We start from the raw sequence: 70511 nt of genomic DNA, 5'->3' as shown, positions 1-70511 counted from the left end.
TACCATGTCAGCTAGCTTACTAAATTAGCTAGCTAGCTTACTTATTTAGTTGTATGAGTTAGTACCTTTCAGGCACGACTAGTGATTTTCACAATTTCCACATGCAGCTACATTGTCTTTAGATGGGAAATTGGCTGTACAGATTTTTTGGATCTCTGCTCCCGGTGACATGACTCTCATGATTACGAACATGACAAGGGCTTAATTTACCACTTTCTTCTAGGATAGCAGAAATTATAAACTATGTTACCAGATAAAAGTTGATTTTTGACAGGAGAACATTGCCTCTAGATGGTGGTTGGGTACCTGTAGAGTAAACACTTTGACTATCTGAATCCAATCAGAAGATTAAGATAAGATGGACACTGTGTTGCCTTTAGGTTCAGGGTCATGCCATTCAGTACATTTGGTCAGGTCTAAAGAACCTTGGATGGCCTGATGTTGTGAGCAGATGGTAGCACTACAGTGTGATGTGGTCAGGCTGCGAGGGGCACAGACACTCCGGTCCGGTCTGAACCGGTCTTGTGTGTGGTTCCAGGATCAAGCTGAGGCTCCCCCACCATGTGGCGGGTGCCATCGCTGCCCTGAGGGCGGCGCTGGAGGCCCTGGTGGTCTCCGTCACCAAGGACCCCGAGTTCATCCGTCAGCTGGACCCCGTCAACCAGACGCTGCTCAACGTCATCCGCCACGTGTCACGACCCTCCGCCGCAGGGCTCAACCTCATGACCAGCAACCAGCGGTACGTCACGCTCGGGGTCCTAACGCACGCACAGCTGGGACTGAGGCCCCCCCACACACACACAGCTGGGACTGAGGCCCCCCCACACACACACAGCTGGGACTGAGGCCCCCCCCCACACACACACAGCTGGGACTGAGGCCCCCCCACACACACACAGCTGGGACTGAGGCCCCCCCACACGCACAGAGGGTTAAGAAAACGGGTCTCTTAACCCTTAATCAAGTTCAGTTTTAGAAAAATCTGTAAACATAGCGGAAGACGCTCAAATGGCAAAGGCATGCCAGGCCACTTTGTTCATTCATAAAAAAACGACATCAGACTAGAATGACTCGTACAAATGTAAACCTTTTTAGAAGTCATTTTCCAAGCGACCAAAAAGCCGTGTCTTAAAATGAACTGGGAATCCACTTTGGATAAAAGCTTAATGACTCGATGATAAGATGGCGGCCCCTGTGAAGCCAAAACACGTCCATGTATCTATTTATAATAATTTATATCTATAATATCTCCCTGAAGGTATGGAGATGGACCTCGGCCTCCGAAGATGGCCCGCCTGGAGGGAGGTGGAGGAAGAGGATATGGAGGCGGGGGTTACAGAGGGGGAGGTGGCTACAGAGGAGGGTATGGCGGTGGTGAAGGGTACAGAGGAGGTGGGGGTTATGGGGGAGGTGGAGGAGGCTACAGGGGTGGTGGAGGGTACAGGGGTGGAGGTGGTGGAGGGTACAGGGGCGGAGGTGGTGGAGGGTACAGGGGCGGAGGGTATGGAGGCAACAGGGGAGGCTACAGGGGCGGGTATTAACGGGTCTGGTTCTGGGCCATCAGAACCCATCTAGTATGTCTGAAATCAGAGGATTCAAGTGTGGACAATGTCTGAGATGTAGCTGCTGAGTTGAGTTGTTGTAGTAGATCGGTTCTGTTTCTTTGTGTTGGTTAGCCTGGGTCATTAATAATAGATTTCACAATTGATACCAAACCACACGTTCCCCTGCCTGTTTTCTATCATTTTATTGTTCGGTTCCTTAATGACAGCAGTGTTTCTTTGTTTTCTGGAACTTTTACACCAATAAAAAAATCCTGTTGAATGTTTTTTGTCTTAATACAACATATTCAACTTAATACAACTGCAATGTGGCAAGAAAATAAATACTTTTCTATTAATGTTGAGATGTTTTTCAGAAGAACTAAAGTCGTTTTATGTCTTTAGTATTATTTCATAAAATAATCAATAAAAATAACTTAACATTCAGTTCAACAACAGGATTCAACAATCCTAAAAACACCCAAACTTTCAACTTTACAACGAGTCAACTGATTTGAAACAAGGATTCCCCAGAGTTTCTGGTTCCTCTGGGGTTTCTAGTCCCTCTGCCCAGCTATGTGCTGGACCAGCTGTGGTGCAGCAGATGGATGTCTCCCAGCTGGTTCTGGTCCAGTTTGTTGGACTGGACCTCCAGGCCGAGCTCCTGGAGGACCTGGGCCTGGTGCTCCGGGGAACCCTGGTCCCCGCTGGCCGTCAGGTCCGTGGTCTCCGACCTAGGGACGGGAGGCTGGAGGTTGTCGGGGACGACGATGGCAATCCCGTATCCGTGGTTGTCATGGATATGGTTGTCGGACATCGTGAGCCTTGGCTTGGGGAGAATCTGGGGGTCGACCATGGAACCAGATGTTACAAATGCGTTCATTACCAACCCACAGAATGGGTCTCATCTGGCAGCCAATAGAAGAGGACTTATATCCCCTTAGTCAATAGAACCAGAGTATGGTACAAGGATCTACCTTGAGGCTGATGGCTCCATGCTTCTCCTTGTTGCTACAGTGATGGATCTCATTCCCACTGAGCTCTGCTACACTGCCTGGAGACAGCTCCACAGCAGCACCCTGACAGACACACACAGGATCTTTAATGCAACTCTCAGGTTTCAGCCACTCAAATAATCACAAACACAACTCCTTCAGCCAAGTGACTCAAAACACCCCCATCCTTCTGGTACTTCATCCATCTGGACTGTATCCCGGTGGTGAGTTGTGTCACTACTGTATCACGGTGGTGAGTTGGGTCACTACTGTCTCACGGTGGTGAGTTGTGTCACTACTGTATCACGGTGGTGAGTTGTGTCACTACTGTCTCACGGTGGTGAGTTGTGTCACTACTGTATCACGGTGGTGAGTTGGGTCACTACTGTCTCACGGTGGTGAGTTGGGTCACTACTGTCTCACGGTGGTGAGTTGTGTCACTACTGTATCACGGTGGTGAGTTGTGTCACTAATGTTTCACTGTGGTGAGTCAGTACTCTATCATGGCGTCAGTAATATATCATGCGGTCAGTGTGTCTTCCAGTCTGTACCTGAGCTCCTGAGACCTCACAGCTCCTCATTAGGAGTGTGGCCCCGGTGTGGACACACACCCCGGTGACCCCACCCTGGAGCTCACAGCCGTCCAGGGTCATCTCCCCCGCCTCCACCACCACCAGCACCCCAGCCGCCTCACGTAGAGTCTCCTGCTGCAGCCGCAGGTTGGAGAGCGTCACCCGGGCAGCGTTGGAAACCACCAGGCCGGGTTGGCCCGGCTGGGAGGTCAGCACTACCTCCCGCTGCTCTCCTGCTCCTGGGGATGGTAGCAGGAGGAGAGTAGTTTAGACTGCTTTAGAACCTACTAGGATCAGGAATCCTAGTCAGACACACTGTGCTCTAGACTCATATTAATATATAGACTAATATTAATATTAATTTAAATATTCATATTTAAAGTATGACAGTAAATAACCTTGATTACCTCCAGAAAGGATAATGAGACAGAGCCTTTCGCCATCCCCACCCCAACCCTCTGGAACTCCCTCCCTCTGGCCTTCCGAAATTCAACTTAAAACCCATCTCTTCAGGACCACCTACAACATCTGACAAATCATCCTCTGCCATCTTCCACCATCTCTCTCTCTTAATGTGTTGTCTATTGTTGAAGTGTTGTATATTTTTGATTTGTTTGAGTGTCTACTGTCTGTATGTATTCCTTTTTTTGTAAAGAGTATTTAGAAAAGCGCTGTAAAAAACTGATCTACCTCTCACTCAACCGCTAGTTGTAATTAAACCCATAGCAATAATATGGAAACCCCAGTCGATAATGTTACAAATATCTGAGCGCACTATATTGTAACATTTTGCCTATAATTTTACAACGTATAACATTCGTTCAGCACAAATGCTTGTCGAGGTCAGAAATTGTCTCTTCCCTTCTTTTATCGCAATTTCTACAGTCTATAGACAGAACGTTTTACCTGGGAGTGTCGCTGCGGTGTGTGCGCGTGCGTGTGTGTTCTAATCTGCGCGTGTGTCGATGGCGGAGCCGTTGTGTTTAAAAACATAACATAACAAAGCTCGGAGAGTGTGTCGCTGCCTTTGTCTTGACGTACGGTGTGTGCGCGTGCGTGTGTGTTTCCATGTATGTTCATGCGCATGTGCGTGTGTGTGCGCAGTGTGTATGCGTTCGCGTGTGCTGTGTGTGTGTGTGTGTGTGTGAGAGCTGCCAGCTGCTTGGCACATGAGTAACTTGAGTAACTGGTGCGACAGGCCTGCTATTATAGTAGTAAGATTATTATTATGATTATATTTTCAAATTATTATAATTTGTGTCGAACAAATGGCAATTGTATTTGCCACAAAATAACACAGCGCTCAATTTGATTGTTATCTCTTGTGGCACTATAGGATCAAATAAAATGAGAAAGTTTTGGAGAAAATTGGGACCTTATTTAAGACCACTAGGAAAATGGCCTGACACAAGGGCTCCAGTTGTGTACAGAGAGATACAGTTCAGATGAACGCTGTACCTGAGCCATGTGCCAACAAAGGTTAACATGTGTGCCCTGCCAGGGGATCTCACCCCTGATGGTGATGTCGTCAGTGAGGGTGGACAGACCATGGGCTTGGTACTGTCCAGGAACCAGGACAACAGTGTCCCCAGAGAAACAGGCGTCCAGTGCGCCAGACAGGCTGTCATGCTGCTGGATCAGAGTGTCTGAGGAGAAGCTCTTCACCTGGAACCCAAACCACACCTCACAACACACGACCCAACACAGCATTATACCACAGATCTGGACGTCCAGTCTTTCAACCCACCATGTCTGCAGTCAACATCTGAGCCACGATGTGTGTGACTGGCATCCCTGAGGTCCTCTCTCCTCTTCTGCGTTTGTAAATCTTGGATAGTCCGGAGCTCCTGAATGAAGCCATATTTAGTTTGGAACATGGGTCATGGAAACCACTCAAAATAATCAAATGTAAAAAGTGTCCTGGAAGCAGTTATGGCAAATTCAACAATATCAAAAAATTCTATTTTTTATGTTGGAATCGGTTCAACAAGGCTCACCCAAATACAAGCCTACCCAGACTGAAACCTAAGGTTAGCTTGGGAGCTGTGCAAGGCTTCAGACTCTTACTAAAAGCTCATATTGTGTTGTATAAAACACTGGGCCGCAGGAAGATCATGGAAAATGTTAAGCTGCAAAGAGTTGGAACCTAACGGTGTACAGTCTACATCCTTTGAGGTGAGGGCTCACTATGTGTCCTCAGTCCTACCCTGGCCTAGTGTCCTCCCAGAACTTGAGGAACCCGGCGAGCATGGTCATCTCGTAGTACTTCCTCCAGCACTCCACAGCTTCGTGGGGCTGCGGCTCCCCGGGCAGAGAGGCCTGGTAGACGCTCAGCTCCGCCTGCTTCGTGTTGTACTCCTCCAGGGTCTGCTGGTAACTCTGGGCCATCTCCCCAGGGAAGGCTCCCTGCATGTCATAGTACCTGGGGAGGAAACCCTCATCCTCACCACCAACATGTCATAGTGCCTGGGGAGGAAACCCTCATCCTCACCACTAAATGTCAACATCTCTGGTAAAGTTAGGCCCTGTTAACCATCTAGTCAGTTATGATAACAAAGGCCAGGATAGTGCAGTGTTTAGTGTTTTCCTGCTGATTATGGGTTATATCCCTAATGTCTGAAGCCCAACCACTACCTGCTTCTTTATGACATATATCTGAATTCACTGTATTTTGTTTTGGACTAATAGTGTAAATGTAAAGTCTCCTTACAGCCTGAGTCGTTTCTCGATCCGTTCAGCGTACTCCTCCCCCTGCTTAACATCCACCCAGTCTCTCCAAAGAGAGTCATAGAAGAACCTGGCGAGAGATAGGGTTAAGCACAAGTTACCCTTCTGCTTCAGCAACAATGCAGAGATCCAGTCTTGCACCGGATGTGACATCGCTCCACTGGGGGTTTCTAACTGGTTTGATGGCCATGGATGAGTACTGATTTTTGTAGAATAGCTTAAATCCATTTATTAGTAAACCCACCCGTTCTTACTTTGCCAAGGGCTCCATTTGCTATTTATCTGGATATCTTTTTTAATATTATTATTCATATTTCTGTGTTAAATTATAAAATAAATTACATTTCTATATAGATTGTATGTTCCTTATTTGTATTCTGTGTATTCATGTTCAGCAACTATCTGACATTGTAAAGTTATATCTATAGTAAAATATTGACATATTGAAAGGGAAAGTCCCCAGATGTTATTAACTGTGTGTCTGGTTAACAACCCAGAAAGTGCCCCGTGGTCCACACCTAAGCTGCTCCAGGGCTTCCGCTATTTCGTCGACCTCCTTGCCCTGGTTCTGAATCGGGTAGACTTCCAGCACCGTCACCTTGTGGCCGAGCTCAGTCAGAAGGGCCCCCACCAGCTTCCTGGGGAGGTTGGTGATGTTGGAGGAGAACGGCTCCGTCACAGACACAGAGACCTGCTGAGGGTGCACCTTCACCTTACCCGGCCTCCAAGTGACCTACAAGGGGGAAAAATGAAAGACTGACTATAAGAATAGTATCAACCAGGGGCGTAGGAATGAGTTTAACATTGGGGGGGACACATATCGGAAACCTGACAGATCCGGTATAATTTTTAGGTGGGACAAATGCACCTGTCTCCGATATTGGAGGGGACACGTCCCCTCCGTCCCCCCCGGTTCCTACGCCCTTGGTAAAAACTAATATTTTGCATTTTCTTAGTATGCTTTTATTTAGAGCAATATCATCAATATAGAACACATCACTGAGGCAGGGAAGACAGTGTCGTGGCCAGGCTTGTATGGCTCCAAGACAACTGGCTACAATCCCCAATGTCCATAACCATAATGGTCCTAAATGTCATGAACTACATTATAAAAACTGACGGCGAAGTAATATCTGACAATTAAATGCATGGTCATTGAGTTTCCCAAACAAAAAAAGCTTGAATGAATTTGAATTAAAACCCTTGACCTCCACAAGCACTCCGACGAATTCAAGTTCTCCGTAGGCGCAGTCTTCGAGCAACACGTCCGGGACCGTCCTCCACACGGCCTTCCAGGACCCGGTAGGACGGGAGAGTTTACCCGTCAGGTACACACCCAGGGCTTCACCCACATCTTCTGCCTGTATTCAAAGACCAATATATTCCACGTAAGATAAATAATATACAAGTGAATCGCCATGTTTTAACCGTGTAATTATACCGTTCGTGTGTTAACGGTAGCGCGGTGCTGCTAATTTAGCATGCTGACGGGCTTCAGTTTACCGAGGATTTGCCGATGATTTGGTCGCAGTAAAGAGACACTCTATCATCGTAGGAGTATGACTTGTCCGAGGTGAAGATATGTGGCAGAGCTTTGGCATGAAGTTCTACTGTAACTTCTTCATCGGATTTGTTATTTGTTACTCTTGTTCTATTGAAAGGAGTTTTTCTTCGGACTATTTGAGGACTATAGTCCGCCGATGAGTCCTCTTCGTCAGTGGGGTCGTCAACGACTGGACTGTTGGTCGATTCCTCCATGGCCTTGGAGTATTTACTGGCCTCCATAGGAATTTCGAGATAGGTTATATATCGTCCTGGATCTGCACTCTGAAAGCCAGTCACCTTCGTCCAGTAGTTTAGGGTGAAGTCGATAGAGAAGGTTTTCTGTGGCAGTTCGGTTAAACCGCCGTCTGGGCTCGAGCCCAGATAGACATATCGTGAAATAAGCGGGAAAGTGTAACTGCTCGCGCATTCAACAGAATAGACCGTGTATGTAAACCACTTATTGTACTCCATATGTTACTTATGTGAACCAATTCTAAATGTATGAATTTTAAATGGATGCCAGACAGTACATGAATCATTAAGGTTACGCCGTACGTTAACGTTAACTAACCATACAGGACAGGTGATATGTTCACTGGCAACAAAAGACTAAAACGAACTCATCAAACACATGGCGTTAGCGAATTCTGTCCAAGACAAATAATGCCCAACCAAACAAGGCAAGCTCAACCCGTACTATGCGCCCCTCCAGTTATTTGACATTCACAGAAACATTCTAAACCATTGTACTCAATGCAGGTAAACATTTTGTACTGCATAGCTTTTCTCATTTAGCAGGAATTTAACCTACATTTTTTAAACTATGTTACACGCATTAGTTGAGTAAAGCCTATCAAATCAGAGAGTAAGTTGAAGAGAGTCTGACGTGGTCAACCACCATTTACGGATTGATCAGTAAGTCATCCATAATAATGAATAGTATCTTAATGATGACTACTTCATTGATACAATCTGACACAAATTTGAAATAATTTTACAATTACATTAAATGTTATAACATCCGAATTAGTGGAGGACATAAACATAATACATACATGAAGGTGAAATTATGGGGAAATAAATCAGCCTACATATCAATGTTAAATCCAACCAATATGAATTTTTATATATATATATATATATATATATATATATATATATATATATATATATATAGTAATATAGTAATATAGTAATATATTTCACTTGGAATTTTATTAACCAAATACAAATACCAGATACTTTTTTTATTAGTTTAAATAATTGCCAATAGACTCCATGACAATGGTGACATGCCTTTGAATTCAACGGAACAGTAGGCTTTAAACCCTGTATAATTTACTAACGCTGGTGGAATCTGGTGAAAGCGAGTTGTCATGGCAATGTGGCTAGGCAGAGGCGCCAAGAGAGGGGATGATATGCATGGGTGGGGTCCCTGGATGACTTAATTTTCTCTCTTTAAAACTGCTGACCCCAAAAATGGCAGTAATCCACCCAGCATCAATCAGAATTATCATAATAGGTATTTCAAGTCCCTATCTTCTTAGTGTATTAAAGTATATCTATAATATTATTGATTGTTTTTTTAAATATAGTACCTTAGTTTGTTATAAAGCAAGTATTTGAACACTCCTAATACAAAAAGTACATTACGAACTCTACCGCGATGGCCTCCGCCTTACCTTTAAATTTCTTTGGATTAACAAGTCTAAACATACAAATATGTAAATGTCAGTTTGGTTTTACATACAGTCTGTTTTAGCATGTTGCTGTGACGGTGACTGGATGCCTGGATTCCCCTGATGGTTAACGGGCAAGCACGCCATCACCATAGAAGGTATTTTTGATCTAATGTTTATTTACGATATGATTTTAAATGCTTGCTTGTATGTATGTACATTTTGGCACCCATTGCACTCCCAACCAACCCTAGAAGGAGGGATCCCCCACTCAGCGTTCTTTCTCAAGATTTCTTCTTTGCTAATCAAGGGTGTTTTTTCCTGCCCTCTGGGGGCTGGGCTAGGGGGTTGTAGTATATATATGGCCTGTTAAGCCCTTTGAGTCTACAACTGTGATTTAGGGCGATACCAATACAATTGAATTTCATTTAATTGAGTTTGGCCCATGTTTTATAGCTGCATGTTTGTTTTGGGTGTGGCAGTTGCTGTGATAAGATAACATCTGGATGGTGTAGATGTTATCTAGATCTCCCTGCGATGTAATCTTAAGTATGTGTCTCGTGGAGGAATCTCATTAAAATGTAGGCTAATACCACAAAGTCAATTCACCCAAAGCTAAACACATTGATGAGTTATAGTCGTGATATGCTCTTAGTTGATACATTATAAAATAATGTAAAGCCTTAAACACTGAAGAACAACAGACTGGCTAGTTACATTTTTCAGCAACAGTTGTAGTTCAGTATCCACCTCCATGGCACAAGACGTTACGTTTGGTGTTTGTTAATGCCTGGGTTTCTGGATGTCCTAAGTAGGCTGCCGGAGAAAATGGATCCAATCAAAATCTAAAAGTAGCTGGTAGTTATGAAGACATTAAACGTAATTACCCCCTCATGGATATGATGTGTAATACCCGTCACATGCGACGCAGCTGTTTCTGACATGTCGTCCAAAAAGCTGCTTGCCATTTCTTAGAGCTCTGCGCCTCACTCTGGCCCCCAGCGTATATTTAAGCGTGCCCTTTGACCTCGCTGCACATAGCAACATTAGCTGACTGATGGCTTTTTTGGACTATTTCCTCTTACAACGCTGCCTGACTGCCCTAAAGGATCATGGCTTCCCTCAAATAGACGCTCAATCACAGCACCTCAACGACAGGGTTGGGGGCCGTCCTCAAATATGGGGCCCCAAGGCACCTTTCAGGACTGTGATTTTGATAAAGTGCCATGCAAATACACTTGAACTATTAATGTGTTTATAGACTTGACTCAATGGAAATCTGATGACCTAGATGCCCTGTAGTCTGAAAGTTATATTTAACTAAATTACATTTAATCCATTTAAATATAATTCAATGCACTACTGTGCATTGACTGTAAAAAACGGAGGCTTAAATTCAGCAAGGAATGTCTGCTTTGAATATATAACAAGCACTTTGACTTTCTGCCGCTCCGTTGATAGTCGCCTGGAATTTCAAGAATGCAGCATAAATCCAACATTGGGACCCTGCCTACACCAAGTACAGCCGACAGGGGGCGCACTTTGCCTGAATGTCGAACACAGGCGCTACTTTGTAAGAAACAAAGCAGGCAAATCAATAATTTACAAAAATAATGTTATTTTATGCTTTTACGTTTCTTTTTCAGTGGTCAGTTACAGTGTAAATTGCAGTCTATATGCATCCCATAAAGCATTAGAGCTTCAGAATTGAGCTGATTGGGTATCTATTTTAGGGGCAAGGGGAGGTAGAGATGGGTAGTGTGGAAGGGGTCTAGTTGAGTAATGGTGGTTACACAGTAAAAACCTTCTGATATGCCCCATCGTATACAGTTGAAGTCATTCTTTAACTTTAGCCATACCACAGATTCTTCCATCCAATATGAACATTTTATATGTATTTCATTCCTCTCTTAATAATAAGCAAAAATTGATAAGAAAAAGTAGAAAAAAGTAACAATCCCTAAGCCATATGACATTCAGTCTCAGGAATTCAACAATTCAAGTTTCAGTTATATACAGGAAACAAAAGGAGGACTGCTAAAAAAAAGTCTTATTTACAGTAAGCCTCCAGATTCCACAGCATTTGTAAACGAAACCTGTGTCTGGGTTCTGATGCGTGTGTCTGAGGCACATTCAACCTTTGAAACCCAGGGACCTGGGCCGCTCCCCGCGAGGTACAGCAGATGTTGCTCACAGCAGGAGGTGTGGGGTTGGGTTTGAGGACCTTATCTGATAAGAGAGAGAACGGTGTAAAGAAGAAATCAGGCTGTGTGTTAATGAGCCCTAGCTGTCTATAAGGTGTTGAGCCTCTTCAATTAAATGGGCTTCTATTTATGATGTTCATTATCTGGTTTCAATCTTCTCTGGCTTTGTTTGGGTTCAGAGTGGCGGTCCAAAGTGCCAAACGATAATGAGTTTGATTCTGAGTGTATGGTGTGTAGTTTTATGGTGAGCTGTTGCCATGGAATACAATAATGTTATGAGGATGTCGTTTGTGTGATGTGGAAGTTTGTCTACCTTATGTCACAGACTATAATATTTTAGATGTTTCTCGTCAAAATTAGGAGATATGTCTACATAGACACTTAAATATATATATACAATACATAACCTTTTACCGAAATAACTGAAACAATATGACGTAAGTTAAATAACTGACGTTATATAACCCAAATTAAATAGATTCAATGATGGAAAAAACGAGTCTGACAATAAGCAAACTAACCGAAATATGGCACTCTTTTTTATGGAGATGGGAAATGGTTGATTGCAAAAGTTTGTGATTTGTAACTTTTAATACAGCCATCACTCCCAGGGGCCTCTGTCCTGTGAAATAAAAGATGCGGTCAGAGCTTTGTGATGTAGCGTCTCTGTGTCCAGGGGCCCCATGCAACCTTTTGCCAGGGGTCGGCAGGGAATCAAAGCATCCTTCTTACGGAAGTCGACGTAGGACCCCCCCCCCCCCCCCCCCCCCCCCCCCCCCCCCCCCCCCCCCCCCCCCCTGGCTTTTGACTTGCGCAGTAGCAACTTGGGTGTAGTCCGGTATAGTTCTTTCCTGCCCAAGTTTCTCCATGGCGGTGGACACGAAGCGCTGATCCCGTGGAAGTTTGTGGAACATACCGAGAGCTGCGCCAGAACAAGGACTAGCATTTCGGGGGAAGGAACGGGCGCAGACTGGCAAAGCAGCCGTGCTTCAAGGCAGTGTCCCGCATGGTGTGGCTGGTTTCATCAGGATCGCGGTAACTGGTTAGTTACAACATAGTTTGGAGAGTTTGAAGTGTAGGTTGGAGCCGTCCAGCAGTAGCCGAAGACCACTCTGATCAACAGAAGGACTGAAAATGCATTTGTTTATCAAAGCTTTGATTTCATTGACTTTGGCTGTGTGCAGCCACTGTGCTATGGATGAATGCGTCGATGATTCGAATCGGCCTCAGCGATGCATGCCCGAGTTCGTGAACGCTGCTTTCAATGTTACCGTTGTGTCGACCAATACGTGCGGGTCCCCCCCTGAAGAGTACTGCGTGCAGACCGGGGCTACCGGGGTCACAAAGTCGTGCCATATCTGCGATGCCAGGCACCCCCAACAACATCACAGCGCCGCGTACCTCACCGACTACAACACCCAGCAGGACACAACCTGGTGGCAGAGCCAGACTATGTTAGCGGGTATCCAGTACCCGAACACCATCAACCTAACACTGCATCTCGGTAAGTAGGCTACCCTAGGCGGGCTGTCCCTGTGTTTTTTGTCTGCTGTTGTACTAACCCCGGCCGAATGGCCGCGTCCTGCACTGCAGAAGCAGGGCCGTGTTGGCCAATGTTTCTAAAACTTTATTTCTGCCGGTTTAAAGTTATCAAACCCATCTATTTCTCTTCGACTCCGTTCAGTGGAGTCCCAGAGGCGGGTAAAGGTGGTCGACCCCCCGTGTCAGACAGCTGGGGTGTTAAGTTAGAATCGTGTCCTGCGGTGTCCTAAAGATAGCAGCCTGGATGTGGATTCAGGCCTGGGCCCCGGCAGAGACTGGGAGCTTCAGTTAAACTAGGCCTATATATAACCGCTTCACTTGACTCTGATGGGGCCGCGTTGGTGGTCTTTTAAAAAAGACTTGGTGGTGATAGTAACGACGGCTAAGATGGTCGGAGAAAATAGCCGCGCTACATAATATCGTGTGGGTGAACTCTCAAAACACCAGGTGAAACTTACTCAGATGTCGGTTGGGGTTATGGGGGTAGAGGTCTCCGCGGGGGGAATGTATTTGTAATGCTTTATGTTACAGTAAGTAAAAAAAAAAAGGTGATCCAATCTATTTGTGAGACAGCTTGTAACACTGCTTTTAACAGTGCCCCGCATTCCTGAGCCGTTCAGTCATGCTGTTCTGTTGAGCTGAGCTGCCCTGGACGATATGTAGCCTTGGGTCACAAACTCTGATTAGAGCTACACCTGAATGGGCTATATATTCACAGCATTCTTCTCCAGCTGGGGGATTTAGTGATGTTTGATTTATACTTTTCTCCGTATTTGTTTAGAAATCACACCTAAACCTCAACCCTTTTCTGTTTGTCAGACTCTGATTTACCACTAGGCCTTCATTCTGCCTGAGGTCATAGAATTGCACCACACTGAACGATGAAATGCCAAGGCACAATGAAATACAAAGTCTTTATCAGTCGGTCACGATTTAAAATAAGGGCCTCTTGTATATTGTCAAAACTAGAAACTATTGTATTTAATAAATGTATATCTAGCACGAAGCAGCACACAGAACAACATCTAGGTTAACTCTTAAAATGTTCTCATCGCTACACTCCAACCAAAATATGTATGGCCCTGGGGGCAAAAAGACAATTTATTAAAACTCTTCCTTTCGGAGAAATGGGGAAACTTGGTGAAAAAATGGGATTCCTCTAGAAAAGTGTAGGCCTGACAGAGTAGCCGCAGTTTTCGGCTTTGTTGTGCTGTGTGACGGCTTGCGTGTGTGTGGGAGTCTGCAGTGGAAACACGGGCGCAGGCAGGAATCCGGCGTGCCAAGACATGTTGGGAGCAAAGTCCTCCGTAGGAACAAGGGCCCAGATCTTCCTCTGCAGGCTGGTGGCTCGCAGGAGGAACATGAAAGCGGATAGAGCAGATGGTGTAGATGGACAGACGTTCTTCCTCTCCGTTTGTTTGACGATACACACGGGAATTAAGATTTAAAAGGGAGTGTAAACTAGAGCCCCCTGTGAGGGATACATGCACACAGCTGGGGTCGACACGCACACATCTCTGTTTACATCTATAGTCAGCTATACTATACAACTATATATCCGGTCTTTCCATTTAGATGAAACAATCATGACTTTAAGGTACATAGCCCATTGTATCGTGCTGGTTCTTGCACCTAACATTTAAAATACCCACTAGCTTTCAATTTATTGGGGGACTTTGTGAATTTTGTTCACATAATGACCCTCATTTTAGTTTTTTTGGGGGGATGCGGGGAACACTTGAGATTCCAACGGTAGTGGTTGAACAGCCCTCTTGGAGTGGGCTGGATATGACGGAGAGAGCGAAAGAGGCTCTTGAGCTGCTCAAGAATGCTGTCACCCTCACAGAGGGGAAACATTCCCCTGCAGGCCTGTATTTCAGCTTTCTCTGTCTTTCCCTCAAGTAGCGTTTAATAAACTATGGGACGCTACCCGAAATGGGTCGCAGATGCAGTTGGGGCCGGGTCACGTCCAGACGATTCTTGTTTGGGTCCTCGTGCTGAAGACGTTCACCATCCCCTCCCAGTTCTCTCAAAGGCCTGTCTACACAGTGGAAGGGCAGAGTGAATCCAGGCCAGCAATGGCCCCCAGGTTTACACTTATTACACATGCGTGCAGTGGCACTGCAGGGAGGGTTGTAAACACTCACGTTCAAGCCCCCCCCCCCCCCCCCCCCCCCCCCCCCCACCCTTCCCGCCCTGCAGGGCTGACATGCCCACCTGCAATCCCAGAACACATCCGGCTGGAGGCCTGGCTGACAATAGGAATGTTGTTTATTAACTCTTTATAATCCAAGGGGCTGCGTTGAACCTTTTCTTATAGTTGGAAACTGCTTTACTGCATGCTGTGCTGGGAACTTAAAGGGACAGGTGCCTGGCAGTGCACACAGTTTGTTGTTGTGGTTCAGGGATTTAACACTTTCCTGTGTAGGTTGAACACCAATGTCCTTGGTCTACCTGTAGGCATCCTTGAGCAAGAGGCCATAACCCCTAGATTCTCATTAATGACGCATATCATGAATACACTGAGTCACTTTGGATTTCAGCTTAATGCTAAATGTCTCAAATACTGAGCATTGAAGGATAAACCGATCCAAACAGTACCATGTGCCCTCCGGACACCTTGTTGGCTGCGTGCCAGGCTACGTCCGGCCCGTCCCTGAACCCTGAGAGTTGGTCCAGGCGGTCCTCTTGTGTGGCAGGCGGTCTGTGGCTCGTCTCCAAGGCCAGATGGGTCCAGATGAGGGTCCTAGCCCAGCAGGAACAGGAAGAGCTCTCTGTCTCTTGTGTGGGAACGAGAAGAGCAGTGGTTGTACGGGCCCCCGGGACTTCATCGTCATCCTCCTCTTCTCCTCCTCCCAGGCCTTCACACACACAGTAAAACACACTTTTCTACTATCCCCAGCTGTTCCAAATTGTGTGTGTGTGTGTGTGTGTGTGTGTGTGTGTGTGTTGGGGAGAATGAGGAGGAGGGCTCATCTGGTTAGAACCATTGTTGTGCTGCTGGTTCAGGAATGAGCGCAGCGTGGGAATAGACTGCGGGCCAAACAGCTGGAGGATTGGCCTTCACATCACTAATGCATGCAAGCAGCTGATGACAGGCCGGCACATCCAGCTCCTTGAGAACCGGGCTGAACGGATCAGTCCACCCCAAGGTTCAGCCAGCACTCTCTGTACTGGACCACATCCCATTAAGTCATTTGGCTTTCCTCCTTAGAGACGTACAGTTACAAACGTTTTTACAATACAGTACAGTTTCATTAAGAGGTTCTGTCTACTCCTGCTATGATGCATTGTTACCATTGAAGAATAAATAACGGCAATCTATGTTTGGCCTTTATCTTTGCATTTGCAAAAATGAAAAAGGTTTGTTTTATCAGGCAGGCAAAAGGGAGAGGGGCAATGCTTGTGGATGTCGGGGGTCTTGAAGATGGCTAGTGTCCCGTGTTGTGTGCGTTGGTGGTGCTCCACAGCTCAGGGACTTCAAAGAGCTGAAGGCGGTGATGCGAGAACCTGCATCTCCAATGTCCAGCCATCTATGTTCCCATCTCCCCTTCATCTCCCTCCTCTCTACCCCCTCTGCTCTGCCCCCTCTTTACCATTATCCATCTCTTCCTCTGCCCCCCCCCCCTCCCCCCTCCCCATCTATCTGAACAAAGCCACGGTAACAAAGAAACAAACAACATCTGTCCATCTTCTACCTAGTCCCGCCCACTGCTCTGTATGTCAAGTGCGTGTCTCTGCACTGCGTGAACACGGAGTGGACAGCTTTTTCCTCCTGGGGCCACTCCTTCGACCTTGGAGCACAGCGCAGGAATGCAACAGATGCCCTCACGGCCGCCACGTGACCCATCGCCTGGCTTCATGGTTACAACCTGTCAGGGTTACTCTCTCAGACATGAGATAAGCCGCCAAACAGAGGGCTGTGTGCTATCTGCAGACCTCGCTGCGGCGGAAGCTTTGAAGACGGCTTGGTTCCTGCAAGGTTTTCTAAGGTTTTCTAAGTTTTGTGTTGATAGCCTTTGGGGGGACGGTAATAGATACCATTGTGGAGTGGAGTCTATGGAAATGACAAGCATCCGTCCACTAGTTCTCTGACAGTCGTTTGGAGAGGCTATGTCTTGGTTGTGAGGAGTTGGCTAGCTGCTTGTTTAAGAATGGCAATGCTATCTACTTGTCATCTTTTCTTTGTAGGTGGAATTTCTGCTTAAATTCCCATTCACAAAATGTTTTTGTCGTTGTTTGGGTTCCGGCTCTGGAGGGGGGAAACAGGACTTGTACCAGGTGTGCTGTCGTGTTTCAGTCCCCCGCACAGCTGGGGGTGTCTGGCCTAATATCTGCCCTTCCTGTTGAGCCAGCAGACAACTACATCACTTTGTTGTTACCTTCCTTGTTTGTCTAGGTTCTTTTATTTTTTTTAGAGTCTCGTCTCGACCTTTCAATCTCCTCTTCTGCTGTCCTCCCCCACAGACTCATTACTGATAATGTATAGCTGCTAATGTTATTCCTGTTTATCACAGTTGGAAGACGGTTTCCAATTAAGACGGCAAGCTTCATCATTCAATGTCTCTTCATGTATGACTTCAAACATGCCCTTTTATGTTTCCAAAAAACAGACAGAATTACACTCTTATTTATTTTGATATCTATTTGTTTGATATGGCCCATCTGCTCTTCCATCTGATGTCTTCGGGGGCGGGGGGAGCCGTGGGATGTTTTTTTATGTACCACCAAGGATATTTAAAGAAATGAAACATGTTATCTTGCAGGACTGCTGAACATCACCTGTCTTGAGTGTTTATCTGGAATTTGAGACTCTTCTATTGAAACCAATACCTTTTACTTGTAACCTTAGGCCACCATAACGTGATGTATTGTAAATTCTAGGTTGTAAATCTATTCCCACTGTTTAAACACCTGCGGTAGGCCCCAGTTGTTGGCCCTGCAGCTATCTCAAACAGTCCGAACTCTGCATGAGTCACTGTCTGCTGTAAAAATATATCCTGGATGAGATCACGTCAGACTTTGATTCAATTATGTTCTAATTGTTGATGTTCATTCTATAACCACTGCTTGGTTTGGCAACACGAGAACTCCTTATTAGTCACTGTTTAACTTAACATGAAGTCACTGTCAGGTAATTGGCGAGTTCATTTATAATCTCAATTACTTTATCGTATTTTTTTACACCTGAGATAAAAGTGGCGAATGTACGGTATCAGTTAATCAGCCATTACGTAGCAGTTTGGCCGCCAGTATTTGCTTCTATTGTCAGGGTACTGTGGCTTTGACCTTTGACCTGTGACTTAAACTTGTCAGGGCAGTTGATATAGGACTGGAAGTTAATGTCTATTGTTCCCCTGGAAACAAGAGGCCAATCATAAACCATCACAGACCAACTGTCATCTACCAACTATTAAAAACGTGAATCACCCATGTGTTCCCTGGCTCTAATCCTGGGCTAATTTTGGAGTTTTACGCGCTTCAGCCATTAGAGGAATTCCTATAGTTAGTGTTTGGCCCCGCCCCCTTGGTGGTCCTATCCTATCAGGGATCAGTGACATGGCTGACTGCCCTCCACCTCCCCTCCTAAATCACTCCCACCTTAGAAAAGTCTTTGTGTGCCTTTCTTGATGTGGGGGTGGGGAGGTGTGTGGGGGGTGGATTAGTCTTTTTGTGTGGTCGTTGCTTCCCCAGCCATCGTCCCTTTCCCTAAAGCCTGCCCGTCTGCCTGCTCACCGGCCCTGTCTCGCTGGCTTTCTGTCTGACTTTCTTCCGGTCTGTTTGCTTGCCCTGCCTGTCATACTGGCTGTCTGACCCCACCTGTCCCCTTGCCCTGTCTGTCTGTCTTTCTGTCTGTCTGCTTGCCCTGCGGCAATCCAATCAATCAAATCTACCCGTCTCCCTCTCTCTAGTACCTGTCTCTCCATCTCATTGAACCGGAAATATCTGCTTGCCCGTCTCTCAAACTCTCCTCCTGTCTGCCTGCCCTACTTGTTTATCTTTCTCTAGTACCTCATCCTTTGTCTTGACACACTACTGTTTGTCTGACTCCATTTTGCTCTGTCTGTAAGCGACCTGTCTGTCTCTCTCTGGTACCTGTACCTGTGCCCTCTACACAGGGCTGTTTCTCAGAGACTTCAGATCTGGGCTCTGATTTGCTCGTTAGAGACAGTTAGACGGCGGACTGTGTTTGCCCTATCAGTTATCAGTGTTTGCTTTGAAGTCGAGCTTAACATTCCTAGCGCTGTGTGCTAATTAAAAGGCTCTCCGTTGCCCTTTCACATTTCCTAAGGTGTGTGTGTGTGTGTGTGTGTGTGTGTGTGTGTCCCTGACACCCAAACCTATATTTTCGAACACTCTAAATAGTGTCCTTGTAGTTCACATCACGGAAGGCAGTAGATTTGTTCTTTGTTATGAACAGATTGCTTTATTATGATTGGCTTCCAGTGTTTTGCGTCGTTCGGGGCAGCCTACGGTTCAGCAGTAGAAGCCTACCCGATCTTCCCTCCTTGTTTCCATAGTAACCCCATTAGTTCCCCTCTGGTACGGACCTCGTTTATTATTTTTCATTGAAGTACTGCGTCACTGCCGGGGGTCGCCATAGTAACGCCGGGTTGACCTTTTTAATATCTCACTGGCAGCCCTGAGGTCGCAATAACAGTGCTTGGGCCGGCCGGGACAGCAGTTGCTCCCCTGCTGTGAGCAAGCGCCTTATCCTTAGGGCTCCACAGACAGCCCTACCGCTGGCTGCAGTGCCTACCCGCGCCACAAGGAGCGCTCTACCTTTTGAGAACCTTTACAATAATCACTCGACAGCTGGTTTAGTCTCGGTCAAATTAAGCCCCACGGCGGCCCCCGGTAACACCTGCTGCAGACAACGTCCCGAGAAGTGTACTGATCGAGAGTCCCCACCCTCGTGATTTTTCAGTGATTTATTCTGTGATGTAGCCTGTGATTTATCCTTTGTGTATGTTTATTTTACTATAAATCGCATTGGCTCTCCTACCAAGATGAGGTTGTTTAGCTGAGGAGTGGCTGTGCATGATGATAGTGTTTGAATTAAGTCAATTTTTATTGTTCTTGGCATCTAGAGTGGAGCGGCCTGTCGTGAGGGATCCAGACCTGGACTGGTTACTCAAGGTTTCCTACACAGTAGCTGTAATTACCTCTTGTCTCCTCCACATAAAACCTGCCTCTGCACAATGCTACCCAGATATGTCCTCTGACATGAGTTTATTACGAGTCTTCATATGCATTATGTGCCCAATCTCTCTCTATTGGATACAAAATGAAATGGACCCGAGAAGCCGTCCTCTCCACCCTTCGCACAAGCTTATCTGTGGCTAAACAACGTCAAAATTAACCTAACAAAGGGCTTCCTCCTAAAGATGTAAAACCATGTTTGGGCCTTTGAGTTCCCCTAAGTACTAAAACCCGTGGAGTGCTGAGCTGGGGGTGCCGCCCGACCGCCATTGTCTCCCCCATTGAAGACTCTCTCGCTGGGTGAACTCGGAGAGCAGACTGGTGTCAGCTGAACCGTTAAATCTCACCAACATACTCCGCTCAGCTGATCCACAGAACGCTGCCTTTAATAGACCTAGGACCCGGCACTTTGATCCCCCAAATTGGGCGAATCAAGGGTCTTGTTGCGTTTTTGTTGAGGAACATCTTGGCCTCTTCTGGGCGCTGGTGTGTTTGAATGCGTTTTAACACGGGACTGCCTGTTCGCTCTTTCTTTCTTTTAAGTTCTCCAGCTGAAGTAGTTCACTCATGCAGGCCTAGACTAAACACATCCCGGTTGGACTCGACTGGAGATGGAATCTGCCGGTTGCATATGCCGCAAGCAAACGTTGTGACTCCAGAGTCCTGAGTCACTTGATTGTTCTCGTTGGGGAACAAATGATCCTTTTTCTTGAATCTAGTATTAAAAGGCTTATTTATATAACTATATTGAACATATTTTTAAATCCTTGAAAATAGTATAAATGTTGGCCTATCTCGTGTTCTTGTGAAGGCCATTGTGTTATTGTGAAGGCCATTTTCCCATCGTGCATCCAAACCAGATACAAGTTTCTCTGACACAAGCTTGTTCTGACCTTGCTCCAAATCTCCATTTTCAACATATGCCGCTAGGCCCAGGGGCGTCCCAATCGCTCAGTATTTACGCTAAATAAGCAGCTTAGCACCCCAATGACACTGAAGCCCTTCCTCCGGCACAGGAAGCACAAACCTGTGGGAAACCGGTCCGAGAGATGCCGCAACCACCTGCCCTTTGACCCCCCTCCCCCGAGACATTCCGATAAGAATCTGTCGTGAGCAGGAAGTGATGTCACTGCCCCAGGGGGAAAGGGGCTTCTCTTATTATAGATGGCGTGCCGCCTCCGTCTATGGAAAGGGGGCCGATTTGTTACACGGGACGTGCAGATGCATGCAGGGTAATTTTAGCTGTGCTCCAGCAGAGGAATGATCCCCTTGCGGTGCGGTACAAGCGGGGCGCACACTAGCGGCCAGTGTTCAAAGCGCTGTGCGGAGAGTGGTAACTAGTTAATTATGGGGAGTGCGACAGACGTGTAGACTGATTTATACACAGGCCTTTGTTCCTGTTTTCCAGCTGAGTTTGGTAATTACATAGCTGATGGAGATGTTAGATGATAAAGCCTCCAATTTCCTTTCCTGTGTTTAATGTTTGGTTTAGCCTTACACAAACTCCACTGGAAGAGGAAAGACTTGGGCTTCTTTTCAAAAGTGATCCACGTTCGCATCGTCAAGATCTTTGTTCAATTAAAATATAAATAATGGTTCAGTAATTGATGGCTCACTATTTAAAAGTGGGGGTGAAATGCTCGTGGCTGACACACTCAGGCCAAATTACAGGTCAAGTCGGCGGACGTGGTTAGCTGACGTAGCAAACATTGCACGAGTGGATGTTTTTCTTCCTGGCGCAGGTATACTGAATAGTGTGATTTGAATAGAGTGGTGATTAGAAGATAAGTCACTCTGTTAAGTAAATGATGGCTTCACTATTGTACAATAACTGCCTAAAAATGACTCACTTAGGCCACGTAGCCGTATCAGGTCACGTAGCCGGATGTGGCTAGCTGCTGTAGCTAACATTGAGATGAGGTTGACTTCCTTTCTGGCTTAACTTTACTGACGCTGACAGTGTCCAGAGGGCAGCTGGACTCGATCCCAGAGCATCATCCTCTTGAAAGACAGCTAAAGTAGGGTTACCCTGTCCCCAACCAAGCCCCACATCCACCCACACCCTATCTGCTATATGAGAAGGGTGGTGGTGGTGGTGGTGGGAGGGGGGCCCGGACATGAGATTTGGCGTTAACGTAACTGTTTATGCAGCTGTTATATGTCGGACATCTGCGTTGAGCACTGCATTAAGCAGAGGAGAATCCAAGAGGCTGGGCTTTCTGTTTGACTTGAATTTCCTTGAGTCTTTTGCGTCACATTGTTTTGTAATGAGAGTTTACCAAGGCAACGTCACCAGTGAGTGTTACCAGTGAAAGTTTTAGAAAACTCTTTCTAAGAAACTTTGACGGAAATTGGCAGGTCAGAATTGTGCTTGAATCGGTTTCATCACCTTGGAGGTGGGATTTCGTCAGTGTTAACATTGTTGGAGCAATCTTTCAGGCTTACTTCTTAAAAAAACAAAACATGGTGTCCTATTTAACAAATGCTGTCATGTGCCTGTGGATATAAACCCATACCTCGCCTTGAACCTCAAAGTTCCATAGCACAGAAATGATAACGAGGCCGCAACAAATGGCTGACTTTGTGCCTCTTCCCACCGATTGTTACAGATGAGGGAGGCAGATATCAGTAATCTGAAAGTCCCCAGGCTCTGTTTGCTGTACCAGCATGTGCATTGTCAGAGAGCTGCAGAAGTTCATTGTTGTGGGTTGTTTTTGTCTAAGACTAAACCCAGACGTCTGTGGGATGGCCCAATTGATGTGGTTTTTCTTAAAGAGTCAAAGAGATCTACCGATGAGCCATCGGGACTCTAGGCATTTTTCTTTCATGATCTTTACACTAAATCCCTGTCCCGCCAGGGTAACGTTGGACCACAGCCATTTGTCCTCGCATCCACAATGCTGTTGTCCATCTGGGGATGGCTCTCCCTGAGGTTGGATTCGACTTTGTTTTAGCAAGGTCTGCCGCAGTCTTTTGGTGGAGGAGGGCCACATGAAGCCCCCTACTGGGCCCCTTTGTCTCTGCTAACGTGGACACTTGGCCGGGCCTTCGTTTGTTCCTGCTGCCCTTGTTTTGTAACACCTAGGGGTGGAGGTAGCACTTCTTTGGTGGCCCCAGCAGTTAAATCCTAGCCAAACAGACCATTCCCTTGTGGCTCTCACTCTGTCAGAGGGGGGTCTTTGTCTTGCTTTCACAAATTTTATTTATTGAGTTGTTTTTGAATAAATGTAGTGTGGGCTGCATTTTCCTGATCAAACATACAAAACCCAATTTCTTCACCCGAATGTTGCATTAAACCCCCTTTTGTAATAGCGGCAGAATATGAATAATGTTCAACTGTTGTTAACCTAATGTAAAGGAGAATGTTGTAGATTATTCCATGTACTTTGCGCTCAGGCATTCCCAGGTCATTATGGATGGGGACTTTAAACACAAGGCTCCATGCAGGGGGAAATCACAGGCATTCTTGCAGTGCTCCTTTAAACTGGTAACCAGGCAATGAAAGCCCAACCCTAAGTCCTGAATGACTAACGACAGGGCACTACCACCAGCCACTAAAGGCCATCATTACACGGCTCTTCCAATTGGAGATCCCACCGTTTCAGAAGCCCCCTACCCACTCGCCACCCCCGTCTTCCCCCGTCCCCTGTCCCCTGTCCCTCGTCAGGACGGGAAGCGCTGCCTTTATACCCACAGGCCACCAGGAGGGGGGGGGGGGGGAGAGCTCAACACAGACTAGATGCTTGCAGTGATTCACCAGCATCAGCATTTAGACGGGAGACGGGACTCCCATCCAAGAGAGAGCCTCACTGACTTACGTACCTACTGGAGCAGTGTGACCTAACTCGCCAAATAAAAGATTACATGTTCAGTATAGGGAATGACCCCTCTCCGTGATATAAGGAGACGAAACTTGAGTCTCTTTGAATAGAATTACCACAACTTCACCACTTTGTCAGTCATCCGATAAAGGTAGATGTTTAGAATAACACATGAGACCCGATAACGGACTAACCTGGAACATGGCATAAAAGCCACGGACAAAAGTACATTTTTTAAGCCGTTGGGGAATTTCTCTACACCTTCCCCCTTCTTCAAATCCTTTTCAAACAGAATTAAGCGCTCTGAGGCCGACCAGGCCCTGGCAGTGATGATATGCTGTCATTAAACTCTGATCTTTTCTTTCCTTAATCAGCCAGTTGTTTGGTGTCGGGTCTCCGGCTGGTCCTTCTCACCTTGTCTCACAACGCTGTTTATCAAATACCGCAGATAGCAGCCCCTTCCCTGCCGCTGGCTCTGTAGATGTTATCAACACACAGATGGGGATTTTTGCTTACATTTTTCTACATTTGTAGTTCTCCCCCCCCCTCTAATCAGCAGAAATACGACACTCGTAGTCCTAAGACCTTGAGAGTACTGAGGTCTAGACCAGATGAGCAAATGCGAGAACAATGTCCCGAACATCCGAGCGGGCGTCTCGATAATGCCGGTGGTTTCTTGCTTGCTCTCATCGTTTTTCTTTGGAGGCTTAAGCTCACAGTCGTTGGCGCTACTGAATAATATCTGGAGACCTGCTCATGTGTGAAAACCAAACACAGCCATTAGCACCAGCATTCCAGCCTATAGGCGCCGGTTATACATTGACAGCGTTATTAATGTATAACTGTTGACGGACTGGGTGCTGCTTAGACTCTGCCTTGTCCATTACCCATTGCTGTGTGTGTGTGTGTGGCTAACAAAGGTCCTTTCATATACATCTATATATTGTAGGTCTTTTTTGTCTGACAGGTTTGTCCGCAGCTTTCCTCTACACGGCCTAAAGTGACAGTACCAAGCCGTCACAAGCAGGCCTATACTTCCTGCCGGGCTGCCCTGTTAGCACGACATCTCCCAGTCGCATGACCTCTGGCTCCTCCGCAGGGGAAGTGTACTCTCCTCCTCCTCCTGGGAGTATGTGTAAGAGGTTTGGATGTTGAAGTGGTGGGGGGAGGGGGTCTAGGTGGATGTAGTTTAAGAACTGGATACAGTGTCGACAACAAGGGCAACATGTTTTTCCTCTTTTTGACATTTCCTGCTCACTGATGGGGTGCACGCACATTGGTAGGTCCCTGAACGAGAGCATGCCAATCACATGGACGCATTATAAGATCCCCTCTTCACCAAGCTGGAGCATGAGCTAGGTCTAATCTAGTCTAGTTCTTGTTCTTGAAGTACGGTGACCGGACGTCGAGACCAGAGTTGGCCACTAGGGAACGTTTGCTCCTAGCCAGGAGGAGCGAGCGTTTGGGTGTGGGAGTCTATAGGAGCTCCGTGGGTGGCTGAGTTTTGAGTCGTGGGTCTGGGAAGGTTCTCTAAAGGGGTCCAGGGTCGCAGCTAGACCCTCCTGGGCATTCCTGGGATTCCACAGAGTCCTTGTCCATGTCCTGCCCTCCCTCCTGTCCTCCCTCAAATCAAACTCCCCATTTGTACTCTCAGGGGTTTTCTTTCTGTGTTCCACTGGAGGAGGTTTAAGGTTGTCAAGCTCTGGCACCTGTTGAGGAGGTAGACTGTGTGGGGGGTGGGGGTGGATGGAGCAGAGGAGGACGTTCCTGGGAATGGGGCATGTCACTGGTCCCTAGGAGAGGCAGCAGAACATAACCAGCAGGACTTTAGAATTAGATGAGAAGTTCTTTCGTTATCTAGAATAAAGGTATGGAAAGGTTAGTGGCCTAGATTACCACCCTCCCCACACAATCTAACCTAAAGGCATCATGGAAAGATATCTATGTTCACTGTTAGTCACTCTGGAAATCAGTGCAAAGTACAGAATATAAAATGTATCTGATGGTTGACGACGTAATATAACCTGACACACAATGCTACTCTTGAGTCCTCGAGTCCCTCTGTAAAGCGTTCATCTGGATGCCCAGACAGATGTGTATTAAGAGTGTGTTAACAGAAGCCTGTTGGAGCGAACAGAACAGATGTCCTCAGTATATGAACGGGAGACGATGCGAGGGAAACTGAGGTGGGCGGGGCCTCGGCAAGGAGAAGATTGTGGCACACGTTAAAAGTCAAAGCCGTCATTGTTCATTCGAAGAATGCCATGAGGTCATGGGGGAAATTTAATTGGACCACGCTGGGAGGGGGTACTGGTGGGCCACACACACACACACACACACACACACACACACACACACACACACACACACACACACACACACACACACACACACACACACACACACACACACACACACACACACACACACACACACACACACTTCCCTCCCCTCCTGGATAAGCCGGCCCCAAGGCTGTGCCGGTCTGGTGGGTGTGGGCCCTGTGCAGACCCCGGACTCGTTGAGTCAGCAGGTCCAAGCGCTGACTGAAATCCCTTCTCACCTGATCAGGTTTAAAAGGTAACAGATTAGTGGGCAGGGCTGTTGTCTTACCTGTTGTCTCAGGCGATGTGGTCGCTCCCTCCCTTCTCCACAATCAGTCCCCTCGGAGCCCTGCAGCGCGCTCCTTTGTTTGATTATGGGATACAAAAGAGGAGTTGTCCCTAAGCATGTCACTATCTGGTCCCATCTTAAGACGACCGGAGGCGTTGTCATTCATTCAGTCATTAAATCAGCCTCTAGCCCTCAGGTACGCATACCGGCTTAGTTCCGGAGGCTTCCTGAACCCCCTCCTGAGTGGCGGATCAGACCGGTCTGGCTCAGGCACGTCTCTCTCTATCTGGGATTCGAACCTACGGGCGGAAGGAGCCCTGTGTAAATGATGTCTGGAGCTGATATCAGAATAAACCAGTTCACTTGACTCAGTCTACTGTAATGGGGTTCTGGGAGTGATATAATAGAGCCATTGTAGTCATAAGGAAAGTCATGCTATATAAGTTTTTACATTTGAGCTGCATAGTTGAAACATCTTCCAAATAACAAGAAATGTTAATTTGTCTAACCAGGGCAGAACCTAAAATGTTTATACTATATCCCTGACGGTGTTAAGTACTCGGTGTCCCTACAAACCCTAGTTTATACCCACACACTCATGACTGACTGGGTCATGTTTCCTCTGAAGAGCAAAGAAGGTTTAATCTGTGGGAATGGGAGAGAGAGAGAGATGGCGGGAGGGAGGGAAGGAGCGAGAAGGGAGGGAGGGAGGGATGGGGGAGAGAGAGGTTGAGGGAGAGAGTGAATGAAGAAGGTTGAGCGGGTGATAAGGGGGTTGGGAGGCGGGTGTAGAGGAAAGGAGTGAGCGGGAGGAACAGAGGGTGCTGATAGAAGACTGTAGGAAGACATGAGGAGAGGTTTGCTCCTCATGGTCATCCATGTCAGCTTGTTAGCTCCCTGGAAGTTCCTCCTCCAGCTCTCTAATCTCTTCCTCCAGGAGGACCTCTTCCTCATTAAACCCTCCATGTGACACGTATCCCCCTGGGAGGACCATCTGGGCCGGGCCTCGGGCCGTCTTATCACCCAAACGCTTCCCGTCCATTAGCCCGGGCCAAATATTATCTGCTTGGATTGGACCCCTTGCTTTAAGACAGAGAAGTCCTGTCAGCTGGGAATGAAACGGATCCCAGTTCGGAACGTGATGGCTTCATCCACAGTAGTAGGGATTGTTCGAAGCCCAGTGGGCGTGATGTTCACGGGATGGCAACGTGGCTTTGTAAGATGGGGTGTTTTTACTATCTACTCTTTTTCAGAAGGAACTCTTTTCATTGTTGAGGTGTTTTGGGCAGTTCCATCTCTCCCTCTGTGTGGGTCCATCCACCTGGCTCTCTTCTCTCTCTCCATCGCCTGTCTTCTTCCCACCCGTTCTTTCCATAACCTTTCCACCGCCCCCGCTCGGCACCACCTCCCTTGTTCCCTTTTTCTCTTGCTTTTCTGTTCCATCAATTTCGCTCTCCTACTCCTTCCCTCTCAAGGCCCTCTTTCTTCTACCCTTTCTGTGTCTCACTCTTTCTTTCACCTCGTCTCTCTGTCTCCCCCCACCCCCTCACCATCTCCTACTCTCCCCTCTATATCTTCACTCTCTCCCTCTCCACATCTTCTCTTTCGGTCTCTGTCGGTCTTTCTCTCTGTCTCTCTTTCTCTCTGTCTCTGTCCTTCTCCTCCCTCCTCCCCCTCTCTCTCTGTCCTTCTCTCCTCCCGCCCTCTCCCCTATCTCTCTCGCTGCTGGTGTTGAATATCTGGTGCGGGTCTCAGCATGTCGGTACGGTTCCACAGAAGAGCTGCTAATGACAGGACACGTCAGGCGAGACAGCAGCTCAGACACCTGAAACACATATGTGTATACACGTACACACAGGCTAGTCCGCGCTGAGGGAAGTAGATGGTGTTAATGGAGCAGCAGGGGCATGTGTAAAACATTGAAAGTTCCTGTGGAGATTAAAACCTGATGATACCAGCTGGATCACGGAAGACCCCTTGTGTCAAAAGCACATTGGTACTCGTTGAAGTAATGCAGTTTAAACGGGCTAGAACGGTTTTCCGTCAGGGGGTCAGTAGTTTATAACTTTATATGCATGTGTTGAGGTAGTTTGAGGTTAGACAGCTGCTGGTCCATATGGAGCTCATTCATGCTACTGTTGTGTGTGTGTGTGTGTGTGTGTGTGTGTGTGTGTGTGTGTGTGTGTGTGTGTGTGTGTGTGTGTGTGTGTGTGTGTGTGTGTGTGTGTGTGTGTGTCCACTGTGGCTATAAGTTCCGTGCTCGGTGCTGGCTGTGTGCTTTTGAGCAACATCTTGCTCTCCAACATCTGGTTGGAGGGCAAGACTAAGTGACGGCACATAAAAAATGTGTGTGCTCCCTAGATATGGTGAAACATTCATATTTGAATGTAATTAATTGCCAACCTGTTTATGCATATGTATGAAAAGGAATCTCCCTCCAACTCCCAGACTGCCTCTATATCGTTGACCGCAACGGTCTCCCCCTTCCTATCTGGGGAGTCTTTCTTTGGGTCTGTATTGACATCAAATCCTTCCCCCACCTCCCCCCTTGTCTTTCTCAGCCCAGCGGAAGCACATTCCAGCCTCCTCTCCCTCCCCTCCCCCATAGGGAGGATAGAGGGGGGGGGGGGTGACCAAGGCAGGTGCATACATAGTTTCTCTGTGCTGTCAGTCAGCCCCCCCCACTGGAGTGTCTGAAAGGGTCAGGCCTTTACAGCCCGGTCCCTTTTTAAAGCAGGACTTAATTAGCCAGCTTCTACTAGCAGATTAGCTTTGTCGCAGAACTTCAGTTTAGAAACTCAAAGCCTGCCGTTGCTTCTTTTTACTCTGCTCTTGTTGGCTTCTCTTTGAAATCATGCATTTCATTGTGCTGTCTGTGCTTTGTATTCAGTCATAACACTTGATGAAGTTGTGTTGTTTCCTCAGCAACATTTGCGTCTTTGAGCTTCAAAACAATCTTGGTTTTGTTTTTTTTCCTTGAGAATCAGCTGGTTTGAAACCTGCAGGGGAGCTGTGTGGATCTCCCCCTGCTAGTCTTTTATGTTTTTAGTATTTTGGGGGGGTTTTTGTTGGTTATACTGGAGAACAGCCGGCCTTCTCCACAGCGATGTCTTTGTTTGGAGTTCCCCGCCGAAATCTTCTGCTCGTCAATACTCTGATTGTTCTGGAGGAAACGGCGCTGCTCTGGGCTCCACAGAACCTCCTGGCCTTCAGCTGGGGATGAACTGGTTGCCTGCTGGCACCCACATCCCCAGCACTCTGAACCGCACTCTGGGTTTGATTCATATGGGCTGGGTGTTTACGAGGTCACGTTAGCTGTTGGTTTGTTGTTGTTGTTGAGTCGACTGTGGAACTCTCATTATTATGAGTCACGCACAGATCCTCTGGAGAGATTTGACAGTTGGTTAGCTTGAGACTCAACATAAGCTTGGTGTTTGCTTGACATTTGAATTAAGTGAGCTTGGCGTTTCCTTGAGTTTGTTTTTTGTTAGCTTTAGGGCTTAATCCAGCGTGACCCACAGTGAAACCACATTACCACAATTCCCTACACTTTTCTGGTTTTTAAAATAAAACTTTAGATTGGCGTTGGCTTAAGCGCTAACTGCACCGTCACTGGCGGTGAACCCAAGCTACCACAGTTTCCCATACACTGTTGTTGGATTTAAGATAAAACGATGTCCTCATGTGTTGAATCCATGTACTTGTCTACGCCCATAAATAACACGGCCGTCCAGCATGCAAGCAGCCCTTCCCTCATTACTAGGCCCATGTTAGCCCAGGTGGGCCCACCATCGGGGGCTCCATCCAGCTGCCGCCCGGGTCCAACCACCCCCCCACATCACCGCCCCCCAGATATCCCTCCCCCTCACCCAGCAACGGGCGTACGCTGTGTTTGCCGTCCTGCGTGAAGGCTTGATTGCTGCGTCAACAGACGATGTTTGTCTTGTTTGTATGAGGAATTGGTGGTGTTGTAGGAGGGGAGGGGACGGGCTTTTAAAATGAGTTGTCGCCGACAGTCTGCTCCCAGTGGACCCCACACACACACACACACACACACACACACACACACACACACACACACACACACACACACACACACACACACACACACACACACACACACACACACACACACACACCACTCGTAAAAGGGCAGTGTTCAAAGAAAGAAAAGGAGGGGAAGGAAAGGAAGGAGAGGAGAGCCTTTTATCAAACACTTGACACTGACGCTCTGATCCGAGGCCAGCGAGTCCTCAGAAGTTTCTAGAAGAGTTTGAGGAGCAAGGTGGGGGCGGTGGGGGGAGCTGAAGTGGCGTCTCTCTGGTCACACACATTCTCAGACCCCGACCTCCAGGAGGGATTCAAACCTTCCCTTCACCTCCGGGTGCCTTCCTCCGCCGTGGGTTCATTTCTAGTTCTCAAATCTCCCGACACCCATAGGATAAACATACTCCCGCCTCCATTTCACCTTGTTTAATCCGTCCGTCTATCCGTACGTCTGTTTGCGCCGGGCGGACAGACGGAGGTCAGCGGGTTTGCTGGGACACCCGCGCCCCTGCCTTGATGGGCTGGCGACCCCGGTGTGTTTGCTCTGCGATTGTTTCCTGTCCCATCGCCGCCGCTTCCTGCTGCATTATCATCTCGTCACATGACCCAACCTCATGTTTGCTCTCAACACAATACCCCCCCCCCCACACACACACACACACACATCCCCGCCTCCCACCTGGCCCACCTCTGCTAGCCCTGTTTGCTGAGTACATTCTTTGCCGGTGATCACAGCCGAAGCCCCTTCGTACACCCCCTCTTCCCCTCCCCTCCATCGCCACCCTCCCGCTGAAAGATGGCCATCTTGTCTCCACATCTCCTGACTAGCAACTCCCTCAGTCTCCGGGCGTTCTCCAGGAACCCCCATCCCATGCTAGGCTAGCACACAGAGCTAGCTCCCCGGGCCTGCTCAGACACGCCAGCTATGCAGGGAGGAACAGCAGAGGGGGGCCCCCCACCGGCAGTACTGAGGGCCCTCAGTCCTCCTCCTCCTCCTCCTCCTCTCGCAGTTGGAATCTTTGCCGGCTGAATCTTTTAAAAAGGCTGGGCTAGACAATGCGTGCGATTGTTGTCGCGTTCGCTGCGTCCTTAAGAGTTCATTACCAAGTAAGGCTTAATGGAATGGATGATCTTCTCTGCATGCAATCTCCCCTCGCCCTCACCCCCCTCCCCCCCCAGATCTTCTGTCGCTGCAGTGGTTTGATTGTCTGTCTCTCGTTGTTTTGTGGAGTACACTGCCTCTCAGACAAAGAGGCCCCAAGAGCAAACAAGTCCCCAGACACTGTTGCCAGTGTGCTGTCATGTAGTGTGAATACTGTAATTCATACCCTTGGCATGCAGGTCGACAGCACTGTCGATGAAGCGGCATGTGTCTAAAAAATGCTATGCATAACGAAAACACTGTCAAAATGGTGGTGGTTGAGGGTTGTTATTGCGGAGGAGAGAATATTTCTTCAATGATTGATATCTTGGTATACCTAAAAAAAGTTGAAATGTCGTATTGCTACAATGCTAGTATGAAGAAGTGAGAACCTGCTAATGTGACATTTTTTCCTCTATTTTGTGGGATAAATTTCCAAACAGCCAATCATGTGAAGTTTGGACCAATTAAAGAACAGGATCGGGTTGAAACTGTTATGGTCGCAAAACTGGGTCAGGGCCACTGTCTGTTCTTTAGCATTCGTGATTCTTTCACCCACACAGTACAAACGAGTACAACCCACCTAACCAGTGTCTCGCCTCCCTTCGCCCTCACAGGTAAAGCCTTCGACATCACCTACGTGCGCCTCAAGTTCCACACCAGCCGGCCGGAAAGCTTCGCCATCTACAAGCGGACGAGCGAGGATGGGCCCTGGGTGCCCTACCAGTACTACAGCGGCTCCTGCGAGAAGACCTACCAGAAGACCAGCAGGGGCTTCATCGGTAGGGGCCAGGATGAGAGGCAGGCCGTATGCACCGACGACTTCAGCGACATCTCGCCGCTGACCGGCGGGAATGTGGCCTTCTCCACGCTGGAGGGCCGGCCCGGGGGGTATACATTCGACAAAAGCCCCGTCCTACAGGTGAGAGAGGGAGTAAGACCATACATGACCCATCGGTGTTGCATCTGTGCTTGGGTTGTTGTCTTGTCTGTTTTGGTACGGTTGTACACCAGTGAAATGGTGAAAGATAACCATGGCTCATTTGGTTTTCTTTGACCATTTCACTGTAGGTACAACCGTACCATAACAAAGTGAAAGAAAACTGAGTTTCAGTGTATTTTATAATCGTGTCCTGGCAGCGACATCTTGTTTTTCCCTGGTGACATGGTAATTGGTCTACTTGACACTTGGTATCTAATTCCCATGCGAGTATCTAGTTATATAGGGTAAAATAATCAAATGTTCTGCTCTACAAATGTCATTCGGAGGACCCTGTTCCTCGCTTAACATCTAGCTGGCTGAAAACGCAGTGGAAATGAGGTTAGAGTTTCTAAGTCTGCATACCGACGACCAACATTTTGAGGCCCTGAATGTTTTGTCAGTGAGCACTCTGCGTGCTCCCATTTGGCAGATGTAAGGACAGCTGTAGACTGCATGGCTGGGACCATGGTCCCGTTTGTCAGGGTGAGTTAGCCCTCCCCAGGGCTCCTCTGGCACAGACCCACCAGATTCCTGAGAACCAAACAAACGCCAAAGAAGGTTTTCCCTAATAGAGACCCGGTGGCGGGATTAGCATGAGTGGCTAGATTAGCGTTAGCGACATGACCCTAACCGGAGGGAATCTCTAGCCAGTCTACTTCCTGAGAATAGCTACAGGGCCCACAGACAATGCCTTTACATATATTACTCTTCAACCATTCTGTTTATAAAAGATTCCTGTCAATTGAAATCTGAGGAAGACAAATGCATTATGTCTCCATTGTTACACTGTCCTTGGCTTTAAACCAATCGCATGTCCTCTCTTTGAATTCCCCTTATCGTTGATGGCGGTAAATAACACGACCACCCATCATTCAAAGCATCCCTTCCCTTGTCCCTAGAGCCAGTGAGTCCAGGTTTCCCTATTCCACAGGGGGTTCACTAACAAATGGAAACACAATCATAAAGGTCTGATTAGCCACTGATTAGCCTGTGTGGTTCTGGAACATCTGGAGACTGGAAGTCGTATGTAGATCTTCAAGAACACAGAGTTTCCAGAACATGAGAGTCCTACTATAGTGCGCTCCCACACAGTCAAAGACCCCAGCAGCTGGTCGCCACCACAGCCTTTCCACTGGAAACTTGTTTTTGTCTCTCTCTCTCTCCCCCGCTGTTCCTAGAAGTGATTACAACGTGTGGAGCTCAGAGCTCTCCTGAGACCCATAATTCAGAGTTGTGCAATGACCACCACTTCCTGGAAACTCAGTACCGCGTGTTGATGGTGATGGATTGGGATGACACTGGTTGTGATGGCGGTGGGGACGATGAAGATGATGAGGGCGTTGGTGGGAGTTATAATGATGATGGTGGTGTTGAGGAAAGTGGTGGTGAAGGTTACGTTGAAGAAGCTGGTGGTGCGGGTGACGATGACGGTGGTGGGGATAATGAATGCAGTAATGGTGGTGATGATGGCGAATGATTGACGGTGGTTGGTTAGGACCAAGGTTGGTTGATGAAGGTGGTGGTGCGGGTGACGATGACGGTGGTGGGGATAATGAATGTAGTAATGGTGGTGATGATGGCGAATGATTGACGGTGGTTGGTTAGGACCAAGGTTGGTTGATGAAGGTGGTTGTGTTGCTTACGACGATGAAGGTGGGTGTTATGGAGGTGGTGGTGATGATGATGATGATGAAGGCGGTGTGGGCGTGTGAAGGCCCGGGGTTTCCGCGGGCTCCATGGTGGATGGGTGAATGCGGTGGTGCAGCTGGGGAACGAATGCGGTGTGGCGGCCGGCCAATTGTTGCAATGCGTTGCTAGGCAACTCCCCCGGGTTTCCCACCAAAGTGCTGGCTCAGAACAGAAACAGCTGGAGATGCGCTCTCTCTCTCTCTCTCTCTCTCTCTCCTTCTTTCTTTCTTTCTTTCTTTCTTTCTTTCTTTCTTTCTTTCTCTCTCTCTCTCTCTCTCTCTCTCTCTCTCTCTCTCTCTCTCTCTCTCTCTCTCTCTCTCTCTCTCTCTCTCTCTCTCTCTCTCTCTCTCTCTCTCTCTACTCCTCTCTCTCTCTATTTGCAGTAGATCTTACGCTCTCCTCTTCTTTCTTTCTATCTCTCTCTCTCTCTCTCTCTCTTCATCCCTCTCTCTCTCTCTACTCCTCTCTCTCTATTTGCAGTAGATCTAACGCTCTACTCTTCTTTCTATCTCTCTCCTCTACTTCTAGAGGAGAGTTCACTTCTACTCCTCTCGTGGCCCGTCTCTTTGATCCACTCTCTTATCTCACTATTTCACACTATTCGCTACTCTAGTTTTCTCTGCCTCCTTCACACACTTGACTTCTCTAACTTATCTCCTCTTTCTCTACCTCAATCCATCTATTTTTCAATCACTATACCTCTCAACAAATCTGCTTCTCTCTGACTCTATCTATATCCTCTCTCTTATTACCATTTTGTATCTCCTATCCTATCTGTTATCTCTCTCTCTCTCTCTCTCTCTCTCTCTCTCTCTCCACTTTCCTCTCTCTCTCAACCCTCTCTCTCTCTTGCTCTCTCTCTCACCCCCTGCGTGTCATTTTCTCTCTCTGTGTCCCTCCCCTCTCTTTGTTGTTATGTCTACAGTAGATCCAGTCAGAACCGGTGGTTCTGTCTGAGAGCGGTTGATGACTGGGATCATCCAGCCAGGTCCAGAACAACTGTCTGGATAGAATTAAACCTTGTTTAAAGAACCCTCAGTAAGGTCCTGTTCTGCCTCATCTCCTTTGTTTATATTTGCCGACACACCCTCTTTAATTCTCTTAATGATTCATTACAATCCCCGATTACTAAGGGTGTTTCAAAGTCTTGGCTGTCGATGACTTGAGGGCATGAATCCTGTTCCACGCCTCATCCTTCCTCGTGTCCAGGTGCATTGTGGGAAGTGTGAGGTCACTGTTGATCCAGTCCCCTGAGTTCGGGCCCCCGGGAGGATGCGGCCCTGCTCCTCTTCCTGCTGCTAAAAGAACAGATTTAGCCTTGTCACCCGGCGCCTCCTTATTTGACTCGTCGCCGGCTAGCTATTTATACCAAAGACTCGTTTAGAAGCGGCGTCAGGCAGCCGGCTCGGCGGGCGGTTGTTGGTTAGTTTCTAAAACCCCCCCACTGCTCCTATGTCTGGCCTGGCAGCGACTCGACTACCACCCGGTCAGCCCTGGTGCCGGCCCAAAACACCAGTCAATACCCGCCGTTTAGCCAGGTAGCCTCCCAATGGAGGTCCTGCTCTGACCTCTCGTTCGGTTCTGGGAGGTTCGGTGGAGGGGATGGGTGGGTCGGTACCGCTGTGCGATCGCCAGCATCTGGTTTTATTTGGGACCGTATTCCAAATGAATGAATGGAAAGTGAATCATATTTCTGGGGTTATTTATACACGTCTGTCGTTGGACTCGCGACTTGTTTTTTTTTTATCCGTCCAATTAAACCATGAGGGCCTTCATTCTTGGCATGGCACATTCCTTACCTTTTTATATTCTTACATTACTACGAGTCATTTTCGGCACGCTGGGCGGCACAGGTGGACTTTAGGAACCCGCGCTTGTGTGAGCCGCATGGCACCTTGAGATCTGATAGACGACAATGCTATCTGGGACAAGGGATGGGCACGGTTATTCCAATATTCAATTATTCGAAATGACGTGGGTATTCGACACTAGCTGTAGCGTTAATTAAATATTATTCGTAAGCTATATTAATTACATATTGTTCATTAAACGTGGGTACTAATGCCATTTAAAATATGGAAAATAGAAATAAAAAACACAATTGCAATACATTAGATACATCTTTGTGCCTTTGCGCATCACGTAGTTTAAACTTGCAGGCAGTGCGCACAGTAAAAGATATGGCGACCAAAAGAAGTGAAGTGTGGAAATATTTTGTTCAATGCAACAAAAAAAAGGGCAATGGAAACTCTTTGCAACGCAAAAATATGTGGCTCTATTGGCAACCTCCGTTCCAGCAGAGAGTCTTTTCCACAGCCGGCTTGATTGTAAATCACCTCCGCACCGGCCTATCCCCCGAGCACGTAGATGTGCTCATTTTTTTTTAACAAGAATGAGTGATGCAGTAGGTGGGCTTATGTGTTATGTTAACTGGAAATGTTTTAGACATACTGCATTTCCGTCTTACACATAATATATTTTGGCTGTTGTTCTGTTATATGCGCATCATGGGTAATGCGAGGCAGGCCCATACGCTGCAAGTGGAGTTCAGTTGATATCCAAGCCCAACAGTACTTAGGCCTATACTTTTTGCTGTTTTGCTTCAGTTACTTGAATCTTGAAGTTTGTGGCTTAAATTTACTTGAATCTAATTTCAGTTTGTGCCTAAGTATGCAATACTGTTCATTCATATTCTTGTCAAAAAGGATGGTTTGATTTCAAATCGTTTCGATTCAGCATGCTGATTTCAAGTGTTTTTTTCCTTCTAAAATGCTCAATAAGTTGAATTGAAAATGTTTTTATTTCGAACAAGTAAATAAAAAAAAGCAATAATAATCAATAAAATAAAATGATGGAACAATTGGACAGTTGCAATCAAGTAATATTTACACACAATGAAAACCACAAATGAAAATAACACTTGCTTTACCTGTTAGATAATAGTAAATAGAAAGACTGCAGACAAATGCATTTTCTTTTTGTACATCGCATGAAGAGCCGGATTTGATTTCCTTATTTATCTGACTAGTAGATGGAAAACGAGTACATTTGTTTAGTGAAGGCCAGATCACAGAAGCCATTCAGGCTACATTATGACTGAGCTACGCTTTCTTTTCTTTTTTTTTCGTAGTTTGGTTACACGGTTACTCATTTTTTTCATAGAATATTTGAATATTCATCTGTCTTCAAATGCCCATCCCTATCTGGGACGTGGTAGAATTTCTCTAAACACCTCGGAGCATTCTTCCGTCAAGAGCCCACACGTTCCCTCCTGTCGCTGGCAGTCGGGTGGCGGGGGCCGGGCGGGGGATCTCACGTTGACAGTGGAGACCCGGCTGGGGGACGTGGAATAGGAGCAGTGTTTGAGTTGATGCACGGACACGTCGTGTTTACCCGTTCACCAGACCAGAACGCCACAGTCAAACTGGAGGTTTATATATATATATATATATTTTCCAGGAAGAGGCTTAATTAGTAGGTCAATGGCTGCACGGTGCAAAAGATGGTCAATGATTGAACCTGTGGATGAAGACGGCTACAGCGGACAAGATGGTGAACACATCAACAGTTCAGCAGATTGATCTGCTAAACGAGACGTTCAACAGATCCATGGATAGGGAAAGTACCCCAAAGAAGGTGTGCATTTATAGTATGTTGTACCATCAGGGTTTGAACCATAGGGTGTTTAACCCTTCAAGTGTAGATCTATAGTATATATAATAGGGTGTAAAACCCTTCAGGTGTGGATATATGGAATGTAGAACCACAGGATGTAGAACCCTTCAGGTGTTGATGTATAGAATTTAGAACCACAGGGTATAGAACCCTTCAGGTGTAGATCTATAGAATATAGAACCGTTCATGTGTGTATCCATAGAATGTTGAACCATAAGGTGTAGAACTCTGACGGTTGTGCTGATCCATCAAATCATCGCAGCTGTCTCAGCCATTCACATTCCTGGTAGCTAGGTGAGGAGTTAATATTTCCGCGTTAAGTCTGTGTCTATTTGTGATGGAGATTATGCACACCTGATTGGATCTGGGTGCATTTACTGCTCTGTTCCACAAGGGGGCGGGATCCTGCTTGTTCAAGGCTGTGGACAACAAGATGCAGAGTGAATGGAAAATGGAAACTGGAAAATGTGCAGTTGCCAGCTCTCCCCCTTAGTGGTGATGTTGTTTAAGGATGTGTTTTTTGGTACATTTTGTACATTTTTCCAACAGGAATGGTTGTTCAACTTTGCTACCCAGAATCCTTACTGAAACTCCCCAACAGTCTTTACAGCTGTCCGTATCCGGGGTACCAGTTAGTCCAGGTCATGTTCGGTGTTCCCTTTATTAATGCGAACAGCAGACATACAGTGGTCGAAACGGTGGTTTCCCCTGGCTTCTGTTAGGACCTTCTGGTTTGGATCGAACCAGAACCATCGTGAGATGTTTGCAGTTCATCTAAAGACATCGTGACGCGGCCGCTTTACCGGACAAACGTAGCGGTTTGGAAACGAGAACAAGACCAGGAGCAAGCTCGTTGGCTGTACTCACTAGGGTGCCAACCATGTAGCATGTCACATGCACCAGCGGCCCATGAGTGATTACCACTTGTAATCCTAAACTACATGCCTTTCCTCATCTCCTTTTCTCCTTCCTTTCCTCTCTCCTGTCACAGTCCAGTCCATAAAGGTCACTCTTTCTCTTTCTCTTTCTCTCTATCTCTTTCTCTTCTCAAAGCCCTTCAACTCTAAAATAGAATAATATAAATGGGAATTTCTGAATGAACATGTTGCAGCCGTCCAATGCAGGTCCTTGTGTGATCTCAACATCTGATTTCTTTAGTAAAGTAGTGGAAGTGTTGCTTAGATTGGGCTACTGGAGGTTCTGCTCCTCCTCCTACCCCGGAGGTATTGGTGGATCCCACGGTGCTGAACCCTTTTGTTTGTGTGTGTGTGTGTGTGTGTGTGTGTTCCAGGAATGGGTGACGGCAACGGATATCAGGGTGACCCTGAACCGGCTCAACACGTTCGGAGACGAGGTGTTCAACGACCCAAAGGTCCTCAAGTCCTACTACTACGCCATCTCGGACTTCGCTGTGGGAGGACGGTGAGAACAAACACTTGCAAACCGCCATCTTGGCACTGGGGAGGCCATTCTAGATAATGCTGACACCTGCCGCCATTTGATTGATAGAGTGCCTCTGGCCAAGTGTTGGGGACGAGTAAGAACGTTAATATATTCAGTACCGTGGTATGTCCTGCTGTGTCTCAGCTCAGGGTTTGAGGTCCAACCTGTTTCTGAGATTAAAAAGGGAATTTGTTCACATGATAATCTGAAGCCCAGCCATAACATGTTATGATCTCAAGATGATCCGAACATATTGTGACTAGGCTATTGGGGGAAGAAGATAAAGCACACACTCAGGGCTTTAGGTGAAGGACTGTCTTGTTGTGTGGTAGAATTGATGGCACACTGACATGCAGGTCACAGCTCTGTTGGAGGGGTCTTGAGCAAACCCCCCCCCCCCGTGCCTGCCAGTCTGTCCCCCATCCATCTGAACTTTGACCCCTCTGGGGAAACGCGTCGATGAATAGCAGTCAAACAATTCCGACTGTCTCTTGTTTATATTAAGTATGCGGCTTAAGGTTTGTTAGATTCTGTTCAGAAGATGCTTTTAGGCTCAACTGGTCGACCCAAGTTGTTGCAACAACGAGCGGAAGTTACCAAACGGATGTTCATGTTGTTTGGAGACTTTAAAAGTTTTTCCTGGAGGGGGCGGGACGTAAGGGAACTGGCGCCGCCGGACGGCCATCGGCACATACCCCAGCGGATGTGCGCTTGTTTCTTGAGCCTGTGTGGTCCGCCCGCCCCGGGGCGGTCAGGAAGCAACACAACCAGGCTTGTTCTGCAGAAGAAGAGGGAGGCGGCGCTCCGGCTTGGAGGAGAGTCCGCTGCGGCGTGGAGCACATTTCCATGACACCGACGGCATTCCTGGCATTCCATGACGACGGCGCCGGATTACAGTGCGCTGGTGGAGGGGCGGGGGGGCTGGGCTGGGCGGTGGCGGTCCCATCCAGCACGGCTGCCTAGGGAGCATGGTGGTAGAACCACAGGACCCTCAGAAGGGCAGAGACCTGTGTTTTAGAAGCTACTGGGAGCTGACCAGTACAACCACACTCTTTATTTGTTGAAGTGGAATTAACTAGGCCCTGTGTTGTGCAGGTGGTGGGGTTTCATGCGCCCTGTAGCACAGTTTATGGGGTCCTGTGGTGCAGGTGATGGGGTCCTGTGGTGCAGGTGATGGGGTCCTGTGGTGCAGGTGATGGGGTCCTGTGGTGCAGGTCATGGGGTCCTCTGGCGCAGCTGATGGGGTCCTGTGGCGCAGGTGATGGGGTCCTGTGGTGCAGGTGATTGGGGCCCTGTGGTGCAGGTGATGGGGTCCTTTGGCGTAGGTGGTGACTGACCCTGTGGTAGAGGCTGGTGGCAGAGATCGAGGGTCCTGAAGTAGAGGTGACGAGCCTTCTGGCGGCGGAAACGGCCCTGTGGTGCCGGCGGCAGGCCCTGTGATGCAGGTGGAGGGCCCTGTTGGGCAGGAAACGGGCCGTGTGGCGGAGGTGGGAAACTGGATCCTGTCCAGATCAACACACCGCCCCTTCCAGCCTGCACCCTGCCATCATTGTTTCCATGGCGCCCTGCCAAGCAACACCTGAAACAATATCTGGATCTGTGTGCTGAGCAGGTCCAGACTCGTCCCTGCAGAAACACACAGCGCCGGGTCCCCAATCCAAACACGGCCTCCGTTCTGCTCCAGCAGCCTGCTCAAGCCCACCAGACCGCAAGAAACACTCCGATGTTTCTCTGTTTGCAAACTGAAGATCTTCTTTGATGCAGGGGGGGTTTGTTCCCACACCGGATTTGTTGGTTTATGAAGTGTTATAAATGATGAGTATGTATAGCCTCGGTATCTATTTTTTTACTTATTTGAAACGATATAGTCAGCCGGTATTGCGGTAAAAGAGCAGGTTGAGCGGGCGTCTATGGAGTCCGACGATGAAAAAGGTGATTGGTCTAGCTCAAAAAGTGAGCTGTCTAGCTGGGTGTCATATGGTCAGTAATAAGTAATTTGATGGACAGAATCTACTCTGAAAGGCGCCTTTATTTATTTAGCACTCTGAAAGACAGAATGATGCTCCCTCCTGTCCTTTTTCATTTATTATTAGAATAATCATTGTTACTATCAGTACTATTTGATTTGGACTTTATTCTTAAGTTATCTTTTATTATTATTTATTATCTGACACGTCCTCCTGCACTTTATTGCTTTGTTTGTGCGCTGTACTTGAATCACTCATTTGAGGTAGTGTGTCTGTTCACCATTTAGGGGAATGTTTTTGGGGTATAAAATGCAATAGTTTCATTTATATTTTGCACGTATTACATGTACATTGTATTGTATACATTGTATTGTTGTACTTTTTTTCATTCTTGGAATAAAAACACTAAACGCTAAAAAAAAGAGACAGAATGATGGACAAATGATGGATGACCGAAATGTGTTGGAGAGGTGACAGAATGATGAATCGATGATGGATAACTAACAAAATGGTGAAGGAATGATGAAGTCACTTAATGATGGAGGGATGGTAGCCGAGTAAAAGTGATAGTGAAAGTAAGAGGTCTCTCTCTCTCTACCCCATACGACTCTGTGCTCCCTCGCCCCCTCCTCTTTCTGCAACATGTGACCCTTTGCTCCCTCGCCCTTTCTCTCATAAGGTGCAAGTGTAACGGCCACGCCAGCGAGTGTGTGAGGAACAACAGGGGGCGCCTGGTGTGTAACTGCAAGCACAACACGGGGGGCGCCGACTGCAACGTGTGTGAGCCCTTCTACAACGACAGGCCCTGGGGCCGTGCCACCGCTGAGACCCCCAACGAGTGTCTGCGTGAGTCCACGGCCTGCGTCCACACACACACACACACACACACACACACACACACACACACACACACACACACACACACACACACACACACACACACACACACACACACACACACACACACACACACACCGTTAACAGACCCACAGCCAGGGTCTGTAGCATCCCTCACAGGGGACGGGAATCCTCTTTAGATGAGGCTCTGTGGGAAGACAACATTGAAGATAACTTGCAGCATACGTCAATGAGACCACTTAGACCTGGGGTACACGGCACGCCTTGGTTCATTTGAGTTTCTCTGGTGCAGTTCTGACCCATCTATGATTGATCAAGACGTTCTTTGTGTGCCACAATCCACCAGATCTCAACCCTCACGGAATGAAATCCCATTGAAAAGCGGAACCACGCGCATTTCCACTCACACACGCGTTTGAATCTCCCTTAATAAATATGATGCAGAACTATTGACATATCCTCAACACTCTGGTCCCCTGTTGCCTAATCTATTGCCATGGTAACTGTGAACCGATATTTGAAGGTGTGTGTGTGTCCGTGTCCGTGTCCGTGTCCGTGTGTCCGTCCTACAGCATGTAACTGCAACGGGAAGAGTTCGGAGTGCTACTTCGACCCGGAGCTGTACCGGGCCTCCGGGCACGGCGGCCACTGCCGGGGCTGCGCTGACAACACCGACGGGCCCAACTGCGAGCGCTGCCTTGACGACTACTACCGCGCCCAGTCCGGGGGTCGCTGCCTGCCCTGCGGCTGCAGCCCAGTGGGTGAGTTCCCGCGCTTATCCTCCCCAGCTTCGCCTGCGTTCCCCCTGTCACACATCCCCCGCTCACTCCCGTCCCTTCACGCTCTCATCCTTTCGCCCTTGTAGCACTCAGATACTCGCAAGTTTATCCTCTCACTCACTCACGCTGTCACCCAGTGTAAGAGGACTGTAGCTCTAACCTTATGTGGTGAAGTGCAGCCTGTACAGAACATAGAGCTGTGGCCAATAGCACATGGAGCTGCAGCATGTACAACGTAGGGCCGCAGTGTGATGGCTACCGGTCCGGGCTCCTCTCTATATGGTTTCTATTGGACTCTAACGATGCGTTTCGCGAGTTGGATCTGACATTTCCTCCCTCTCCCTCTCTGACCGCATGTTTTTTAAACGGTAGCAGATGTGTTGGTTTAAACCCATGCTGCTGTATTCTGCTAAACACACGCCCACAGGCACACACACACACGGGTGTGATGTTGTGAGATGGTTCTGGTGGCAGCGGGTCAGAATGTGGTTTTCATAACGTGCCTGGTGTTTTTCCTCACTTCAGTAAATGATATGTTTAACTTCTCTGTACTGTGACACCTCTCCTCCCTTCTCTCCTCCTCCTGCTTCCCTCTCTCCTCCTCCCTTCTCTCCTCCTCTTCTCCTCTCCTCCTCCCTTCATTCCTCTCCTTCTCCCTGCCCTCCTCTCCTTCACTCCTCTCCTCTCCTCCTCCCTTCAATCCTCTCATCCTCCCTTCTCTCCTCTGCTCCTCCCTTCTCTCCTCTCCTTCTCCCTTCACTTCTCTCCTCCTCTCGTTCTCCCTTCACTCCTCTCGTTCTCCCTTCAATCCTCATCCCTTATCCTCCCTGCTCCTCCACTCCGTCTCTTCTCCTTCCTCTTCAGATGCTCTCCTCCACCCATCCTCTTCCGCTCCTCTCATTGTATTTAATAATATGCCACTTACCGTATTAACCAAAGAGGGGTACACTACTGCATGCATAAACACGTCAGCAGGAATAGAACCCCTGACCCTGTGCTGTGTGGATGCCTCGCTCTACCAGTTGACCTGACGGGCCCTGTTCCCTCCCTCTATCTCCCCTGCTGTGCTGCAGGCTCTCTGAGCACCCAGTGTGCCACCGGGGGGCGCTGCAGCTGTAAACCAGGAGTGACGGGAGACAAGTGTGACCGCTGTCAGCCTGGATACCACACACTGACCGAGGCTGGCTGCAGGTAGCCTGCCTGTCTGTCTGTCTGTCTGTCTGTCTGTCTGTCTGTCTGTCTGTCTGTCTGTCTGTCTGTCTGTCTGTCTATTTAAATGTCAGCCCCATAATGTTAGCATTCAATGAGCATCATGTTGTCGGCATGACGTGGACATTTGCATCAGGATAAGCACTTTTTGTTTACTTTGGTTGATGTCCGTTCTGTGATCAACAAAAAACCGCAGACTAGCCGTGTTTATGTCTGAGTGTAACATGAACATACTCCGGGCACTCCGTCCGAAAGGTCAACCATCTGCTGGTTTCACGTCTCCATTTCTCACACGTTGTTTTCATTTTGTTCCAATTCAAAACCGTGACTTGCTCCTGTGTCCACAGCTCAAGTGGATTTTTAGGAAGGATCTAAACAAAAAAACAAAAAAAACTTGTGATTGGGGCATGCTGTAGTCTGTCAAACAGAGCTGTAATGTGATTGGTTGATTTCCCGCAGGCCGTGCTCATGTGACCCGTCGGGAAGCACGCAGGAGTGTGATGTGGACACCGGACGCTGCAAGTGTAAAGAGAACGTAGAGGGCTTCAACTGTGACCGGTACGCACATGCACGCACACACACACACACAAGGCACACGGCATCCAGTCGGTTGGCTGAGGGGATAGAACACATAGCCTTTTATCACCGAGGAAACCAGTCTGTTTCATGGCCATAGAAAGAACTCTAGAGTTACATCACAGATCCTCACCCCTCCCTCCCCCTGGCTGACCACTGACCCCCGGTGGGAGACGTTCTGGTGGGGCGAGCCACTCGGCCAATCCAAACAGGATGTTGTGCTCCTACTTATACGGTCTGACACCGGTCCCATGCAGACCGTGAGACCGTGCCAGCATGGCTCCCATGGCACAGGGTCAGCAACACAGAGGTCAAAGTTCACACTTACAGGGCACAGCAGTGGAACCAGATTAGGCCCTGCTTCACACACATTTATTAATATAGTTTTTTTCATTAATTATACAAACATTTTAAGGCATGATTTGAACTAAATTATTCTAGTTACTAGTCTCTAGATACTAGTTAGTAGTGCGCCCACCATGTGGGCATTATGTATTGTAGTGACCCAGGTTCGATTCCAAGCTGTGGTCCTGTGCTACGTGTCATTCCCTCTCTTCACTCTCCTTTCCATAAAGGCTCAAAATGCCCATCAAATATTGATCTATATATTTAAGACACTGAAGCAATCTTTTAATGGTACACGGCGTGAAGGGGCGACTACAGATAAGGAGTCTTGCTCTCGGATGCCAACAGGTAGACTGCAGACATTGGGTAACCCAGACCCAGTCCCTTTCATCTGGGAGCCACTGTAACCACGACACTATCCTGCCTTTATCATGGTCCCCAACCCTACTCAAATATAGGATAAATACATTGTTTGGAAGACATTTTATAACATATATGCAGATTAAACCCTGTACCTCTTTTCTAAGGCTGGGTGTTATCAGCGTCTGTACTGTTAGTTGCTCGGGAGGAGGGCTGGAGCTGAACAGAACCTTGTTGTTGTGTGTTTAGATGGGTTGAGGTGGGTTCTGAGGTGTTGGTTCTACGGCTTGGTCTAAACAGTAAAACCTGTGTGTTAAGCTGAAATGGGTTCTTAGGGGGTGGTTCTAAACAGAACGTTTTTCTGAGAATGAGGTGGTTTCCAGGGCTGCGTCTTAACATTGGAACCTGTGTGTTAAGCTGATGTTGAGGTGGGTTCTAAGGGATTGGTTTGAATGTTCTAAGGGGTTGTTCTAAGGTTCTCCGGCTGGGTCTAAACTGTAGAACCTGTGTGTTGTCTGTTCAGCTGCAACCTGGGCTTCTTCAACCTGGACCCCCAGAACCCCCAGGGCTGCACGCCCTGCTTCTGCTTCCAGCACTCCTCTGTGTGTGACAGCGCCGAGGGATACAGCATCAGTTCCATCTCCTCCTCCTTCAGCAGAGGTATGATGCTAGTGCTGAAGCTAAAGTTATGATGATGCTAGTGCTGAAGCTGATGTTATGATGATGCTAGTGCTGAAGCTATTGTTTATGATGATGCTAGTGCTGAAGCTGATGTTATGATGATGCTAGTGCTGAAGCTATTGTTTATGATGATGCTAGTGCTGAAGCTATTGTTTATGATGATGCTAGTGCTGAAGCTATTGTTTATGATGATGCTAGTGCTGAAGCTATTGTTTATGATGATGCTAGCTAATAGGCTATTGTTGATGATTAGTGCTGAAGCTAGTGCTGAAGCTTTTGTACTTCACTATGCTAGTGCTAGAGATTTTGTTAATTATTATGCTAGTTCTGAAGCTAGTGTTTATGGTGATGCTACAACTGCTAATGCCGATACAAATGCTAAATCTAATGTAGACGATAATGGTAACATTTTAATAATGATGTTAATAATATGAAGGCTAATGGAAATGCTACTGTGTGTGTGAGCAGATGATGAGCAGTGGACGGGTCAGCAGAGGGACTCCAGCAGTGTGCCAGTGGAGTGGTCGTCCAGCACCCAGGAGATCTCCCTCATGGCAGAAGACTACTTCCCCATGTACTTCATTGCTCCAGGTAAGCGTCAGCGGTAATGTAGTTCTAGCTCTGAGCATCATGCTTAGTGGTACGTCTGGCTGAGCTTCATGGGTAATGTAGTTCTAGCTCAGAGCATCATGCTTAGTGGTACGTCTGGCTGAACTTCATGGGTAAAGGAACCTCTATCTGAGCATCATGGGTGTTGTATGCCTAGCTTTAGCCTCATAGGTGATATAGGCCTAGCTGTAGCATCACGGGCAATGTAGGCCTAGCTGTTGCATCATGAGTCATTTGGTCCCCCCCCTAACAGAGAAGTTCCTGGGTAACCAGCTGCTGAGCTACGGTCAGAACCTGAGCCTGAACTTCCGCGTGGGCCGACGGGACAACCGGATGTCAGCCGAGGACCTGGTGCTGGAGGGGGCGGGGCTCCGGGTGGCCGTGCCACTCATCGCCCAGGGCAACGCCTACCCCAGCGAGAACGTGCAGACCTATGTGTTCAGGTGAGAGGCAGAGAGGTGATGGTGGTGACGAGGGTGTCAGAGGAGGGCGGGGCCTCTGGGTGCTGATGGTCCTTTATGACCCTATATTCTGGGGATATTAAACGGTGTGTGTGTGTGTGTGTCTCTCTCTCAGGCTCCATGACCAGACCAACTACCCCTGGAGGCCGAGCCTCAGCCACCCAGAGTTCCAGAAACTTCTCCACAACCTGACCGCCATCAAGATCCGAGGAACCTACAGCGAGAAAAGTACACACACACACACACACACACACTTTTGCACACCTAGTACACACACCCACTCGTGCATACGCGATTACACCCCACGTGTGCGTGCGTGCGTGCGCACACACACACACACACACACACACACACACACACGGCCTTCTCCATCCTGTGCTAACGTCCCCCTCCCTGTGGTGGTCTCAGGTTCCGGTCACATGGGCGCCGTGTCCCTGGTGACGGCGCGGCGCGGCCCGGGGCTGCCGGCCCGCTGGGTGGAGCAGTGCACGTGTCCCCCGGGCTACCAGGGCCAACACTGTGAACAGTGCAGCCCCAAGTACCGCCGCGCGCAGCCCGGCCTGGGGGCCTTCAGCGCCTGCGAGCCCTGCAACTGCAACGGCCACAGCGACTCCTGCCACCCCACCTCAGGTCGGACAGCGCCCTCTGGTGGCCGGGGGGTGGGAGGGAGGGGAGCACTGGGACGCATGCCGTCGCTGCAGGGACAGTGCTGGGTACTGGGGCGGCTTTGTGGCGGATTGGGTTTGAGGTTGTTTTGATTGTTAAAGGTTTACGTTAATGGGACGAAATCCATGTTTTTATTAGTCTGTGAATAGTCCCATAGATTAGTGTTTTCCCTTTTGAAGTCCTCTGACCTATTAGTTCTCAAAGCAATCTGCTTCAATAAAGATGGAAATAACACCGATATGCATTATGGATGCTTCGGTTTCTGTCAGCTTTACATGTGTTAATTGAACTGGGTATTTTGCAGGCTCTCGTTTTGATCATTCCATTGGTCTTGGATGGTTTTAATGGTTCTACTGGTTTAATGCCTCTACTTGCACTGTTCATAATGGATCCACTGGTTCCACTGTTTTTAATGGCTGATTGTTTTACTGGTGATGCTGGTTTTAATTGCTCTACTAGTTGTACCGGTTTTAATGGCTCCACCCTTTCTACTGGTTCCACTGGTTTTAATGGTTCTGCGTGTGTTTTCCAGGTGCGTGTGAGTGCAAGCACGACACGGCGGGCCAGAGCTGTGAGCGGTGTAAGGACGGTTACTACGGCGACTCCACCAAGGGCACCGACGAAGACTGCGAGGCCTGCCCCTGTCCCAACGGAGCCACCTGCGCCGTGGTGCCGCGCACCACGGAGGTGGTCTGCACCAACTGTCCCCCTGGAACCACAGGTAGGCTGGGGCACCAGGGACCATGGGGGGGTCTGGATCTGGGGCTGGAACTTTTAAGGGGCTGGAACTTTTAAGGGGCTGGAACTTTTAAGGGGCTGGAGCTTTTAAGGGGCTGGAGCTTTTAAGGGGCTTGAACTTTTAAGGGGCTGGTACTTTTAAGGGGCTTGAACTTTTAAGGGGCTTGAACTTTTAAGGGGCTTGAACTTGTAAGCGGCTTGAACTTTTAGGGGTCTGGAACATTTAAGGGTCCGGACCTCAGGGCCTTGAACTTTTAAGGGTCTGGACGTCCGGGTCTGGATCTCAGGGTCCTGAGTCACGGCAGTGGAGATCCCCCTAGCCTAGACGGACGCGTCATCAGCCCTTAACCCCAGGGTCTCCCCACCCCCCCAGGGAAGCGGTGTGAGCTGTGTGACGACGGCTTCTTCGGGGACCCGCTGGGCCAGAAGGGGGCGGTGCGGGCCTGCCGCGCGTGCAAGTGCAGCGACAACATGGACCCCAACGCCGTGGGCAACTGCGACCGCGAGACGGGCGAGTGCCTCAAGTGCATCCACAACACGGACGGCTTCTTCTGCGACCGCTGCAAGGAGGGTTTCTACGGCAACGCCCTGGCCCCCAGCCCCGCAGACAAGTGCAAAGGTGTGTGGGGGGGGGTGTTGTGTGGTTAGTGTGTGTTTGTGGTTGCAGTGTTTTTTTTGGGAATGTGTTTGTTTGTGTATTGATAGTGTTATCACTGTTAATGCTATATTCATTTTACTATTACATAATTAGTCGTTTCCCGGCTGATAAAATAAGTACATTTACTGTTCTAGTAAGTATAATATATTGTGTCTATTCTATATAGATCAAACCTATTTCAACATATTTATGCTTCAGAGTTGTATGTGGCATCACTGTTAATAAAAGTATAATAAGTCTTTTAAAGTGTAACATATAAACATAACATGTCTAACCTGCCCCCCCCCCCCCCCCAGCCTGCTCCTGCTCGCCCCTTGGGACCAAGGGCCAGCAGACCAGCTGTGCCCAGGTCACGGGCCAGTGCCCCTGCCTGCCCCAGGTGTCCGGCCGCGACTGCAGCGTGTGTGAGCCCGGCTTCTACAACCTGGCCAGCGGAACGGGCTGTGAACGGTACCACCTCCACCGTCCCTCCTCCTCCCGCCTGCACACTCCCTACCCTCTCCTCTCCCCCGTCCTCTTTCCCTCTTCATCTCTCCTCACCCCTTACCCCTCGTCAGACCTCCTTGCCCCTCTCCTCTTCCTCCTCTGCCCTCCTCCTTCTCCTCGTTCTCTCCATCGCTTCTAATCTCTCCTCTCTCCTCATCTCTGCTCAGTCATCTTCCTCCTCTCCTGTCTCTCTTTCTTTCTTTCTTTCTTTCTTTCTTACTTTCTCTCTGTCTCTTTCTTCCTTCCTTTCTTTCTGTCTCTTTCTTTCTTTCTTTCTTTCTTTCTTTCTTTCTTTCTTTCCATCTCTTTCTTTCTTTCTTTCTTTCTTTCTTTCCATCTCTTTCTCTCTGTCTCTTTCTTTCTTTGTTTGTTTCTTTCTTTCTTTCCGTCTCTCTTTCTCTCTGTCTCTTTCTTTCTTTCTTTCTTTCCGTCTCTCTTTCTCTCTGTCTCTTTCTTTCTTTCTTTCCGTCTCTCTTTCTCTCTGTCTCTTTCCCCCCCCCCCCCCCCCCCCCATCAGTGTCAGTGTGTGATGCTATCCCTCCCTCTACAGGTGTAGCTGTGATCGTGTCGGCTCCACCAGCGGCCTGTGTGACATCGCCTCAGGGCAGTGTGAGTGCCAGCCGGGGGTGGCGGGTCAACAGTGCGAACGCTGCGAGGTCAACTTCTTCGGCTTCGGGTTGTCGGGCTGCAAACGTAAGAGCGCCGCAAAGTCTTTTCCGAATGAATAAAAACTTAAGAGTGCTAAATGCAACACAACTAGAAACACACTCGGCTGGTATTGACCTCTGACCTCTCTGTGACACCCCCCCCCCCCAACTCCCCCAGCGTGTGACTGTGACCCCGAGGGTTCTTCGTCGGGCCAGTGTCGCGAGGACGGCCGGTGCGAGTGCCGGCCCGGGTTCGTGGGCTCCCGCTGTGACATGTGCGAGGAGAACTACTTCTACAACCGCTCGGCCCCCGGCTGCCAGCAGTGTCCCAACTGCTACAGCCTGGTCCGGGACAAGGTGAGGCTGTCCGCCCGCCGGGGGGCTCCTCTCGGCCCGCCCAGTTTAAAGGCACTCAGACCGCGGGGCTGTGTGTGTGTGTGTGTGTGTGTGGCTGACTGTGACCTCGCCCATCCAGGTGAACCAGCAGAGGCAGAAGCTGCACGACCTCCAGAACCTGATCGACAACCTGAGCTCCAGCAAGGACCAGCCCAGCGACGCGGCCTTCGAAGAGCGCCTCCGTGAGGCAGAGAGGGCCATCATGGAACTGCTGGAGGAGGCCCAGACTAGCAAAGGTACCACCTTATGCCCCCCCCACCATAGTATACACCACCACAACAGCCTTATACCCCATTACCTTATACCACATCACCCCCACCCCAATCAGTGTTTACCACAACCCGGTCACCGCATAAGCTCCCTAACCCCAGCTGTATATCCCTTCTCGACCACCACAACCACCACCCTATTTCTCATCACCACACCACCTCAACCACCACCGGTGTAGCGTTTATAGTCTGCAGTGTGTTTACTAGTGTTCGCTCTCTCCCATCCTCCCCCTCTCTCTCTTTCTCCCCCCTCTCCCTCTCTGCCCCTCTCCCTCTCCCCCCCTCTCCCTCCCCCCCTCTCTCTCTCTTCCCCCCCCTCCTCCTCCCCCTCACTCTCTCCCTCCCCCCCCTCTCTCCCCCCCCTCTCTCTCTCTCTTCCCCCCCTCCTCCTCCCCCTCACTCTCTCCCTCTCCGCCCTCTCCCTCCCCCCTCTTCCTCCCCCCCCTCTCTCTCTCTTCCCCCCCTCCTCCCCCCCCTCACTCTCTCCCTCCCCCCCCTCTCTCTCCCTCTCCACCCTCTCCCTCCCCCCCCCCTCTCTCTCTCTTCCCCCCCCCTCCTCCTCCCCCTCACTCTCTCCCTCTCCACCCTCTCCCTCCCTCCCCCCCCCCTCTCCCCCCAGACGTGGACAAGGGTCTCCTGGAGCGGCTGGCCTCCATCAACGGCACCCTGACGACCCAGTGGAACCGGCTGCAGAACATCCGCAGCACGGTGGACCAGAGCGGGGCGCAGGCGGACAAGGCCCGCACGCGCGTGCAGCACGCCGAGGAGCTCATCGACCGCGCCCGCCACCAGCTGGACAATGCCCGGGCCGCCATCGCTAACGTGGTGGGTGGAGGAGGAACCGGCCCGGTCTGGTGGTGGTGGTGGTGTTGGCGGCAGCCTAGTCAGGTCTTACCCGAGATGGACTTTAGTAATCCATGGCGGGATATATGGGCGGCAGTGGAAAATAGAATTAATTTAAATTAAAATGTAACTTCGGAGAATAGGTATGCATTGACAATGTGAGAATAATAAATATAGACCCCAAAAATGTATTTTGTTTTATCAGGTACTATTGACATACAGCTCCGATCATACCAGACCACCTCAGATCTGCTATGATCTGAGCTGGGCTGATCACGGTCGGGACTGTCTGTGAACCCCACTCTGACTGTAAAGCCTTCCACACTTTTCAGTGCAAGCCCCTGAAGGATTGAGAGTAGTCTGGACTTGGGTTTAGTCTAGTGCTGTCAAGCGATTTAAATATTTAATCGTGATTAATCGCATTAATGTCATAGTTAACTCTCGATTAATCGCACATTTATTCATATTCTAAAAATTCCCTTGATTTCGTGCTGCTAGCCTTTTAGTGAGATCAGAGAGTGTTGAGAACGACAGTAAGAAGAGAGACCCGCAGTGATTTCAACCCGGTCCACTTGACATCGGGTGCATGACAGTGGTAGGCCTTCCGTAAAACGGGCTTTTATTTGTTTCAATCACTGAACTTTCGAACAAAACTCTTGCTCAGCAAAGATGGGTAATACTATAACATTTATTATTTAAACCAGTATGAATATTCCTCCTTGCCCCAACAAGTTTGTGCGGCGTGCTTGTTGTTGTGTTTCCGGTGTAGATCCGGTATGGTGTTGTAGTTTTTCTAACGTGACTAGTTGTTGCTAGACAGCAGGTGAAAATACAACGACGTTTGCCAAAAGAGCGTTAATCGCCCGCTTAAAAAATTAACGCCGTTAAAATTGGTTTGCGTTAACGCCGTTAATAACGCGTTAAACTGACAGCACTAGCTTAGTGCCTTTGTTAACCCCCTGGGGGTGGTGGTTCAGTATTGTACTAACAGGGTTCCTCTCTGGTCTCCCAGAACATCCCAACCCCCCTCCCTGGAGACCCCAACAACATGACCCTGCTGGCCGAGGAGGCGCGCACGCTGGCCGACAAGTAAGATCAGCCCTTTCTGGATGTCTTTCTGTTTTTTAAGGACTTGTATTGAACATTTATTGTATTTAGGGTTAGAGATTTGGAGTACGGTTTTTATTTTTTTTGTTGTTTTTTTTTGCTTGTTTTTGATTGCGATTGTCTTGAGATTATTCCTAACATAATGGCATCACTAACTTTATTTCTAGGCACAAGATGGACGCCGACCAGATCGAAAAGATCGCTAAGGACGCCAACGACACGTCCACCAAGGCCTACAACCTGCTGACGAAGACCCTGGACGGAGAGGGCAAGACCGGCCAGGAAATCGACGAGCTCAACAGGAAGTATGTCATCCAACTTCCTGAGGGAGGGAGGGACAGGGACACACACACACACACACACACACACACACACACACACACACACACACACACACACACACACACACACACACACACACACACACACACACACACACACGGGGCTGAACTGACGTGCACAGCTCAGAGGAAGTCCCGAGATGAGGCTGACAGGATGGATCACTGTGGCGTTGGTGGAAAGGCGATTGTTGCTCAAGGTGTGTGTCTACAGGTACAACGAGGCCAAGGAGCTGGCCAAGGCGCTGGAGAAGCAGGCCAACAAGGTCCACGCGGAGGCGGAGGAGGCCGGGGAAAGGGCGGTGCAGATGATGGCCAACCTGACCAGCCTGCCCACCTACGACACCGAGGCCCTGGAGGTATGTACCGCCGCCACCACCACCACAGGCAGGCTAGTGGGGCTGTACAACGGTGTGGGGTAGGGGAGGGGGAGAGAGAGGTGGAGAGAGAGAGAGTGAATGAGTGTGTACCAGAGGGTGAACCAGAACCGTCTGTGTGTGTGTGTGTGTTGTTCAGAACGAGGCCATTAACATCCAGAAGGAAGCCTCGGACCTGGACAAGTTGATCGACAAAACGGAGAAGGAGTACAACGAGCTGAGAGACGACCTCAAGCCCAAGGAACAGGAAGTCCGCAAGCTGCTGGAGAAGGGCAAGTCGGAACAGCAGGTACAGGAGGTTTCCCCGCTCTTAATGTGAAAATACTACATGTACATATACTGTGTCATGCCACAGTATGGGTCATTGAGCAAGGCATCAGGATGTTCCTCGTGACAGTGAGGTCACCCAACGGAGTCGCACACATTTGAATCATAGCTCCCTCGGACCCAGTCAACCCAAATTTGACTTCAAAATAAAAGATCCCCCATCTATTAAAACTGAATTTAATGATGGTGAGTTATCAACCAGCTGATGGCTGCCGTCATCATGACCTCATACAGGGAGAGAGAATCTGTCTATCTGTCCTTCTGCCTAATATTAGCCTCCATGGGTGAGGCAGGGGCGCGTGCTAGCCGTCAGTGTGGCGATGCTATACATAGCGCTAGCTCGCTGCGCTAGCCCACGGAGACACTGAGGCCATTCTTCATTCAACGGCCGTCTCTCCCGGCAACAGGGAGGGTCACGTTGCGTCATGGATTTGACTCTTTTCATCCAAAGAGACGTACTGTGATTGAACAAATAACAGGGGGTCGGAGGTAGCGTCAGAAGGCTGGAATCGAACCGGGAACCTCCTGGGCCTATTCCCACTCACATAGGTCTCGTTGTGTCTAGTCTACAGTGACCAGAGAGGGACGAACCGCTAGAGGTTAAAGTTTGTACCGAGGGACTGATGGTGTTAAAGTGGTGCTAAACTTGGCTATGGTCGGTTTGATTCATTGTTACTCTCTCAGTTGGGAGGGGTTAATGTCATGAGCCGTAGTCCTCCTTCAGAACATTGTCAATGGTTTTTAACTGTTGAATGGTGTTAGCAGGGGATAATGCTGGATTGTTAGCTTACTGTTAGCGGGTGCTAATGCTCAATATGTTGTTTACAGACGGCAGACCAGCTGTTAGCACGCGCCGACGCGGCTAAAGCTCAGGCTGAAGAGGCGGCTAAGAAGGGAAGGTCCACCTACCAGGAGGCTCAGGACATCCTGGCTAACCTCAGAGGTACCCGTCTGTCTGTCAACCTGGCTTGCTTTCTGTCTGTCTCGGTGTGGACTGTAGTTGGTCCTCCTGCCTATCTGGTCTCCTTCTGTCTTGTCTGTCTGTCCGTCTCTGTCTGTCTGCCTTGTGGCTTGTCTGTCTGAGTCTGACTGCTTGTCCGTCTGCTCTGTGGTTCTGGCCTGTCTGTATATCAGTCTGTTTCTGTAGTTCTGGACCGTCTGTCTGTCTTGTCTGTAGTTATGTCCTGTCTATTGGTCTGGTCTGTAGTTCCGGCCGGGCTGGTGTTTTTCTCTGTCCTCGTTTGTGACCCTACCTCCTGCCCCCAGACTTCGACCAGCGCGTGAACGACAACAAGACGGCGGCGGAGGAAGCCATGAGGAAGATCCCTCTCATCAACGCCACCATCATCGCGGCCAACGAGAAGACGCGGCAGGCGGAAGCGGCGCTAGGCAACGCCGCTGCCGACGCCCGTGAGGCCAAGGCCAAGGCTGAGGACGCGGAGAAGATCGCCAGCACCGTGCAGAAGGTACCAGAGAGAGACTATTACACAGGGAGAGACTATTACACAGGGAGAGACTATTACACAGGGAGAGACGCTACACAGGGAGAGAGAGAGACTATTACACCAAGAGAGAGGGACTATTACAGACTATTACACATTGACTATTACGACCAGAGACTGTTATACCCAAAGAGAGACTATTATACCCAGATATAGAGACTATTACACACAGAGACTATTACATCCAGAGAGAGAGAGACTATTACATCCAGAGAGAGAGAGACTATTACACCCAGAGAGAGAGACCCTATTACACCCAGAGAGAGAGAGACTATTACACCCAGAGAGAGAGAGACTATAACACCCAGAGAGTGAGAGACTATTACACCCAGAGAGAGAAAGAGAGAGAGACTTTAGAGACAGCCGGGCCTGATGCCGCGTCCTCTGCGCAGGGATCTGCTAAGACCAAGCTGGAGGCGGAGAAGGCCTTCCAGGACACCACGGTGCTGGAGAAGGAGGTCGGCACCTTGATGGACCAGCTCAGCGCTGCCGAGGACCAGCTGGGACGCAAGAAGGCCGAGGCGGACCAGGACATGATGATGGCCGGCATGGTACGCCCGATGCAGCGCTCACAGGCTGATGTGTAAAGTGCTAGCTGTGATGAGCAAAACTAGGTGCTAGTGCTAGCTGTGTAAAACAAGGTTTTGTGGCTAGCTCTTAAGTATCAACTAGCTGTTAGTTCTGGCTGTAATGGACGAGACGCGTTAGTGTTTGCTTAAAACTTAAACCAGGTGTTAGTGCTGGCTGTAATGTGTAGAACTAGCTGCTAGTGCTGGCTGTACTGTGTAAAACTGTTAAGTGTAATGTGTAAGCTAGCCGTTTGTTCTATTTTTAATGTTGCTCGATGTTCCCACAAGGCTTCGGACAACGCCAAGGAGGCTGAGGACAATGCCCGTAAGGCCAAGGGTGCCGTCAAGACTGTACTGGGAACCATCGCCGCCCTTCTGGAGCAGCTTGGTAAGTACAGGCTGCACCAGGACAGTCACCAGTAGAAACCAGTTGAGACTCAAGGGGACGTCAAAACTAGTGACCAGGGTTTCGCTTTGGAGATAATTCATTCATTCATAGTTTTAATCTCTGACCAGAGGGTAAAACTCAAAACATTTTGAAACAATGAAATAGGAGCAGGAGAGATAATAACCGAAATTATCCGTTATAGTTAGCCAAACATTGATTGATTGATAATAACTGAAGATAATGTAAGCCTTTAATAAAGCATGTGAATTGGCCGGTTCAACTCGCGAGACAAATATGATTGATAATTAATGATTCACCACAGAAAATAATTGACAAATCAATGATTTTGAACGAACGTGAATAGGGCGAGTTTAAGCTAAACTAAAGCTCCTGATTCCCCTGACAGGCAACATCGACAAGGTGGACCTGAGCAAGCTGAACAAGATCGCCGAGTCGCTGAAGAAGGCCAAGGACAAGATGGCCACCAGCGAGCTGGACAAGAAGCTGGCGGAGCTGAACGAGGTGGCGCGCGGCCAGGAGGAGATGATCAACGACTACGACCGGCAGATCGGCGAGATCCGCGCCGACATCGCCAACCTCAACGACATCAAGAAGACGTTACCGGACGGGTGCTTCAACACGCCCTCTCTAGAGCAGCCCTAACCCCGCCCCCCTAACCCAGACACATGCCCCCTCCTCCATCCCCTCACCCCATCCCTCTCACAAAATCATCCCGGCAACAGAAACGACATACACGCCACCACCGTTGTACCAAAACCCTTACTTTTAATTATTTGATACGTTGGTTCGTCTTGTCTTTTTGCAAGAGAGAGAGAGAGGCAGAGTTTAGTGCCGTGTTCACAGTTTTTTTCAAAATAAAAGCGCACGCTTTTTGTTTTTCCTACATTGAGACGACAGCGGTCGGCCGGGGAACGTGCGACGCGGCGCACCCCCGACGTGCCTCTGAGCCTAGAGCATGCACACACACATACACACACTGTGACTGCGCCCCCCACCCTCGGCTCACCTCCACCCTCCACCCAGACTGTTCAAAGGAAGTTTAACAGCCATTCAGCTGAACCGGAACCAAACCGATATTTCAAAATAACGCGAATAACGGACGTGATTCGGACCAGACCTCCTGTTTGACTCCGTCTGTGGGTTGTGGTTTCAACTGACAGTTTCATGAACTGTTTTTGTTCATCGACCATGTTTGTTGTTTTGGTTTGTTTTTATTTTTTCTTACTAGAAAGCATGCATTGAAGGAATCCTCCAATTTCACTGTACTGTCGTCTGTCTGTCTGTCCTGAAGACACTACAGCCAGGAGATAGAGGGACACACCCCTCTCTCCCTTCTCAGTATTCACACCTCCCTGATCGTCACTCTTCCTCACCCTCTTCCTCAGCCACCTCCTCACGTTCCCACAGAGAATCACAAAGGTCAGAGGTCAAACAGATTTCTAGAAAGTCAAGCTCGGTGTTGTTCTGCGGAAGCTGCTCGCTTGTCTCCTTCGTGTCGCTAATGACCTTTAACCTTCGACCTTGCCCGCTTCCTCTCCCCACCCCCCCACCCCGTGTCCAGGCTCAATCAAACACTATGCAACTTTGTACATTTTGCGTAGTGAAACGTTTTATCTGATACACTGGTGCTAATAATTATTTCAAATGTTCTATTTTTGTGTGAATGTTTTTTATTCTGACGTCGAGTGAGGAGTTTGTTATTTTGTGTAAATATATTCTTAAATAATTCAGGTTTTTATTTTAGTTTTTTTGTTTTGTTTTAAAGCTCTGACACCCAAAACCGCTAGACTATTATCTTTTATCAGAAAGACCCATCAACTCAAATCTCCAGCTAATATATATAAATATATAAATATGGATAACGTCTGTGGTATGTTATAATATGCTTGCTTGTATACATGGCTCTGTGTCGCTGCTCGATAGCTACGCCAATATCTCCTGTGTACTGATTTATTAAGGGTGGTCTCAAGTTAATTAAATGTATTTTTTGTTTTGTTATTTTAATTTTACTTTTATTTTCTCGCGTTCCTATTTTGACCATTTTACTGATCAGGGGTCTTTGTGGCCCCGCCCACCACCTGCCTAACCAATCATATTACTGAATTTATACGCTTTGAGTCCAAGGAAAGTATGCTTCTTCACACAAGTTTCTAGGTAACTTTGTTTAATTAGCATTTTGTGCCTTAATATAAAGGTTGGTTGTAATCACGGTCCCGGTTGAGGACTTTATCTTCCTCCACGTTTATCTTCACCTCTTCATATCCCCCGTCGCTCCAGACGAGAAGCAGGGAACTCCTTCAGGTCCATACAGCTCCTCTTTCCCCCCTGGAGAAACATCTAGAACATCTAGCAAGACGTTCCTCTACCTCCGCCCACTCAAATGTGGCCCGCTCAAACCTTCAAAGTGGCTTTTAAAACTTAATGAAGTTCAGTCGCTCAGCCCTCTGAGGTACCGCCCTCTTTTCATTCACCAGCCTCCTATAGGTTGGATCAACCCCCTTGTACGGCTCCGCTTTGTTGTGGTTGGCTGGGCTGGAGCTGACTTCAATGATGCAGCCAGTAGGCTGGTGTCTGCTATTGGTGGTTAGATCCCTCTTGAAGAGCGCATCGTTAAACAGTGTTCCCGTTTGCTCCGTCACATGTTTTGAGTATCTGAAGCCGTTGGTGTTTCTGCAGTTGGTTCTGTGAGGTCTCCCAGAGTCCTTCTTCATGTCTTGCTCTGTCGACCTCCATCAAAAGGTCATTGTCACCCCCCCGCTGAGGACCTGAAAGAGGCCCGCTTGTACCTGCCTGCCTGTAAATCCAATTGTAACATTTGAATAATAAAATATTACAGGAACCACTCTGGTCACGTGTTTGGATCTTGTTTTGTTATTTTTCTTTGTTGGTTTATATTGCAGAAATAAGTATTTCAGTAAAAAATAACGCAAGATGAGACTTTCTAGACCATTACTACCTTCCTTTTTGTGGCTATTCTTGAATAAAAAGAAAATGTTTAGACGTTCTGAGTGTTGGCAAAGAAATATAGGAGTAGATGAGATCCAGCAGACTGGTTATACCCAGTAAAGGACATACAGCTATGTCCTAACCGGTACACACATGCAGGTGTTCCTATGAACAGCTTTCCTCTCCGGTCCGGACGTGAGTGAATAGGTGTGTGAGGAGGAGGAGCCCAGACAGAAGGGGTCTGCTGAGACATGATGTGGTCATGGGTTGGCTGTCGTCATGACAACCGGGACTAGGTGTGTCTGTGTGTTTTGTCTGGTTCTGTTATTTCTTCCAAGCTCTGTGTGTGTGTGAGTGTGTGTCCTACCGTCTTGTCGGATCACGTCGCAGGGCGTGGCGGAGAACCGAAGGCCCCCGGGCCACAGATGTGTGTGACCCAGTGTCTGAGGGTTCGGGTGGGGCGGCCCACCTCAGTCTTCGTGCCCCGCGGACACGAGGAACGCAACAGGCCGCGTCAGCGAGCTGAACAAAAGGTGGGAGGACAGCAGTGCACTCTGAAGAAACGGAACGCATGGATTTAATCAATCAGTGCTTTTTTTGTGCTTTTGTTCTGGATATTACATTATTAAATGATACCAACACTTTGAAACGTATTTAGATCTTATTTGAAGAAAGCAAATTATTTATATTAAATAAATAATTAAAATATTAGGATTGTGTGATTCAATGACTTGGCTCTCCGCTTAAGTTTCTTTGCAGATTGTTCTGGTTGTGTGTGTGTGTGTGTGTGTGTGTGTGTGTGTGTGTGTGTGTGTTCGGGTGTGCACGCGCCGAATCAACCAATCAAACGGTTCGATCCTATGAAAAACATGAGAATCCGGTCTGACGGAAGTGGACGGTCAAAGTCCGTGCTAGCTGTCGGTGTAATTGTACACCTGGGCGTGGAGGGTGCTCCCTCAGGTGAGTCATGTGTTCAGGACCAGGGAATGGAAACCTTTTGAAGGTGTCAGAAAGGTGAGCATCCGTCAAGGGAGAACGTTCCCCCAGAGAGTTCTGGTCTTGGGATTGCATCACGCCTCACTCAGGAATCTTTAGGATAAGATCTGTCGGAATCCTTCCCTTGAAAGTGAACACTCGCTTTGAGGTTTATCAATGGCTCCTGTTAGGAAATCATGACTTGAGGCATAGACTCTTGACAATGATCATTTATTTTATTGGTTCACTGTTTGGAGATGGTCCAAGATGTAAGTCTTCATCTCTGGGGATTATTGAGTCAGTGCAAACCATTCCGGGAAGCATAGAGATAAAGTTAACATCAAGAGCAGACAAGACCAAGTTACACTTTCAGGAGCAGACATGACAAACAGTTGTCCTTTCCCAAGGGCGGAAAAGCCGTTGCACACCGCAGGGTAGTGTGGTAGTTAGGGAATTCTAGCCAAACTACCAGCCAAAAGTTTCTGGGTTCGAACCCCAATGTCAGCAGTCAGTCTCACTGTCTGCTGAAGCATTGTTGAGCAAGATGATCGTTCTCCTGCTTAAGAATGACTCAAATATGAATTAATGGTCAGTCATGCTGTATGACAGCTTCTGCTAAATGACAAATGATTAAGAAATAGTTACTTGAGCAGGGTCCAACATGAAGTAAGCAACAGCTCTGTGGTGCATAACACGAGGGTAACACCGGGGTCAAAGGCCAAGGTGACCCATTTCTCTCCCCCTTCTCCCTTTTCTTTTGTTTCCGTGACTCAGACAAAAAGCTCAGAGTGATAACCCAACACCAGACTGTTTACCAATGGCCTTGAGCTAATCTACGCCGTGTTTACCGTCCAGAACCTGACTAATGCTCACCGGCATTAGTCTAGCACCCATGGGTGCTGCCGGATCGCTCCAACTGGACCACAATGAGTCAGATGTCCCGCTGGGGCGACTGATCCAACAAGACCCCTTAACGACCAAACCAGACGATGGCTGCCAAACTACAAAGCATGGTGTTCAGGACTGGCTGGGTAAACACTGTGTGCCCACCCAGCCAGACTTGGAGGGGTCACCGAACCACTGGTTTCCCTTATCCAACTGTAGATGGCAGATAAGCTGAAGTCTGGATGAAAATGCCGTTTCACTTCCATCACTTCACATTTGTTGAGTCCAATCATGTCTTTGGAGGCCAGTCGCTCTGGTCGTCCATTGTGGACCAAACCAGACCGGACCAGAAGGCCGCCACCGAGCCAGGGCCTTCAGGTCAACCATGGTCACCCAAAGTTCACCAGACCAGACCTGAGAGCGCAGGAAAGAGGGAGGGAGAGAGGATGGGAGGGTGAGGGGGTAGAACCGCCACCCGAATCATCAAGCAGGGCAGACCTGATTCGGGGACCCCGGCAACAAAGACGTCTGTTGTGTTGGAGTCGGAGCGGGCCGCTGAGAGGCTGGCGTTGTGCGGACCTTATGGAAATGAGGATGGAAAAGTCTGGACGTCCCAGAACAACGCAACTCTGTGGACCGTCCTGCCAGCCGCCACGCAACACGCCGTTTCCTGTTTGTGTATGTGTGTGTGTGGGTGCGACTGAATCATATGTGAGTCACACGTGTGATTGTGTGTTTGGTTGTGTATAAGTGTGATTGTGTGTGCCTGTTTGCACATGCGTGCGTGGGTATGATTGGGTGTGTGTGTGTATAAGATTGTAGGTGTGTGAGTGTGTGTCTGTGATTATACGTTTTATAATTGTGTGTATGTGTTTGAAAAAACAGCGTGTGTGTGCAAACAAGTGCGTCGATTATTGTGTACATAGTGTGTGCCTAAAATATATATAAAAAAATGACAGGATGTTTCCTCTCTTTTAATTCCTTCTTGCTTCATTATTTTGAAAACTATATATATCTTACAGAATATGTACATATTAAGGCTTTTATTAAATGATATGTTAAATGATATCTATTTCATTGTTAATGGTTCAGGGCTGGTTGAATGTGGATGTGTGTGTGTGTGTGTGTGTGTGTGTGTGTGTGTGTGTGTGTGTGTGTGTGTGTGTGTGTGTGTGTGTGTAACGTGTGTGCGTAAGTGTTTATGCATGTTTGAATCACCAGTGAGTAAGTGTTGCGTGTGGCAGCTTGCAGCGGGGCTGATAAAAGCAGCGCTCCGGGACACATGCCGGGATAAGAGTTGTGACACTCCCGGGATACACCAGAGCTCACAGGATCTAACACTACCTATCACAAGAACCTGGGATTGAAGCTATTCCATCATGACCTGGGTCCACTTCTGCGGGATTCTAGCTTTTGTTGTGGTCGTCCACGGGACGTTTACACAGCACCACTGTGAGTATCACTGGTTCTGGAAGTTAACGTATGGACACATTGAAATGACTGATTGCTAATTACAGAACGTTATGTGTTCATAGACAGATCATTATCTTAACAAGTTACTTTTCCTCTTTGGGGAATTTCCCTATATGTACAACCATAAACAATGTCGTTTTATATAATATGTAAAATATTTTATATTTTTATTTTATTATTATTGTTAAAAAATTTCACAGCACAATGCGGCAACATAATCATTACTACCGATTTTTTTCGCACTTTATTCTGTTTTGGGCATTTCCTCCCAGTGCAAATATGTTTAAATTAGTTACAGAAAGCAGTGTTCTGAAATGGGATCAATTAATAGTTTTTAAACCTATGTTGTGAGTAATAGAGAAGAAAATATTTTAAATATTGTTGCAAGTGGCCTGTATGCAAAGCTGTACATGTCTTAAAGATATTGATGTGGATGGTTCCAACATTCTCATATATTCTCGTTTTTTCTACTTCTCACAGTGCAAATATGTTTTTGAATGAGTTTCTGAAAATGTTGTTTTAAGATGGGACATGTGTAATTATAATTTGTAAGCTCATGTTGCAAATATAACAACCAAAAAAACATTTAAAATGTTGATGCATGATTGTGGACTATATGAAAATAGTACAATTCCAGGTCTTCTTGAAATGTTTTTGGTCGCTGTGTCATAATTCAGCTTAATTTTTAATATATTGTTGCTTATGGCACACTCATTAACGAGAAAATGTCAAACTTGCACAGCATGTTGAAAAGGTTGCTGACCCCTGCCATAAACTATATATCATACTACATAGTATACGGTTTTACATAGTAGGTTGAGAGGTTTTGTGTGATATTTTATGTGAGGGGCGGTTAAACTGAAATTGAAACAACATTCAAACGATCAAATCAAAATGAGAAAATCCTGCATGTTATCAGTGTTTACGTCCTCAAGTGTAATTGATCAGACGCTGTTAACCACAGCCGCCTACATCGAATTAGATACCACTGTAACGAGCAGGTAGGGGTCAGGGGTCAGGGGGCATCTTGCTCAAGGATACCTCTAGGTAGACTGTGGACATTTAGGGATCTAACCCGGTAAATACCAGCTGTTGGCGTTTGCTGAATGAAAGATGCCAGACCATAATAGTTCGCTGTTATGATGAGGAGAGTGTGCTAACTTCTAACAGCGTCACCTGTAGATGTGATGTTCCCTGGCCCACCGTGAGAACCCAACCACAGGGACTTAACGCTTCGGCGTACCGTTGATTTGTGAGGCATTAGTGAAATCCCCCTGAACAAGCCCCCTGGACTCCCTGTGCGGTGAGGCTCCGCTCCCACCGAGCACGTAAACACCACTTAAATCCCCCACCCAGCCTCTCTTCCACCCGGCGCGCTGTAGCTCGCCCGACCCGGCCACTCCCGGTCAACCCAGTCCGCACCGTCGGGTTAGAACCTCGCCGTTAACGAGAGGCAGGGGGGGGGGTGGGTGGGTTAGGCCTGTACAGTGCCCGGGGGGGGACATGTTCTGTAAGAGAAACGTCAGATCTGACAGATGGAGATTAATGATATTAAGCTGAAGATTTCACCACAACGGAATTACAAGTGAGGCCAAGAGGTTCTTATTCAAAATTGAAGACACAATATACAGGTATATTAAAAGAAAAAAAAAAAAAGTGCCAAGGAAAAATCCGGGAGTGCCGCCAAACAAGGTGAAGATATTTTCCAGGACTGTGCCAAAAACAAAGCCGGTCTACACCAGATTGTTAGGAGACCTTAACATTGATTGACATGTTATAAAGTGGTTATTGTAATCGGACGGTTACCATGTCGAGTTGGCGCTCACAAACGGTAACATGTAGCATTTCGAAGTTCCAAAACACTCCATTATTTGGGCAAAATGGTTAGTCATTCACGACTCCAATAGAAATATATCTTTTTCATAACTCCATGAAACGGACAACTGCTTTTGTGTGTGCTTTAACCTGGTTTCTCCCGCCCCAGCCGGTCAACGATGCGAATGTAACCGGAAGTCGCGCTACTGCGTGCTGGACGCGGAGGGGATGCGCTGCTTGGATTGCCGCGGCAACACCACCGGGCGGCGCTGCGAGCACTGTGAAGCCGGCTTCTTCCGCTGGGTACCCGGGCAAAACTGCAGCCCCTGCCGGTGCAGCCCCTCAGGTGAGACCACACCTGTCCCAGGTGATCCTACCGAAGTCATGCAGCGCTAGTCATTTTAAACGCGTGGCGGTTACTATGTAGATACACTCCGCTGGTCGCCACTGAGTTGTGTTAGCTAATGTTGCTCAGCACCCACCAGTAGAAGCCTGGGGTTGTACTGGGCCGCTCCCAGTGGCCACAATGTCTTCTCCCAGGAAGATAGCTGTGATAGCAACTCAACAACATTATGGATGGTTAGGATAAGGTTCTAACCTTTGACCTCTGGTCCTGCAGGGTCTGTGGCCTCCACGTGTGACAGCAGGGGGCGCTGCAGCTGTAAAGAAGGGGTAACGGGAGACAAATGTGACCGCTGCACCAACGGAGCTCCACTCGGACCCAACGGCTGCACTGGGTAGGATTACACCTCCTCATACCCTGATCCTTCCTTTCTGCTCCTTCTCTCTACTTCTCTTTTTTGCTCCTCTCCCCTGCTCCTCTCACTTTCTCTCTGCTGCTCCTTCTCTCTCCTGCTCTAATTATTCATCCCCTCCTCTCCTCCCGCTCCTCATATCCTGCTCCTCTTATAGCCGCTCCTCTAATGTCCGCTCGGCTTATGTTTCCTCCTCCTCCTCCTCTTCATCCCCTGCTCCACCTCTCCCTCTCTGTCGCTCTCTCTCCTGGTCCCCTCCTGCTCATCGTCTCCTCTCCTCCCGCTGCTCTCTACCGGCTCCTTAAATCTCCTGCTTGAGTTAACACTAAACTGGTACAGCCAGTATGTCGGCCCTATGTAAGCGGTACCACGGTAGTACTGTGGTAGTACTCAAAGTACTGTGTCGTTTGTGTGAACAGAGCTGTCCTCAGAGACCAGCCTGTGGATCGGTCCACTTCCTGTTTCTGCCATGGCCACGCCTCAGGCTGTGGCGTCGCCCATGGATACGCTGCCCACCCCATCGAATCCAAATTCACTGATGGTAAAATATTCCTCTAACTCCACAATAAAAGCCCCCTTACTCCACAATAAAAGCCCCCTTACTCCACAATAAAAGTCCAAAGATAATAATGTTGTGATGCTAAGGTTGTGTTGCTAATGTTGTGATGCTCGTTAAAATGAACATGCTGGTTGGTCTGCAGGGCCGGAGGGCTGGCAGCTGAGCACGGGTCGCGGGGTGCTGACGTCACAGGTCCAGTTCCGCTGGGTGCCGATCCACGAGGACCTGGAGGTCATCTCTCAGAACAGCCTGCCCACCTACCTCAACGCCCCTGGTAGGACACGCCTCACTCCTCTCCCTCCTCCCTCCTCTGCTCCCCTTTCCTCTCCCCTTTTCTCTCCAATCCTACCCTCCTCTTTTCCTCTCTCCTCTACTTGCCTCTCGACTCTCCTCCTCTCCTCTCCTCCTCTCCTCCCCTCCTCTCCTCACCTGCTCTGTTCTGTGTGCACCGTCCAGCTCGTTACCTCGGCAACCAGGTGCTGAGCTACGGCCAGAACCTGAGCTTCTCCCTGCGTCTGGACCGCGGCGTGCGCCACCCCTCCACCAACGACGTGGTTCTGGAGGGGGCCGGGCTCCGGGTGGGAGCAGCGCTGGGGGAGCTGAGGTCCATCATCCCCTGCGGACAGAAGATCCCCTTCAGCTTCAGGTGGGCCGAACCTCCCTAGACCCAGGCTAGACCCTAAGAACCCCCTTAGGACCTAGATCCATAGAAGCTCCGGGGAACCTTAGAACCATAAGACCGCAATGGAGCCACAACACTTTTTTAATGTGCAATTTTATTATTTTGTTTTACTCCACTTTTTGGGGCATTGAGTTGGACAGGTCGGCCCCCCTCCTCTAGTAACCTGATAGCCAGTATTTTCCACTGCAGTTACGTCTAAACTCCCGTCATCGTGAAACCCTCTCCCGGTAGCTTGTCCAAACACAGCAAGAGGTTTCCTTTGAGAGCACAGCGCCTATCCCAGCTGTCTGGACAGGGAACAATTTGTCTTGGATCATCGTGTTCGTTCCGTGCGTCCGTCTGCAGACAAACACGGGGGCCAGCCCCATCTTGTTCAGCGCTGCTGTGATGGCAGCCCTGCAACCGAATGAGAAGATACTTTTGTTTTCCATTGGGAGGGACTCGTAGGACTCAGCTGTCAAGAGAACCATTTGTCAATATTTAGCCTGCACGCAAAAGCCTCATTCCATTCGTCATAGAGACATAGAAACCCAAAGGAACGTTGGGGAAAGACAGATTGTTGACAAGTTGAGAAATGTCTGTTTTATTTTCCCTCTCCCTTACCGCATGCATTACTCAACGGGTGAAAGATTTGTTATGGCTTAAGGAAAGAGTTATTTCTATATTTGTGGGAGGTAACAAGAGAAGGAAAATGTCCTCTGAGAGTAGTTTAAAAGACGGATTAACCCTCATTAGCAGCTGACCTCGAGAGACATTACCCTTTCAAGCCAACGGCGTTTCTCAAGTATTTCCCTGCGCAAAGTTGCCCCCTAGTGGACATCTGTCATTACTTCACTCAGAGACGCTCCGGGATTGACAGCTGGGAGTTGTCATTAGGGTTAGGGTTAGTCTTTTGTAATGAGAAACCATGCGGGATCTCCTGTACAAGGACCTTTAGCGCCCCCTGGTGTCTCTCGAGGGTCTCCCCTGAGTCTCTGATGCACTCAACGGAACCGGTTTAAAATATCCAACACCTTGACCAGCGCCTAAACTCCTGCTTGGTGGTCCTTCCCATGTCCCTTTTCAGGCTGGATGAGCGTTCAGGCAGCAAGTGGAGGCCCAAGCTCTCCCAGCTGCAGTTCCAGGCCCTCCTACACAACCTCACGGCGATCAGGATCCGGGCCACGTTCGGAGAGGACGGTCAGTACGGGCCGCCGGGTCTTGTGGTTTGATCCTACGCCTCTGCGTCCAACACATGGACACGCAGCGCATTAGGACGTTCTATAGCCTCATATGAGCCTCATATACGTTACAAACACTTTATTTTCATTTTCTTTATTTGTTGAATTAATTAATTTAATTAAACCTTATTTTATACATTTTTTCTTTTCTGTTACTAATCATTCCGAACAAGACAAGATAAAAACTCAAAAGGAACTCCATAGTCAAAATAATAAAAAAGCAACCTACTGACCCGACCAACCGTACTGTCCTCAGGGCGCGGTTACCTTGACAACGTCAGCCTGATGTCAGCGCGCCGCGGCGCCGGCGGGCCCGCCCCCTGGGTGCAGAGCTGCGTGTGTGAGCCGGGGTACCAGGGCCCGCACTGCGGCCACTGCGGGGCCGGCTTCAAACGCACGTCCCCCGCCGACGGATCCTTCGGCGCCTGCGAACCATGTGACTGCAAGGCGGGAAGCTGTGACCCCGACACAGGTGAGAGCGCGCTCACGATGACACACCCACCTGTAGGACGGGACCAGGTTCATTTTCAAAAGTAATTCATCCTTACTGACCTCGCTGTTGAAATGGTTCCTCCTCTTCCTCCTCCTCCTCCTCCTCCTCCTCCTCCTCCTCCTCTTCCTGTTGCCTAGGCGACTGCTTCTCTGCCGACGAGACGCAGAGGTCCCAGGTCTGTCCTGGCGGTTACTATAGCGACCCGAACCAGCCGCTGTCCTGCGTGAGGTGCCCGTGTGCCCGGGGCGTGGGCTGCTCTCTGAAGCCCGGCTCGCTGGAGGTCCAGTGTGACCTCTGCCCCCCTGGGGTCACCGGTAGGTCAACCCCCTGACGGCCCTCTGATAGAGAGAGAGAGATGGATAGACGGATAGAGAGAAATACATAATATACGTGTTTAAGTTCACATGTATGCCTGGTCAGTTTCGTTTTGCATTGCATTGTCTGTGTGTGAGGGGAACACTGCACAACCAAATCCACAGTAAGGACAAAGGCACAGGGTGGATGAGCCTCTTAACAAGACGCCCCCGTTACACACACCAGCACCAGCTCCTGTAGTGTAGACCCAGGTATCGATCGGGTTGTATAGAGGGATGCTGACGCCCCCCCCCCCCCCCCCCCCCCCCCCCCCACCAGGTTTCCGCTGCCAGCTGTGCGGGGACGGTCTGTACGGTGACCCCCTCGGGGAGAGGGGGCCGCAGAGGCCCTGCAAGGCCTGCTCCTGCCCCGGCCGCGGCGACGCCCTGGAAGGCACCAACTGCGACCCGTTCAGCGGGGAGTGTCTGAAGTGTGTGAACGACAGCCGGGACGGGCAGCCCAAGGCCTGCCCCGACGGCTCCTACCACAGCCACCTGACGGACACGTGTGACGGTGAGGAACCAGAGCCGTGGGGCTGGGGGCGGCGAAGTCAATGGGATGGTGTGGGGTGGTAGGAATGATCGCAGTGGTAACGGTGAGGCGGGTGGTGGTGGTGGTGGTGATGAAGATCATGTGTTGATATTTTAATGTTGATGGTGATTGTGATAGTGATGGTGGTAGATGGTGACATTTGCAGTGTTGGTGGTAATGGTGATGGTGATGATGGTGGTAATGGTGATGGTGATGATGATGATAATGGTGATGGGTGTAATGGTAGTGATGGTGATGATGGTTGTATTGGTGGTTGGGATAATGATGATGGTTGTAGTGGTGGTGGTGATGATGATAATGGTTGTAGTGGTGGTGGTGATGATGATAATGGTTGTAGTGGTGGTGGTGATGATGATGATGATGGTTGTAGTGGTGATGGGGATGATGATGATGGTTGTAGTGGTGATGGTGATGATGATGATGGTTGTAGTGGTGGTGATGGTGATTGTGTGGTTGTAATAGTGGTGAGGATAAAGGTGATGATGGTTATTGTTGTAGTGGTGGTGATGGTGATTGTGTGGTTGTAATGGTGGTGAGGATGATGGTGACGATGGTTATTGTTGTAGTGGTGGTGATGGTGATTGTGTGGTTGTAATGGTGGTGAGGATGATGGTGACGATGGTTATTGTTGTAGTGGTGGTGATGGTGATTGTGTGGTTGTAATGGTGGTGAGGATGAGGAAGCGTGTTTCTATTGGCTCACTGTCGCTCTTCCCTGCAGCCTGCAAATGTGACCCGATTGGCTCGTTGTTCAGCCTGTGCAGCGCGGAGGGCCAGTGTACCTGCAGGGACGGCTACCAGGGACGCAGGTGTCACCGCTCCACCTGTCCGTCATGCTTCCAGCCAATCATCACCCAGGTACCGCCCACAAACCATTAGCCCCGCCCACATCTGGGAGTCATAAAGCACTATCTCATCGTCAGTGCTAAATCCTCGATCTCCTGCGGCTCTCTGATGTTCTACATGTTCCTGACTATGCTCTGCAGGTGGAGGGCTACGCCGCTAAACTCAGGGAGCTCGAGAAGCTGTTCTCCAACATGGGCGGAGGTACCGGCTCCAACGGCAACCACCAGCTGGACACCGCCCTTAAAGCCGCCAGCGCGCTGGTGACAGATCTCTCAAATACCGCGGCCATACTCAAAGGTCAGGGTTAAACTGGGACTATTGATTAATTTGGTGGAATATGGAGGCTAACCTAAAGCTATAC

General features: G+C 48.6%; 4 protein-coding genes across 5 annotated transcripts in view; 3 read left to right on the top strand and 1 right to left on the bottom strand.

Moving 5' to 3' along the window:
* dhx9 (DEAH (Asp-Glu-Ala-His) box helicase 9) overlaps positions 1-1818 on the top strand; it is a 16948-nt gene extending 15130 nt beyond the window's left edge. For both annotated transcript variants that reach the window (XM_079750962.1, XM_079750963.1), the window contains 2 exons: positions 539-739; positions 1259-1818. In XM_079750962.1, the coding sequence (XP_079607088.1) occupies positions 539-739; positions 1259-1541 (484 nt within the window). In that variant the 3' untranslated portion in view covers positions 1542-1818. The remainder of the gene's footprint in view (positions 1-538; positions 740-1258) is intronic.
* Positions 1819-2115: 297 nt separating this feature from the next.
* LOC307086280 (testicular spindle-associated protein SHCBP1L-like) lies at positions 2116-7620 on the bottom strand (the record flags this gene model as incomplete). The annotated part of the gene is made up of 10 exons (XM_079751438.1): positions 2116-2382; positions 2519-2620; positions 3088-3347; positions 4620-4773; positions 4856-4955; positions 5315-5530; positions 5819-5905; positions 6354-6568; positions 7044-7196; positions 7339-7620. The coding sequence occupies 10 exons, from the start codon at positions 7618-7620 to the stop codon at positions 2116-2118; spliced, it is 1836 nt and encodes a 611-aa protein (XP_079607564.1).
* A 4508-nt stretch (positions 7621-12128) lies between these two features.
* Positions 12129-59416, top strand: lamc1 (laminin, gamma 1). The gene is made up of 28 exons (XM_079750413.1): positions 12129-12767; positions 32248-32552; positions 39268-39398; positions 42066-42232; positions 42817-43005; positions 44097-44214; positions 44692-44790; positions 46037-46173; positions 46663-46785; positions 47057-47246; positions 47380-47492; positions 47673-47894; positions 48463-48651; positions 49042-49287; positions 49623-49776; positions 50363-50505; positions 50638-50816; positions 50935-51091; positions 51744-51949; positions 52980-53056; positions 53242-53379; positions 53627-53771; positions 53929-54078; positions 54945-55059; positions 55383-55582; positions 56011-56169; positions 56476-56575; positions 56982-59416. The coding sequence occupies exons 1-28, from the start codon at positions 12398-12400 to the stop codon at positions 57236-57238; spliced, it is 4779 nt and encodes a 1592-aa protein (XP_079606539.1). The 5' UTR covers positions 12129-12397; the 3' UTR covers positions 57239-59416.
* A 3299-nt stretch (positions 59417-62715) lies between these two features.
* Positions 62716-70511, top strand: part of lamc2 (laminin, gamma 2) — a 14748-nt gene continuing 6952 nt past the window's right edge. The window contains exons 1-12 of the mRNA XM_079750414.1: positions 62716-62854; positions 64860-65036; positions 65310-65427; positions 65865-65986; positions 66147-66278; positions 66461-66650; positions 67753-67865; positions 68163-68378; positions 68537-68713; positions 69033-69266; positions 70026-70162; positions 70291-70447. Coding sequence (XP_079606540.1) covers positions 62782-62854; positions 64860-65036; positions 65310-65427; positions 65865-65986; positions 66147-66278; positions 66461-66650; positions 67753-67865; positions 68163-68378; positions 68537-68713; positions 69033-69266; positions 70026-70162; positions 70291-70447 — 1846 coding nt within the window. The 5' untranslated portion in view covers positions 62716-62781. The remainder of the gene's footprint in view (positions 62855-64859; positions 65037-65309; positions 65428-65864; positions 65987-66146; positions 66279-66460; positions 66651-67752; positions 67866-68162; positions 68379-68536; positions 68714-69032; positions 69267-70025; positions 70163-70290; positions 70448-70511) is intronic.

Source organism: Pollachius pollachius (genome assembly GCF_949987615.1).
Source record: "Pollachius pollachius genome assembly, chromosome: 14".
In the NCBI taxonomy this organism is placed as follows: domain Eukaryota; kingdom Metazoa; phylum Chordata; class Actinopteri; order Gadiformes; family Gadidae; genus Pollachius; species Pollachius pollachius.
The sequence above is the reverse complement of the archived record's forward strand: the minus strand, read 5'-3'. Positions and strand labels throughout refer to the sequence as shown.

Coding starts and splice junctions, on each gene's coding strand:
- lamc1 (XM_079750413.1), top strand. CDS start 12,398: ATGCATTTGTTTATCAAAGCTTTGATTTCATTGACTTTGGCTGTGTGC. Junction 32,553..39,267: donor ACAAAAGCCCCGTCCTACAG/GTGAGAGAGGGA, acceptor TGTGTGTTCCAG/GAATGGGTGACGGCAACGGA. Junction 39,399..42,065: donor GACTTCGCTGTGGGAGGACG/GTGAGAACAAAC, acceptor TTCTCTCATAAG/GTGCAAGTGTAACGGCCACG.